General features: G+C 36.6%; 2 protein-coding genes across 2 annotated transcripts; one reads left to right on the forward strand and one right to left on the reverse strand.

Moving 5' to 3' along the window:
- Positions 1 to 3265: 3265 nt before the first annotated feature.
- Positions 3266 to 12722, reverse strand: LOC107670197 (protein saal1-like). Its single transcript, XM_016462717.1, has 13 exons — positions 12576 to 12722; positions 11848 to 12047; positions 8749 to 8850; positions 8586 to 8669; positions 8422 to 8501; positions 6966 to 7025; positions 6742 to 6857; positions 5253 to 5415; positions 4998 to 5080; positions 4475 to 4645; positions 4172 to 4365; positions 3598 to 3690; positions 3266 to 3504 (listed from the first exon to the last, which is right to left on the reverse strand). Exons 1-13 carry the CDS (start codon positions 12577 to 12579, stop codon positions 3409 to 3411), a joined length of 1446 nt encoding a protein of 481 aa, XP_016318203.1. The 5' UTR covers positions 12580 to 12722; the 3' UTR covers positions 3266 to 3408.
- Positions 12723 to 19661: 6939 nt separating this feature from the next.
- Positions 19662 to 60595, forward strand: LOC107670193 (mucin-2-like). Its single transcript, XM_016462715.1, has 49 exons — positions 19662 to 19813; positions 20352 to 20416; positions 21902 to 21937; positions 22070 to 22328; positions 22488 to 22602; positions 24290 to 24377; positions 24460 to 24539; positions 25317 to 25527; positions 25674 to 25799; positions 25998 to 26115; positions 26211 to 26349; positions 26485 to 26592; positions 26855 to 26924; positions 27137 to 27271; positions 28137 to 28301; positions 28481 to 28575; positions 28671 to 28800; positions 28937 to 29183; positions 29294 to 29334; positions 29462 to 29565; positions 29737 to 29888; positions 38313 to 38451; positions 39158 to 39262; positions 39507 to 39680; positions 39786 to 40025; positions 41856 to 42012; positions 43200 to 43328; positions 44304 to 44591; positions 45255 to 47187; positions 48226 to 48503; positions 48677 to 48771; positions 48975 to 49131; positions 49272 to 49507; positions 49889 to 50072; positions 50422 to 50605; positions 50760 to 50944; positions 51082 to 51151; positions 51363 to 51493; positions 51590 to 51621; positions 51936 to 52080; positions 53041 to 53130; positions 53668 to 53708; positions 54641 to 54760; positions 55637 to 55732; positions 55836 to 55955; positions 56652 to 56771; positions 57495 to 57606; positions 58594 to 58741; positions 60415 to 60595. The coding sequence occupies exons 1-49, from the start codon at positions 19662 to 19664 to the stop codon at positions 60593 to 60595; spliced, it is 8526 nt and encodes a 2841-aa protein (XP_016318201.1).
- Positions 60596 to 63375: the final 2780 nt, after the last annotated feature.

Below are 63375 nucleotides of genomic sequence, written 5' to 3' on the forward strand. Positions count from 1 at the left end.
TGATTTTGAAAAATAATTGAGATTAGCAGTGAATTACACATCAGCAGTGAATCACACATATAAAAGGCTTATAAAGGCTTGGAATATAGTATTTGGACTACAATTATGATACTTTTCAGTTTGATTTTCAGTCCTTTTTGTTGTTTGACAGCTGTGGGCACTATATAAACTGTCCTTGTAATGGAAAGAAAGAAAAACATTTCTCAAATGGTCAGCTAGTGTTTCAACATCAGGATGTGGAAATAATGACAGAATTCATCTTTAAACAGTTTGTACAGACCATCAAGTATGAGATGGCATCAGAGTTATTCTGGGAAATCCAGCGTGAACCGAGAGAAAGTTTCATTGTGTGCTTGTTGACAGGAGAGATAAACAGCAGCTGAAGGAGGCTGTGATGAGAGGCAGCTCCACGGCCCTTAATGAGCTCCATCGCACAAGCAGCTGGACGAACGAGTGAAAAAAAGGGACGTACGTGCCAGAGAACACAATGCAGACGTGTGGTTGCATGTGTCAGGTGACTGCTGACTACTCCAAAGACCTCATTCATGTTTAAGGACATGCATTGTTGAGTTCCTACCTGATCCAGTTGTCTATTCATCAAATGGAATTTCTGAGGTAATCAATCGTAAAGATGCCACTGAATTTATATGAACCATAATGAGGTGGCTACCACTAAATAATGACAATGTTTCAGACTCGGTTCTTTGGGATGTTTTTTGGGGTCAGTAGAGACATGCAGTGGCCCCAAAAGCATCTGAGCATGTAGGCAACACTTAAACCCAACATAAAACGCTGTTTGCATCTGATTTTACCCAGTGTAAATGTGAAAAAATGTTGAGCGGGAGATCATTTTAACAACCAAATTAATTGGACTGTGAAAAAAGGGACCAGAATGGAGTGACGTGATTGGAGAACAGGGGTTAAAAAATAAGATGGAATCCTGAAAAGGAATATTCAGATGTACGTTTTGATGAAAGATTAGAAAGAGAAAAATGTTTTCATTGGAATAATATGAACCAGTGAATCAATCACGACAACTAGATCAGTATAGTGTCTGTAATTTTGACTGTAAAAATTTCTAAAAAGTAAAAAAAAAAAAAACATTGCACCTCAATTAAGTCATTAAGATTTTTAAATATTTTTTAAAGTCTCTTATGCTCACCAAGGCTGCATTTATTTGATCAAAATTACACTAAAACCACTATTGTTATTATTATCATCATTGTTGAAAACAGTTGTGCTGCTTAATATTTTTATACATTTTTTTTTCAGGATTCTTTGATCAATATAATTAATAATATATATATATATATATATAATCAATATGAAATAGAAATCTTTTGTAATATTATAAATGTCTTTAATGTCACTTTTGATCAATTTAATGTGTCCTTGCTGAATAGAAGTATAAATTTCTTTAAAACAAATTTAAAAAAAATCTTGCTGACAACAAAATTTAGAACGTGTATAAATTAAATCAAAAAATGATGAAACCAAGTAGCATCTGCAAGTAAATTACGCTGACCTTTTCTCAGAATTAACCTTTTCCAAATTATTTTATTTAAAACGTTTTAAAATTATTATTATTTATTAATTTATTGCTTATGCATTTCTGCTGTGTGCCTTTATAAATAATAAAATAAATAAGATGGCTCAGTTACTGAATGTGAAACATTTGAGGTCTGGGGTTTGTGTGCATTTAAACCCAAATGTATGACTTTTACTGGCTGTTGCACACATCTAACATAGTAGACTAGATAGTGAGTGATGTGCCATTTTAGGTCATGTTGCATGTTCTGGGCATCAGTTGGATGATGACTGACAGCTGCCAATCATCTATGTTTACGCTTTCAGTTCTACATGAACAGCACTTCCTCCATCTCAACCAGTCTTCTGTCAACTCGTATTAGTTGAGCGTTCTCTCATACACGCAGTGGTCTGGATCGAACCAACTCAAGTGCTTCCTCAGCCTAGGGTACGACTGTCAGATCTTCCTCAGGTAGAGCTAAAAACAGACACGTCAATCAAAAGTCCTTGTAAACCTGAGCATCTGGCCTTTTCAGGCCAACCAAGATTCCCTCAAAAACAACAAAAGCCAGCGGCTCAAAATCACGCAAACATGGTTAAAATTAGCCCCCGTCTGCTTTCCATTCAGTCCAGGTTGAGATCCCAGCTGAGTGTCTGGCCGTGTCTCTCTCAGGTCCTCCTCCTACACACCACATTTCCATAAGAATGCAGCACGCTCTGCATATCAATCCGAACTCTTAATTAAAGAGCTACTATACTCCTGCTGGCGTCACATACGCGGGAAGTGCGCAGTAGACCCTTTCTCCCCGTTCTGTTGGCCATTTGGAAAGCAAATGAGGAAGGTGATCACAGCCCGCACGTGGCACGCACATTTGCAGGACACCTAATGTTTTTTTTTTTAGCAGTGAATATCAGTAAACTATGGAAGCCCGTTTCTGCCACTGAATAAAAAATAAAAAAGGTAATTGTGACTTTTTATCTCACAATTCTGACTTTTTTTCTCAGAATTGCGACTTTCTCGCAATTCTGAGAAAAAAAAAGTCAGAATTGTGAGATAAAAAGTCACAATTACCTTTTTTCTTTTTTATAGATATAAACTCGCAATTCTGAGAACATATCAGTCAGAATTGCGAGATATAAACTCGCAATTGCGAGAAAAAAAAGTCAGAATTGCGAGTTTTTATCTCGCAATTGTGACTTTCTATCTCGCAATTCTGACTTTATAACACGCAATTGTGACTTTATATCTCGCAATTCTGACTTTATAACATGCAATTGTGACTTTATATCTTGCCATTCTGACTTTATAACACGCAATTGCGAGTTTATATCTCACAATTCTATGAAAAAAGTCAGAATTGTGAGAAAAAGTCGCAATAAACTTTTTTTTTTTTTTATTCAGTGGCAAAAACGGGCTTCCATAGTAAACACTCCAAGTGTGCGTAAAAAACCGTCAGCACATGTTCGCTATCATATGCTGGAAGAGTGGTAAATTGTGTAATCTTTTAGTGCGAAGCATAACGGAAATTAAGAAAAGTAAAAAAACATTTACTTTGGGAACTTTTCCATTGACTATTTTGAGTACTTGTAAATATAAAAATATATAAATAATAAATATTAAAAACAAGTACTCCAGGACAAATATAAAACAAAACAATCTACAAAACCGGTTATGTTTACTATTTAGAAATGTCAAAGTATTCAAACAAAGTGATAATATACACAATTTCAACAAATATTTTAAGCTATAATGTTTACTATGAAAACAAATTAATTTTTTGTCATATCTAAACAAAAGATGAGTCCATTCACAAGAAGATAAACTCATCTCCAGTCTCTGAGAACTTTGCTGAAGAACGCTTTGGATGTGTCTGTCCAAGTTCAGCTTAACACTTCGGATGAAAAAGTAAAGTCCTTTTTTATAATGTCTGCCAGTTTCGGTTCCACTTCTGACAACAAGCCTACCAGGTGCTGGACCTGTAGATGAGAGAAGATGAGAAGATCTGTGATCAATCAGGGTCTGTAGGAGCAGCTAAAAGGAAAAAAAAAAAAAAGTGGAGAAGAGCGTACCGCTGTTACATGTTGAGGTACAAGGGTGCCAACAGCAGACACACAGCTTCTCTCTGTCAAATACCCTTCCTTGACTATGGATGATAACAGATCCTGAAGATTAAAGGGAATTTTCATTAAATTAATATGTAATATATTTAACATTTGTATGTTTTAATTTAGGAATTTTGAAATTTACTTTATATTTTCATAGTATAATATAATATAATACAATAACAATTTTTGGAATGTACTTAATATAGTATACAATATGATATATCTTGATTTAAAATTTTATATATTGTATAATAACATTTATTATTTTTTAAACAACACATTTTTATAATATAATGTAACATAATAACTTAGAATTTAATAATTTATTATTTAATATTGTAAACGTATAACTTTATATTTTTAATAACTTAATATAGAATATTTTTTAAAATTACACTTGTATAATAGAATTTTTTTAATTTAATGTATATTTTTTATATATTTTTTTATTTATGTTTTTATAATATTATAATATGGTGTCAAGTTAGAATTTAATAATTTATTACTATTTTGCAAACTGGATAGCTGGCAATTTCACCTTATTCAGTTCCATAAGGACGGCTGAGAGGAACTCGGCTGTGGTTTCAACTAAAGCTTCGAGCTGTTCATCTTCCACTTGCTTCTCTTCTTCTTTCTGACTCCCTTCTGATTCTGAGTTTCCAGCTGTTCGGCTCTGACGGCATTCAGCGTTGAACTGCAGGATGCGAATAAGACTTCCTAATAATGCTGAACCTGGTATGATTAAACACACATTATGAAAGCAAAACAGCAAACATTCAACAAACAGCACAATGCCTCTCATGAAGCAATGTATTTAATATGCTAAAAGTGTGTTTTGTACTTATATCTGTCTGCAGGCTGGAGTGTAACGCTGACAATAGGGCGAGCGCTGAGACCAGGAGAGCTTTCTGCTCCTGCAGGATGAGAGGAGGATCGTCCGCTTGACATAAATCCTCACATACGATCTTACACACAAACGTCCACACCGCACGACCACATGCTTTATCTGATACTGTAGACAAAGTAAAAACAAGAAATCATTACATATATTTCATACACCTTTTCTAAGGAGAGCCATAAAAAACATAGTTTATCAGAAAATAATCTTTTTTAATTATATTTTTTTTATATTGATCACATTTATTTAAAATGTTACTTCAAGGACATATTAAATGATCAAATAAATGCTTCCTCGGTGAGCATAAGAGACTGACTACCAGAGAAGGAACGCCAAAGTGTAGCTTAAAATGTGATTATGTTATTGCCCCTAAAAAAAAAAAAACTTTAAATATAAATGAATTTTCAGGGTCGGTGAGGGTCAGAGTGTGTGTGTGTGTGTGTGTGTGTGTGTGTGTGTGTCTCACCCAGTGCCTGCATGCCCTCTTCTGCTGTAGTCAGAAGCTGGAGTGAATGAAGATACACTTCAAGATCCTCTGGACTTTCTGACCTACAACACAAAAAATTGAGCCTAAATTCATATTTCAAAAACAACATTAATCTGATTCAAGTGGAACACCACCACTTCCTCTAGCAGCAGACAGAAGAATAGGTTGGTACAGTAAACGGCTCGGACAGACAGACGAGCAGAAGGTCACATCACCTTAATTAAAGTGTCTCACCTAAGCTGTGTGGCGGCCTCAAGCAGAGAGGACACGACGTCCTGCTGTGTGTCCTTATTTGGGTCAGTGTTGCTGGGTGGGGTGGACACCCAACTCTTCATCATCTCCTCATCCTCATCAAAGAGCTTATCCACCAGCTCCCCAACCTTAACCAGCAAATCCACTGCAGAGAGAGATGCACTTCAGTGTTCCAATACTTGAGAGGCTCAAATCCGTTTGATAAACTTTCATCTAAGATTAATTTCAACTAGCATTAAAACACATCAAGGCCCGGTTTCACAAACGGGGCTTAGCTTAAGCCAGGACTAGGCCTTAGTTAAATTAAGATATTTAAGCAACTTTTACAAAAATGCCTTGGATATGTCATATTTTAAGATATGTCAGAGCAAGGTATTTTCAGTTGAGACAGCTCAAACATGCATTTTAGTCTGGGACTAGCTTAAGCCTTGTCTGTGAAACCGGGGGCAAATGTATGTATTTTAAAACTGTGTTTTGTATTTTAATATAAAATGTCAATTAACTGAAGTAAAACATATGTTTTAAATGTTAACTTTGATGAATTTAAAATTTGAAAATATAACCTTTGTTATATATTATTTTATACATGAAATATTAACATTTTAAGAATTACCTAAACTTATTCATTATTCGTTAAGTAATCAAATGTATAAAAACACTTCATGTTCTTCACTGTGTAAATTAAATATACATTTCTTCTTATTAAAGTTACAAAAGTGATTTAGCGGTCACTTTAAGAGCTCCCCGGATCCAATGCACTATCAATATCTAATAACTAAACATAACTAAATATTAACTATTACGCCAACATTTGGTCCCAAACTAGCAAAAAAAGTTTATAAAAAACAAATGTAAATAATAATAATAATAATAATAATAATAATAATAATAATAATAATAATAATAATAATAATAATAATAATAATAATAATAATAATAATAATAATAATAATAATAATAATAATAATAATAATAATAATAATAATGATGATGATAATACAGTAATAATAATAATAATAAAAATTATTATTATTAGCTCTTTTGTTAGTTTATTGCTTCTATTGTCCTCATTTGTAAGTCGTTTTGGATAAAAGCGTCTGCTAAATGACTAAATGTAAATAAATAAATATGAACTGATATCCAATTAACTTAAGTACTTTTTTTTAATTTAAAATTTGAATGAATTTCAAATATGAAATTAACAAATATTAACTATTATATATTACTTATATATTAAATATTAACAATAATAAAAATTAATAATAAAAAGCTAATGTTATTCATTAGTAGTAGTAGTAGTAAATGTGTATTTAACGTTCATTGCTAAAAAGCAAAAATCACACATGAAAAAAATAAATATATATGCAAGTTTGGGGGGAAAAAATATTTGCTGCTTAATATCTTAAGTTTCAGGCACTTTTGTGCCTATTTGTTAAAAGTACCATTAGCAACATTTTTAAACATCACTGACCATTGGTGGAGCTGCTCATGATGAAACACAGACTGCTGCACACCATCGGCTGCTGCTGTATCCTCTCTAGCCACAGAGGGGCGACATCAGGCTGAGACATACACGTTAGCAGGAGCCTGAGGAAGCCACAGTATTGCAAGTCACACACCCCCGCATTCAGTAAAATGCAGCATATATTGCGAAGTTTTCTTCGAATTTTGTAACAGGGCTTTATTAGCACTGACCTGCAAGTTTCCAAGAGCGTAGGTGGATCATTGTCCCCAAGCAGCAGAAGCAACACAGCGCTGAGATCCAGAGAACATGTCAGACATGTTTTCATTTAACAGAATTAGCAGTATTGTATTTACAAAAATAGTTCAATTATTCTGCAGTGAACAGAAAGGGAGAAAGATGCTGTGTGTGTGTGTAAGGATGGATTTGACCAAAACTGAATTCAAGATTCCTATCCTGTAATAAAACAATAAAACTCACTAATCTGAAGAGAGGATCTACAAGAAAAAGCACAGAACAACAGCTGGCCCAATCTCATCTCTTCCGCCTGTAGTGTGGTGTGTGTCTCTGCACTCCAGACTATGTATTTTCCAAGGTTAGGTATGCACTTTTTACTCTTAGATTCATATTTGAGAATTTGATGTCTTGTATTGATTTGACATCTTTGAACTGACATAATACATATTTACCTGACTGATAATAAATTGTTACATTTGATTTTATTCTGACTTACTCTGAAATTATTTCTAGTAGATTAAAGTGGAGTCTAGCATTACCGCAAATCTGTGTTCAGGATAGATCATACAGAAGGCTCAATGAATGGAGCATGGGGCACATAATTTGAGACCTTTTCGATTTCTGACTATCACTGCCTTAGTAAGTTGCAATTTTCGTGAATATACAAAAACTATGCTTTTTGTTATGAGCAAGTAGAGCGCGGCCGACTTAAAGGTAGATATTCACACTGCATCCTCTGTCTAAGATCAGAAATGACGAGTTTGTTTCAGTGAGGCTGCGACCGGCCGGCATAAGTTCTCTGTGAGATACCGGGTCCCTAATGAACGAATAATTGAAAGTACGGGATGTTCGGAATAATCAAATATCTAAATTAATACATAACCGGCATTTGTGATCAGTTTTTAATTAGAAACATTGCCTAAATTTAATGATCACTTGAAATTGGAGTCAGATAGAACACGGAGCTAGACTAAGGCCATGTCCACACGTACACGTGTATTTTTCCTTCTTCCATTTTTTAAAAAATCTCCGTCCACATGAAAACGCAAACGCATGCTATGAGGCACTGTCAAGAGCATGCCAAGCCAACAGGTGGCGATATAATCTCAACCGTAAAGCCATGTTGGCCAATCAGAAGCCTGAAAAAGTTTCCAGTAGGCGGAGAAAACAGCACAGGTGCCGACGTCACAAGCCAAAAATCTTCACCCTGGCAGGCGTTTTCAAAAATAGTCGGTTTCAGTGAACTGGTGCTGCGTTTGCGTGTGGACGAATGGCCTAACCGCGTAGAAAAAGCTACGGTTTTAAAAATAACCGCGTTCGCGTGGACAGGGTCTAAAATTGAAACTAAATCCTGATAAATTCAGAGGCGCAAGTAAAAGACCGAACACGCATTAAACCTTCAACCAGGCCGCTGGACTGGTGGGTGGATACTTACATGTGTGTGTCTCTTACCATAGGTCAGAGCTCTGGCTGAGAGATACACATGTGTCATGGAAACAGGCCATATTACCCAGAATTCCAATGCAGATTTCCTGTAACAGAAGCTCTGAGTAATTATAAGATGTTATAAGCATATAAGCATTATGTAAAGCAGTTACAGTGGTAAAATGACTTACCGTGAGCCGTGGACTACATGACTTTGCGATCACACCCAGCAAGATGTCTGGAGCTTTGAACTCTTGAAGAAAAACAGCCACATCCTGGAGAGAAAACACATGTAATGTGTTAATAGCTGGTGGGCATGGAGCAGGGTGTTGAATACAGTGTGTTTCAGTTTACCTTATCCATAGCCATGTCCCATACTTTACACAAGTCCTCCTCAAGATCATCTGTCAGTTCCATTGAAGAATCACTCAGCCCACTTTCTTGATCTGTCACCATCTAGAAGGTAATTGAAGTATATATTAAGAAAGAAATTTAGGAATTGCACAGCTTCAGGAAAATGTAACAAACAGACAGACAGACAAGTAGTATTTATTTATCCCCGTAGGGAAATTGAGTTTGCAGAATACACTCGCACAGACATTTGACGATTCACATTAGGCATATATGTAAATAAATAGATGTAAACAATAATTTAATACTAATGAATCTAGTTAAAATATCCAGTCTAACTGACCATCAACTACCACTTGAGGAAGAAAAATTTAAGAACTTAATTGCTTGGGGAATAAATGATCATTTTAAACAATTTTTTGAACATCTGGGAACCCAATATCGTCGACCTGATGGTAACAATTCAAAGGTATACGATAAAGGATGATAATTCAAAGGTATACGATAAAGGATGCCTCTTATCATCCTTTATCGTATACCTTTGAATTGTTACCATCAGGTCGACGATATTGTGTCGATAGAATTTAATAATAAAAGGGGGTCAAATGATATATAAATGTAATTAAAACGCATACAACAACACGCATTGAAACACAAATGATTCCATTTTATGGGTGGACACGGTATAAGACATGGCACAAAGGTGGTGACAAATATAGGGCATAATAACACGTATAATATCAAATAGGGGCACAAATAACCATCTGGGTACCAGCCTCAGCATCACTGCAGCGTGTAGCCTACTGGGGATTTGTGGACGATGTAAGTAAAAACCATGCATTTACTTTGGATGGTGTTAAATAACGTTTACAATCAAAACTAGTAAGTCTGATTCATATGAAATATTGTTTGCGTGATCAAGAGTTTTAACCAATAAATATCGTCTAATATTTATATGCATTTATATTCAACAGACCTGCACCACATTTAAAAAAAAAAAAACGTATATTTTTTCCTCCCAAAACGATAGCAATAAATTTGAAATACTTTTAATTAATGTTTGAAAATATTATTTATAATGCTTTATACAACGTTAGATGCACATAGCTGCTCATATAATTTAAACGGCTTGACTGAAAAACGTCTACGGTTACTGGCGTAACCTCGGTTCCCTGAGAAGGGAGCGAGATGTTGCATACAGCGTAAGCTGATCACACTGGGAAAACACCTTTCTCCTCAAATACTGAAGCCTTATTCACTTAACGCCATTGCATCGCAATGGCCAATGGCGCTCGAGCGTGCGAAAAGGGGGGTGGGAAAGCACCCTATATAAGCGGCATTTCATCAGAATCTTTCAACTGACTAGAGCTTATGAAAGACCTGAGTGCATGTAACATGACATGAACGCAACATCTCGTTCCCTTCTCAGGGAACCGAGGTTATGTCAGTAACCGGAGACGTTCCATTTCGAGAGTCTCTCGACATTGTGTACAGCATAAGCTGATTGCATTGGGGAACATGTACCTTCACGCTGTGTTACTGCGAAGGGCGCTCAGCATAAGCGGAGACGTCAAATAAGCACAGCGACACTCAACAGTAATCGCAATGTATGGTACAGTCACTGTACACAAGTACACATAAGCAGCACATTCCAGACAACAGGTTCTAACCGGAGCTAGACATGCATTTGTGGAGCTTACCGGAATTAGACCGCACAAAGGCCTGGGGAACTGTGTGTAAGTTGGCTGGCAGCAGCAGCGCCGGTGCCGCCTACTACAGAAGTGGTGTTTTTTTTTTCTTTTATAAAGAAAGCGAGGTCCCGAGTGGGGATAGTTGACAGGCAAGGGGGATTCATCCGCCTTGCGCCCCATAGAAATCTAATCACATAATTTCTCCCCACTGACAACCTATGAATGTCAGTATGAATGCTGATATCACAGCTACACACACTTGAGCATGGAGGGCGTACAGCCGTCATCCGAACACTCTTGTGAAAAGACAAAACTACTGAAAACATGCAGTTGACAGGGTCTTGGCCCTTCGAAGTGCAACAATCTTCGAAGGTTCCCCACCTATGACCGTAGAGACGTCTTGCCCATGATCACAGACAGACTTGTCATATGAGGGAAAACTGAGCCACATTCAGCATGTTATGTTAAATAATTACGGACCCGGCTCCAGAATCAAATCACTGAGAATGCTTCTGAAATTAGTGAGGGTGATCTAACCTTAATATTATATAAAAATGCCTAACCATAATATTTTTGTGCCGTTCATCGCTATGGCGGAAAGAGCACTCCTTATAATCACTAAAAAGCTGTCAGTTCATCACGATCTCACAAAGTTATGTTATAATCAATGAGTGCAGAACTCAACACTGAACAAAATCTCAGGCGTTTTGAGCATGGATTCTAACTTGAACGCTTCTGATTGGTGTTCAAGAAATCAACAGATCGCAAACACAAATGGAGTGTCTGCCAAATCTGTTTCGCCAATATGATATTATTTTAGCTTCAACTGAGGGTGCTTAGCATCCTCTAGCACCCCTATCGGACTGGACCTAATTTTATCTATCCCATCCATCCTTCCCGCCAAAAATACAGGTCTCCCCCTCTTTCCAAATTCGGATTCAACCCACCATCCAATGTCTAATGCAATATTATAAAAAAAATTGTGTGTGATCATCAATCAGGCCTTAAAAACAAATGAAATAGCCTGTATTTCTATTAATTTATGCATATTTGTATGTTTATTTTGTTTATACTCTGTTTATTTCATTTAGTTTTTGTGCATAATTCATTTATATTTTATTTATGTTTCATGTATATCTATTTACTTCCATTTTTCAAGCTCACTTGCACTCCAATTTTTTTAATCTGTTTAGAGATTTATACATATACATGTTGGATGTGTTACACTTAATACACATTTATGCTTAATTATTGGAATTGTCATTTTATGTGCTTTTTCTTCACTCATCAAATTTCTATGACAGTTTTGACACTAGTGGGGCCCATTTTCATTATCTTGCCTAGGGCCCCACAACTCTACGGGCCGACACTGTGGAGACCAATGATGTGGAAGTCTAGCATGCATGGTTACCTGAATAAGGCGTGTCAGGGTGCTGAAGAGCCAGTGTTTGCTGTACACCGTTTCCCCGATGGCATCCACCTCCTCACCGGCCTCAGTCTCATCTTTCTCCGGTGGAGGCGACGGGTTGCGGTCCATCTCCAGTGAACCTGCAGCGGAGGATCCACAGCTGTCTCCATCCACCTCCTCAGGAGAGCATCTGTCATTGTGCTCTAATGAACAAATCAATACCTGACATAAATGCATGAAGGATGAGATAAAATGCATGCATGAATAAACCTCCAATGTACAGTATAAAACATATGCATACAAAAAATAAATTGTAAATGCATGCACAAACCTCAAATCCATACAAAACTTAGATGACTACTTGAATGTGGGTATGCCTTAACTTTTCATTCATGCATGAGGGCAAAACAAAAATTCGAATGCCTGACCTAAATGCATGGATAAATCGCGTTCATGACATAAATGCGTGCATATTTACTGTAAATAACAAGCATAATTGCTTCATGACCATAGACTGTATAAAAACTCATGACACGAGTCCAACACGCTTAGTGTGAAATGCGAGCTTACAAAAACTAGTAGTGGTGTATGTTTAAAGCTCGAAAGGTTTTTGCAGGTTTATTTATATAATACCAGTTATTAAACAACATGGCAAATATAGATTTATTTAAATAAACATTCACTGCAGACAGGAGCAACACTATCTTAATAACCCACATCTCCTGACTTACCCATTAATAATGCCTTTCCACAACCAACGACGAAATGCTCAGAAATATCAATTCGAAAAATGAATTTTAAGCTTCATGGTGTGTTCAACGTTTTAAATAAACCCATAAAATACTTCCGCTCTCAACTCTACGGAGCATGATGGGAAAAAATAAAGAAAATAACACTTGGTAGAATGGCAGTTGCACGAAAGTCTTAAATGGGCGGAGCTTGTGTTGCGGTTTGACAAATATAAGTAAATGGTATTTCTCATATTTTTACTCTGCAACATATATTTTAAATTCACTGGCTATTAAAGCGTTTTAGTGTTTCAGGTATTGTCCAATTACCAAAACGGGAAAGAACACATTGTCACATGGTTCTTCTCTGGTTAGGGAGGTTGTAGCCTGATTTCAACTCGTCTATATAATATTAATATTAATATTAATATTAATATTTAAACAATTACACTTTTTTTGTGTAAAAACATTTTTTGATTTGAACGTGGATCTATGCGGGTTACTGGGCTTCCATGTGCCCCCTGCAGGAAGAATCCTTGTTTTCGCTTTGAAAATGGTTATTAGGTTTTGTTCTTCCTTCTAACACTGTGGCTGCATCTGAAATCACATACTTCCTAACTATATAGTAGGCGAAAAACAGTATGTGACAAAAGAAGTATGTCTGAATTCACAGTACATCTGGTCAGATTCTGAAGTGTGCATACAATGTACACTTTACTATCCCATGAGGCCATGGGAAAGGATTTGTGAATGGCAGTGAAGTGATGCAACTGGTGCTGGAAGGTCATGTGAAATTGGCATAACATGGCCAGGAATGTAGTATGTCCAGATTACACTCATACTACACACATTCTATATAGAACATACAGTGCTGCTTGAAAGTTTGTGAACCCTTTAGAATTTTCTATATTTCTGCATAAATACAACCGAAAACATCATTGGATTTTCACACAAGTCCTGAAAGTAAACAAAGAGAACCCAATAAAACAAATGAGACAAAAATATATACTTTGTCATTTATTTATTGAGAAAAATTATCCATTGTTATATATCTGTGAATCTTTGCTTTCAGTATCTGATGTGACCCCATTTTGCAGCAATAACGGCAGCTAATCATTTCTTAACTGCACAATGACTTGTAGGATATTTAGCTCATTCCTGAGTACAGAACCACTCTGTGATGTTGGTGGGTTTCCTCCTGAACTGCTTTCTTCAGGTCCTTCCACAACATTTCTATTGGATTAAGGTCGAGACTTTGACTCGGCCATTCCAAAACATTAACTTTGTTCTTCTTTAACCATTCTTTGGTAGAACGACTTGTGTGCTTGAGTCGTTGTCTTGCTGCATGACTCACTTTCTCCTGAGTTTCAGTTCTCGGACTGATGTCCTGACATTTTCCTTTAGAATATGCTGGTATAATTCAGAATTCATAGATCCATCAATGATAGCAAGTCATCCTGGCCCAGATGCAGCAAAACCATGATACTACCACCACCATGTTTCACAGATGGGATATGTTTCTTATGCTGGAATGCAGTGTGTTCTTTTCTCCAAACATAACACTTCTCATTTAAACCAAAAAGTTCTATTTTAGTCTCATCTGTCCACAAAACATTTCTCCAATAGCCATCTGGCTTGTCCACATGATCTTTAGCAAACTGCAGATGGGCAGCAATGTTCAGTGACTTTCTTCTTGCAACTCTGCCATGCACACCATGGTTGTTCAGTGTTCTCCTGATGATGGACTCATGGACGTTAACATTAGCCAATGTGAGAAAGGCATTTAGTTGCTTAGAAGTAGCCTTGTGGATTATTACAGTTTATTACAGCTTTTAGAGTGATCTTTGTTGGTCGACCACTCTTGGGGAGGGTAACAGTGGTCTTGAATTTCCTGCATTTGTACACAGTCTGTCTGACTGTGGATTTGTGGAGTCCAAACACTTTAGAAATGGTTTTGTAACGATTTCTAACCTGATGAGCAACGGCAACACTTTTTCTAAGGTCATTAGAATAGCCCCCTAATAAATACATTCAGACCACCTAATTTAGCGATTGCTATCAGGATGTAAAGAGACTTTCAACCAGCATAACAAAAAATGTATTTTTAAACAAACCTCCTACCCTGCCTTTAAAACAAGGCTAGAGCAAGTAATTTATATTTTGTCTACATTTTTATATACAGAAATAAACTATCTGCAAAATCAGATACTAGTAACACTTATGCGGATATTTCACATCATAGCAGCCAAAGTGTCTGAAAACAAAGTTCAAAAAGTTAAAAAAACACAGAAGCTCAAAGCTAGGCGATTTAAGCAGAGTGCCTGCAGTTTACAGCTGGCTAAAAGCTTTGGTGGACACATAGCCTTATCGTCGATTAATCCTTTTGCCATGCCAATAAAGTGATTTAAATCTTAATTTGTCAATGGCTGATCGATTTGCGATGCAGATTTTTTCAAACAGGAGAGAAGAGAGACCACAGACCAGATATCTGTTCATGGTATGTAAACCATTAAAGGGGTCATATGATGCGATTTCAATTTTTCCTTTCTCTTTGGAGGATATATTTTGAAATATTGCCCCAGTCTACTGACACAACATTCTGATTACTTCATGTGACTGATCAAGCTATAATATGTAGCTAGTACGAGTATCAAAATGCTTTCTCTGTGCCCACATTTGACCATAATAATAATGCAAAAACTTGACACTTTGAATTAACAGAAAAAAAAGATCTCAACTTTGAAAATAAGCATATCCAAAACATATATCCAAATGCAAAGCCTAATACAAGTAAATTATTATGTCTGAAAACAAAGTGTAGGAACTAGGGAATACACTACCATGTTTATATATTTTTATATAGGCATATACAGCCATCTAGTGGTTACATCATGGTTTATAGATGATAAATAGTGCATAATTTCATAACTGGAAGAGATAAGTTTTCAGCTGGAGTTTACAGTCTGGATAAGAAGTTGTGCAGCATGCTCCGTTAGGAAGGGCCTGATCTTTCTAATGTTGTGCAGTGCAAAAATACATGATCGAACACTCTTTGCAGTGTGGTCCTTGAATGTCAGCTGGTCATCAAAGATTACTCTAAGATTTCTGACTGAACTTGATGGGGTAATTGTTGATGAACCCAGCTGGATGGTGAAATTGTACTATAGAGTCGTGTCGAAGGGAAGACGAGACGTTCAGTCTTTGCAAGGTTGAACTGGTGATATTCTTTCATCCATGCTGAGATGTCCGCTAGGCAGCCTGAGATCCTTTGGATCATCTGGTTGAAAAGAAAAATAGAGCTGTGTCTCATCAGCATAGCAATGGTAGGAAAAACCATGTGCTTTTATGTTGGATCCCAGTGTTGTAGTGTATATGGAGAAGAGGAAGGCTCCAAGAACTGATCCCTGAGGAACCCCAGTGACCAGTTGATGTGTTTTGGATACCTCCCCTCCCCAAGCAACTGTGAAAGACCTTCCTGTGAGATAGGATTCCAACAAGTGAAATGAAGTTCCTGTGATGCCCAGTGATGAGAGGGTGGACAGAAGAATCTGATGATTCACAGTGTCAAAAGTGGCAGATAGGTCCAGCAGAATGACAACTGATTATTTGTAATCAGTTTATGCAATCCGCAGGGCTTCAGTAACCTAGCTTAACTACATTTTTCAGTAGCTTTACATTAGCGACGCTACTTTTAAAACAGTGTAGCTTTTCCTGTAGCTAACTACTTTTTCCAGCAAACGGTGTAGCGCGACCAAACGCATTTGCGTTCTGACGAGTCACGAGTCTGTAATGCATTGAAGCAGCGCAGTGTCTTCTTCTGACTAGATCACAAACTAAAGTTGTTAATTACCGCCATCTGTTGTTTTGATCTCACGCATAGCGCAGCTTTACAGTCTTACCGACAAGAGATCGTCTGATGATATTGCAAAAGATGTACACAGGAGTGGATGTTTCACATGAATCAACTGTAATTTATGCAAAACAAAGATTAAAATGCGGTCTACGTCGAAGACTTAAAGCACACACAGGAGGTGAATAATAGCCTTTTTAAACTGATTAATTTTTCTTCTTTATTGCACTCTAGATCAAATGTCTATTTTACAATGATGTACGGTCATAATATAATCTGTTCCCCCACAGTTTTGTAATGAACATTTAATCGAACAGAAAATAAAATCGTGATATAGTAGTGCGCTTATCATTTGTCAAAGGATGGTTGTGGCGGGATTCACACAGCTGACGATTGACGTCTCCATTCCCAGCCAGTAAATACCGAATGTGCTGTGAGTTTAACCTGCTTATTTTATGACAATATATGGCAATATACTGTATTTTATTATTGTGTGTATCGAATAGTTTACAAAATCAAATGATTGGGAAACTTTTTGTCATTGAAATGGCTTGGAAAAGTGTCCCAATCAACCTGAATTCACCCTACTCTTTGAAATCATGATTGCATTACAGTATGTTGTTTTAAACCCCAAATATTTTACTTGTAACTTCATTATATTTTACTTATAACTTCATTATAATTCTTCATTAATAATTATTTCGTTATTTGTAATGTTAATTGTAAAAAAAAATAATAATAATAAAAAAATTGAAAGTAGTTTCAATGTAGCTAGCTACTTTTTGACAGTAACTTGTAGTGTAGCTAGCTACTTTTTCAGAAGGGTAGCTTGAATGTATAACTACTTTAATTTATGAGTAGCGTGTAGCTGGTCAAGCTACAGTTTCAGAGTAGCTTGCCCAACACTGCATATACTTAAGGTAAGGGTAAATGTTTGGTCAACTGAAATGGACAAAAATGGAACTTAAAGGAATAATTATTACAAATAATCAATAAAAAATACTAAATTATCTCATCTTCTTACCCTAATATGTGTTACATCCTGTATGAACACAACTTTCTCCATGTTACCTGCCTGTGTTTTGTTGGTGTGGATCAAATTAAAGGATGTCAAGTACAGACCGTTTGCGTTTACTTAAATCACAATGACTGTCTGTCAGTCATAGAAGAAAATGGACCTGACATTTTGTGGTGGAGACTGTACCAGCTTTAGCAGGTGAGTACACACAGACCTACACAGGCCACATCCTAACTGAAACAGACACTCATAAGTGACCGATTTGAAATGCTATACATGTGTTTTTCTCTCTTTCTCACATACATAGGTACACTGAACCTGGATTGACCTCTTGTAGCTGTTGGCAGGCCACTCGCTCAAGTAATCGCACAGTGAATCTTGGTTGCGTAAACGGAGACATAGTGACCTACACGTACATCCATGTTGAGGAGTGTGCCTGCAGCACAACTAACTGTCATTTTTGATTTATGGCTAATAATTGATTTAGGGTTAGCCATGTGACAGTTTGTCCAATATTATAGTACGATAAGTACAAATCACAAATACTTTTTCATTACAGTAATAACACAGTTTTTGCTTTTTTAGTAAATCACATTAGTCTTTATTTACTGATATGGAATATTATTTGTTGGCATCTTGACTTTGTTTCCTATTATTAAAACTTTTGCTATGTGAGAATGTCAATCCCAGAATCCTTAGCAGTAGATTAAGTACCACCATATTTCAAATAGAAATTGATTAATCATGCAAAATGTGTTTATTTGTAATATACCAGGTCTGACAGGATGTTTAATTCATGCATCCTACAAGTCTGAAATTACAATGAAGTATCAAGATCTCCGACAAACATGAACAGCTTGTCTTTTGGGAGGTAGACCACTCTGCACATGTATGGTTTAATTCGATCTCTGTGTAAATACAATGTAATATTTGTAATGGCCATGTGATTTAGGATTGTTGATAATACCAGACAATTATGAAGTACTGTTTCTTTGCATGCAATCCAAAAGAAACAAGGAACATATTAGGCACGAAACAGGATATGGATTCTAATTATGATAAGATATTTAAACAGAAAAGCATTGAATAAATAAGCAACAGCAAACCAGCTGGTTGTTCCAGACATCTTACATTGTATTCAATCATACATTTTTGAATATTGACTTTTGGTGGAAGTCTATCAAGTGGTCTAACAACCATGGAGTGATGTTGTGGCATACAGTAGTTGGATAAATAAGGCCTGGAATCTCACTAATAAATCACATATATGATCAGGTTTAGTAAATGGATTTGATCGTGTGTTGTAAGTGACAGACCAACCAGGATATATAAATGCAGGAAATTATTAATTCTTATGTCTGAACCAACCAAACGTATGTGTACATTTAGTTTTTTTTTTTTCATTTATTTACATTTTTTTAAGTCATGCACTATTGTTGATGTACTGATTTATAATAGCCTATGTACACCAGTGGCGTTCCGTCCATATAAGCTGCGAATGCTCCGCATACCCGGCCAGCATAGGCGTAGCTTGACGTTTGGGCCAAACCGAACCGGTGGATTTGGTCAGACGTACTTTTAAACACATTTTAGTTTTGCTATAGTAAATCTACATATTCACATAGAGCAGTGGCAAGTGCGTGAGGTTTATTTTCAGGAACTGCACAGCTTAGGTATTTCCAGACAGGTCTTGAGCATGTTATAGTTCCATATAAGCCCTAAAAAATACAGTCCTACATTTAAATTCTACATTTAAAATGACTAATAACAAATGTTCATCTGTTGTATTTATTTTTTATTTTTTTCATGTTTTCAATTTATGAAGGTGCTGTAGATTCTTTCCTGCTTTGATTTCCTTTTGGAACTATTTTCATTGAAAAACCGTAAAAATAACTGCCAATGTTGTGTCATGTAAATGTAAATGCAAATAGACTTTTTGCTAACCCAGAACTAGCAACAGCTAGTAGATGGGTAGATATTGATAAGTTTCTCTAGGAAAGAATTATGTGCCCACTGGATTCACACCCTTGTTTAGTTTGAGATGAAACGCAGATACACCCAGTTTTGTGAGTGGCAAAAATGTTTTTCACAACCAAGGTTTGCATAAATATTTAATCTCAAACACAGCTATATAGGACAATAAACATTTGTCTGATTAAAAGATAGAAACCCATGGTAATGCATTAGATGGGTTCCACCTTCTAATTACATTTTTCCAAAGATGAAAATTCACTATAAAAGAGCAAGTTTTGACAGACAGTTCACATTAGCTCTTGAGGATGGTTGTTGTCTGCATGGGGACTGTGAGGATGTCCCAGATGTGGATGCTGAGATGGGTCGTCCTACTGCTGGGGCTCCAGTTGACACAAGCAGGTTAGATGACTATAATCAGTTTTGGTTTTTTTTCATTTTAATATATTATTGCACAACATTACAAGTCCCTAACTTGTTTTTCTCTCTGACTACTCCATCTTCCGTCTCTGAGTTCATCTTGAAATCCAGCTCTTCATCCTGTCGACTTGACCCTGCTCCTACTTCTCTTCTGAAACTTTGCCATTCTTTTATTTCTGCACCTATCTCACTTCATTAATACATCACTTACCTCTGCTTCATTTCCTCTGCCACTCAAAACCGCTACAGTCACCCCTGTTCTCAAGAAACCCAACCTTGATCCTTCAGTTCTATCTAAGTACACCCTCTATCTATGTACACCCTTCATTGCTAAATTACTGGAAAGTACTGTTGCCTCTCAGCTTCAATCTTTTCTAATCGAAAATAATCTCTTTGATCCCTTTCAATCCGGTTTTCGCACACTCCATAATACTGAAACTGCACTGGTAAAGGTAGTGAATGATCTACTACTTTCTGGTGACTCTGGTTCTTTGTCTATACTTCTGTTACTTGATCTCAGCTCTGCCTTTGACACAGTCTCCCATGAATTGCTTATTTCTCGTCTCTCAGATTTGGGTATTTCTGGTGATGCCCTTTATTGGTGTCCTTCCTATCTCTCTGACAGACAATTTTACATATCAGTAAAGGATTTTCGATTACCTACTGTCCCCCTGAAGCAAGGTGTCCCCCAGGGATCCGTTCTCAGGCCATTATTATTCATAATTTACATAATGCCACTTGGTCAGATCTTACAACGTCATGGTCTAAATTATCACTTTTTCGCTGATGACATCCAATTATACACTATCTGTACACCTGCTCTCCCTGCCCAAATTGACAAAATCTCTGCTTGTGTGAACAAAATAAAACATTGGCTTAAATTAAATTTTCTGAAACTTAACATGGACAAAACTGAGATCATTTTTATTGGAACTCTGTCACTCACTAGCAATATTCCTACTAATTTCACCTGTGAGATTGCTGGTTCTTACATCAAACCATCAAGTACTGTTAAAAATGTAGGTGTAATCTTCGATTCCTCTCTCTCCTTTCAGGCTTATATAAACTCTATCACCAAATCAGCATTCTTTGATCTGCGTCGAGTTGTCCAGCTCCGTCCCATCATCTGTGTTAAAGACACTGAAACTGTTATCCATGCATTTGTTACATCACGCCTTGATTACTGTAATGGCCTCTTCATTAGTTTACCTGCCAGCTCCATTTCCAGATGACAATACATTCAAAACTCTGCAGCTAGAATACTTACCCACACCAAGCGTTCCGCTCATATCACCCCAATTTTGTATGATCTCCACTGGCTTTCAGTAGCATATCGTATTAAATTCAAAATTCTCCTGCTCACTTTCAAATCATTGCATGGCTTGGCTCCCTCGTACCGTTGTAACCTGCTTCTCCCCTACACTCCGACTCGTTCACTACGATCTTCGGACTCTTCCCTTCTCGTTGTCCCTCGGTATCGCCTCTCTTCAATGCGGGGCAGATCATTCAGTGTTATTGCACCGAAACTCTGGAATTCTCTCCCCCGCTCACTCTGTTGTGTTAATAATATTTCTGAATTTAAATCATTACTCAAAACTCACTTATTTTCTGAATGTTACCATCCTTAAGTTTTGTATTTGGTGTGCTAGATTCTTTTCTGCTATATGTTGTCCCGTCTATATAATGCTCTTTTACTGTTTCTACTAACTATTGTTTGTAATCATTGTCTCCCCTTTCAGTGTTATTCTTTTCTAGTGGAATGTACATTGTAAAGCGTCCTTGAGCCCTGGAAAGGTGCTCTATAAATAAAACTTATTATTATTATTATAAGTACAATAATATACGCACATCAAAACTTTTAATTTGAACAAACTGAGTTTGACCCGATAGAGACTATAATTTTAGTTTATTAATTGCACCTAGCATAATTAGTCAATTAATTATTTTAGCCCTAGTACTACATGCATTGATTTATGATTAATTAAATAATTAAAATAATTAAAAAGAGTTTTAATTATTTAAAACGATTCAAACTGTTTAATGATGTTCCTCTTTGTTTTCTATTTTTAGTGTTCCCTGACATGACAAATGTGATCGTAACTACAGGTATGCAGTCCTTCATTTTTTTAAATCACTGAAACTGCTTATTCAGTGCCTATTCAGTGCCAGTTTACTATTTACTATTTACTGTTTACTACTTATAGAGCACACATTTTTAAACTTTCTCTCTTGGTTCAGTTGTACCAAATCCCGATCATCAGTCCACGATCTGTAGCACATGGGGAAATTTCCACTTCAAGACCTTCGATGGTCATTTCTTTCAAGTGCCAGACACGTGCAACTACATTCTGGCTGAGTTGTGCAACAGCAAGTATTTTAGCATTGAAATGCAAAAAAAGATAATAAATAACTCAGTCATTTTCAGCAAAATCACAGTCAATCTGGAGGGCACAGTCATTGAACTCACCACCAACAACATCATCATGGATAACAAAGTGTGAGTTTTTTTTTTATATAAACTTGACACTGCATCCAAATGTCTTATATTTTCTAAAAACTATTAGTATAATTTATAAAAACAGATCTAAAAAAGATTTTTCTTTCTTTTATTAAATATGATTTTTTTTCTCTCTCTCTCTAAAACTTGCTTTAACAGGCTGTATAATACAACCATTAAGAATGGAATTACAGTCGATTTGAGGGCATCAAGTGTTAAGATCTCAAAGAATCATGAAGTGAATGTCTTTTGGGAGAAGGGCCGATCATTACTGGTATGCCATATCTCTGTTCATTTATATGACTACCCAGCAAACACAGAACGTTCCCCTAACGTTAGTTTTTGATTCCCGTTTGGTTATTTTTCTGAGAACCAAGAAATAACATTCTAGGAACGTTCTTTTTAGGTTTTATTTTTTTGCAACCATAAAATAAGGTTCCCAGAACATTGCAGGGTGGTTCTTTTTAAAATAACCTAAAAATAACTTAAACAGAGCGTTCCCTAATGGTTATTCTTTTTTATTTTTATAACCCTGTAAACTATCTTTCCAATTAAAACATTGCAGATGATTTTGTGTAATGGCCTATATACACAGCCCTGAAATTCGTTTAATACGGCACTTACTAAAATACAGATATTAGATCAATCAAAATTTAAAAAGTTTTAAATGATAATGTTAAGCTGGTGCAGATGGCGCTGTTGGAACAGCAGAAATGCAGCCGTTATCCCTGTAACCCCGTAAACAAGGCAGCTGTGCTTTCTGTTTCTGAACAGCAGTATTTAAATGATTTAAACAGCCATTCAGAATTTTTTATTCACAATGGTTCCCATCACAGAGCCAAATACTTAAATACTTAGATGTAATCGACTATTTATTTTCAATGTTTTTAATCTGGACTACAACATGCACTAGATATTGTTTGAAAATGTTTTGATTCGTTATCATTTGGTCACACATTAAGGCTCCATTAGTTAACAGTAGTTAATTTATTAGTTAACATAAACTGCCAAAAAATCTTCTAAAGCATTTGTTAATCTTAGTTCACTTCAGCATTTAATAACATGTTATTAAAATCAAAAGTTGTAACAGTATTAGGCTATTTAATGGACCCGAGCTAGCATGAACTAACAGTTGTATTTTTTTTAACAAAGAATAACGTCTGTAACAAATGTAGCTATTGCTCATTGTTAATGTTAGTGCATTTACTAAGGTTAATGAGATTATTGTAAAAGGTTACCTATTGTTCTTTTTAATTCTTTTGCACTTTAATGTGTTTGAAACATTGGTTTACTTTATAAATTTTTTGTGTATTGCTTTATTGTATTTAAATGTTCAGTTCTTTTTGTTAGTTATTAAACCTGTTATACTGTATTATGACAACTTTTTTTGCAACTTATTTCAGTATCGTGATACTGTAAATTAAAATACGGTAATAAAACTGTAAATAAAATACAGTAAAGACATTATTGTACTGTAAATGCAATTACAGTAATAATACTGTAACCATTTTTACAGTAAATTACTGGCATCCAGCTGCCAGTAAGTTACTGTAAAATTTACAGCAACCTATTTACAGTGTGTATACCGTGAAAAAAGCTTCAGCAATTATCACAACATGAAATTTTGATACCATCACATGCCAAGTGTCAAGTAACTCTCATTAGAGTATTAGTACAGTATTAGTCGACTGTTGGGTTATGATTAGTGTTAGTAGAATAAGCTGACATGGAAAGTTGCAAAGTTACTTATAAGCAGAAGAATGTCAGTTTGGGGACCATTAAAATAAAGTGTTAGCAGATATTCAGTGGATATTCTACTAATACTAGCTGTATTAGTTTGCAGAATGTCTAAAGTGAAACATCAAAATAAAGTGTTACCTATATTTGTGACACAGTTGGACAAATAGGGCCTGATCTCAGTCATCTGTTAATCATATATTTCATAATATGATATTCCCCAGATTGAACTTCCGAAAAAGTACCAAAGCCAGACCTGTGGACTTTGTGGAAACTTCAACGGCAACAAGACTGATGATTCATTTGACAACGGTAAACCTCATTTTGATAAAAACAAAAATTATCTAGTAATTCATATTTTAATATATGACATCCAAACATTTGGCTTGTATAGGTTTGGCGACATGGAAAGTGTTACCAACTGAATCCTGTGAGGTCTTAATAATTCATCCTAATGATCAGTGCAAAAACCAGGTATTATGAAACAAAATTAAAGTTGTTATTATTTTAACAGAATTTGGAGCTGTGCCTGAATGTCATAAAAATTGTCCCACCTGTTTCAACTTAAAAACTTAAATTCAGTTGCTGCCTTAAAATTTTAAGTCATTTCAACTCACAAGTTAAACCAACTTAAAGTACAAGTTATTTCAACTCACTAGAATAAAGTGAGTTGAAATTACTTGTACTTTTAAGTTGATTTAAATTAAAATTTTAATGCAGCAACTGAACTAATGTATTTAAGTTGAAACAGGTGAATTTTTTTCAGTGTAAATGTTGAATGTTATATTTTAAATTGTTTTATATCAATTACTAATTGGAACATTGGTACGGATATTTTTTGATATACTCAATGTATACGATGAACAAGAGATGTTATTTTATTGCTTCTTTTAGATTTTATATTCTATTATATATCAGTTTTTCAATATTTGTAAACATTTTTATGTTATCCTATAGTTGCAGGGTTATTATAGTTAACGAAAACGGAAATCATAAAACTAAAACCGTTTTTTTTTTACTTGGAATAAAATACATACTAACTAAAATAAAATAATAATATAAAAAACTGAAATCGATACAAATTATAGACATTTAAAATAAACAAAAATTAATCATGACAAAACACAACTATATATAGCTATCAGACTATTAATAAAAACTACAATAGTATCTCAATTATACTAAAATAAAACTGCCTAGTTGAAAGGCCTTTAAAATGCTAAAAAAATTAGTGTCCTCTGAACTTCCCAGACAAACATTTGCCAGCAGCATCTCAGCAGGCCGGGGTTTAGTGACTGTTACAGGGTGATGGACATGAGTTCATTTGAAAAAGCCTGCGAAGACGATCTGTGTCAGTGTTACGGCAATGATGACTGTCTCTGCAACACGCTCACAGAGATTTCACGACTGTGCACACATGCTGGAGGAGAACCAGGAACATGGAGGACAGAACAGCTCTGTCGTGTGTATCATTAATAAATCATTTTTTTAATATATAAAAACAATAGATAGATACATTCTATGTTTCATAACAGTTAATTGCAGTTTTGCAAAGCAGCAATGATGATATATTTTGTGATATACTATTTCATTTGTTCTGCGGAGCAGCAAAGACGTGTCCTCTGAACATGCAATACCTGGAGTGTGGGAATCCGTGCAAGAACACCTGCTCAGGTCCAGATGCAAGTGTACTGTGTAAAGAACACTGTGTGGACGGCTGTTTCTGCCCTCTTGGTGAGAAAAGATTTACAAAAGCTCTGCACCTAGATTCCCCTAGATGGGTCTATTTTTAAATGAAGCTTCTCCTTGCAAAAATATGCTTATCATGCTTCAAGAATTGCATTAGCTGCGAGCAGAGCTTAATATCAGAACTGTTTATTTTATTATGTTCATAATGAAAATGGTACACCATTTTGCCTACTTTTTGTAAAGGTACGGTTGAGGATGACATTGGTCACAGTGGTTGTATTCCTGTGAACAAATGCCTTTGTGTGCACAACGGCACAGTATATCAATCAGGAGAGTCTTACAAACAAACTTGCAAAAAATGGTAACTTTTTTTTTTACATTTAAATATTTTAAATTCACTTTTAATACCACATATATGCATGTCCCCATGCTAACACTGCTGCTGTACTGTGTCAGTGTGTGTGCCGCTGGACACTGGACTTGTACATACCTGGAATGTCCCGGAATCTGCTCTGTTGTTGGAGGGTCTCACATCACCACTTATGATGGAAAGACCTTCACCTTCAGCGGCAACTGTGACTACATCCTCACTAAGGTCTGTGTCAGTACAGCAGATGAGCCCCACAATTAGAAAAGTGTGGACTTTATAAAGGTTTCCGTGAACCTGAATATACAAACTATATAATTTGGAGGTTCTTACAATCTTTTTTTTTTTCTTTTTTTTTCTCAGCGCTCTAATGACAGTGATATTGCTGTCATGGGAAACCTGGCAAAGTGTGATCAGACCCGATCAGACACATGTCTAAATTCAGTTACCCTTGTCATCCCAGGGACCACTGTAAGCACTTTGTTTAATTTTCCTACTGCTCCATGTTTTCATCATTCAAATTCTAAAATAACCCAACTATTTTTTTCTAAGAGCACCAGCAAATGTGTCTATGCTCAGAATGGCACACTTACTTTCAGCAAAGTGCACAGTACCTACGGCATACTCCACTACCATTTTACTTTTATACTCAAAAAAATGTATCAAAATCCTTCAAGATGCCGTTACAACAATTGTTTTTGTTTTCTTTTTTGTTGTTTTACTTATAAAACAGATTCGTTTTTCCTCCAATGGTGTTGTGACACTGAATGAAGATGGTCCATATAAGCTTCCTGCCACCACAGGTGGGTTGTCAAAAATGGGGATTGCTCTATTATAAGCATGTTGAACATTAAATGAAATTAAACATAATTAAATGCATTTTTTGGAAGATGCAAGGCTTTTCCTTTCTTCTATAAATGTAGATATAGCATATAGAGCATATTAGCATTAATAAAAAGGCACTGATGACTAGATGTTCTGTTTTGTGTCCTAACCACCCATTTTGTTGTCCCAGGTCCTGTGAGCATTTTTAAGCCCTCTTCCTCCTTCATCATTGCTGATATGAAGAGTCTTCGTCTAGAAATCCAGTTGGCTCCAGTTATGCAGTTGTATATTGTTGCCAACCCTGACGAGAAAGGAAAGATGAGCGGTGAGTTTTCAAAAATATGTGATTAGAATGACTTTCTGTTATGGAGTGTCTATTTACACTATGTGCAAATAGCCCACCATGCTGGCAGAGGTTATTTACACTATAGCTCCACTCACCAATGTCTGGTTGGCGTAGACAACATTACAAAAGACGCATGTTGAACAAAAGGCTCAGTGGTGTAGGGCGTGGAATCTTTTGATGCGATCAACCTGAGTTCGACTTGCCGAACTCATTCTTCTCTTTTTTCCCATCACATATCAGATCGGAAAGACATTCATTTTCAATAAAAACAAATGAAATGTTTAAAAAATGGAAATAAAGTGCATTGCCGGTATAATAAAGTGTTTATCGGGTAGGTGTAGGGAGGGCTTTATTGTCCCAATATAAGGCGGCATCCATTTAGTAAGTTTAAGAAATATGATAATTTAAACTCAATATGTTGTTACTGCATGCTGTTTTATAATGTACTACAATAATGAGGTGCAAATATCTGCCATTTTTTCACTAAGTATGAACAGCATCTACTATTTAGACTTTTTGCAAAGAAAATGCTGCTATTTTTACATGTAGAATACGTGTAGAATCTATCGTTATTTGTACTTAATGTAAAGAGCATCTATTGCTTAGCCGCTGCCCTTTTTGTTGTGGAAGGTGGAACGAGTAAAAAAAAAAAAAAAGAGTAACTTTTAATACTAAAATATTATAAAATGACCAATTGTTAACATTGCTAAGATTTATACAATTATTAAAAGGATATAAAAATATATATGACCGCTTTAAGAAAGGACTTTTCAAAAAATGTATAAGTTCATAGTGAATAAATTACAGGTATTGTGCTTTTAATTATGTATCTTGTTTCTTTCAGGTCTATGTGGCAACTACAATGATGTCCAATTAGATGACTTCAAAATAGAGTCGGGCATCACCGAGGGCACACCAATAACCTTTGTCAACTTTTGGAAAAACCAAAACAGTTGTCTAAATCTTGAAAACACATTTGACAACCCCTGTAGCCTGCATTCGGAGATAGGTACTCAGTTTTATTAACATAAAGGCTCTGTTGTAGTGTACAGAAATTTCCCAGCCTGATAGTTTTGATTTGTTTAATTTGGGATACTAGAGGACAATGACCTATTCATTTTTTGTCAAGGTTAAAATGTGGCTATTTTGTCATAATTAAATTCTAGTGTTTTTATTTTTTTCATTCAGAGAAAGTAGCTAAAAACTGGTGTTCCTGTCTTACAAACCCAAAAGGAGTTTTTTCCGCATGTCATTCAGAAATATCTCCTGAGATTTACTACCAAGTGAGTGTTTTTGCACGAAATGATAGGGTAAATGAAATATGATATACAAATTTAAAGAGCCCTCTTTCTTATAATCTGGGTTTCATCCTCTGCAGTGGTGTGTCTATGACACCTGCAAATGTGCAGATATTAGGAAGTGTATGTGTGCGGCTGTGTCCAACTATGCCCACTCCTGTGCTGCCAGAGGAGTCATTCTCCAGGGCTGGATGGATTCAATCACCTGTGGTGAGAACTTCATAAGTATTTATTTGTTTATATGTATGGCTTGAAATGTAATATATGGTTTGAAATCTACATTACCTTGTGTTTGAATCACTTTCTAAAAAAGAAACGTCAAAAGTGTGTTTGTCTGTCTGCACAGTGACTAAGTGTCCAGGCAACATGAAGTACTCCTACAGCGTGACCAGCTGTGGCAGCACATGCCGCTCTCTTAGTGGACAAGATAGCACCTGCCAAGGGTCCTTCACACCTGTAGATGGTTGTGTATGCCCTGAGGACACCTACCTCAATAATGACGGCAGCTGTGTGACTGCTGACCAGTGTTCTTGTTACAGTGGCAACCAGGTCATAAAACCATCAGGAATAATCTACAATAATGGTGTTAAATGGTAAAAATAGTAGTTCAGCATACATTATTGACACATTATTTATTATTGATAAAACATTATTGTAACTGTTGATGGCTTTTATTATTATTATTATTTTTTACATATTACAGCACCTGTAACCTTGGCAAATTACACTGCTCCAGCCAAGAAGGTGAGCTGAAAATATCTCTTCAGCAGTTCCACCTGCCAAATTCAAATTGAGATGTCACTAAGATACGGCAACATTGGTATGATTTGTGCAATTTTTCTGCTCCTCATCCATGTATCTGTTGTTTTAGACTGTGTGAATCCAATGGTCTTCTTCAACTGCTCAAAACATGAACACGGACACAAAGGGACGGAGTGTCAGAGGACATGTGAGAAACAAGACCCCAACAATTGCGTGAGTTAGAATGGATGGTTGGATGAGAACACATGAAAAATGAAAGAAAATGAAAAGAATAATATAATTATTTTGCATTTTTATAGTGCACTGATAACTTGAAATAGCAAATCTTGCAGAGAATATGATGTTGCACTAATGCTGCTCCTTCTTGGTTTGTTTTGTCTGTAGGTGAGTACAGGGTGTGTATCAGGGTGTATGTGTCAAAATGACCTTCTAGTTGATGGGGAAGGTAGGTGTGTGGAGAGGAAAAATTGCACCTGTGTCCACAATGGGCTCATCTATTCACCTGGAAAACAAGTTCAGGAGGACTGTAACACCTGGTGAGCCAATTACCCAATCATCATATAGATAACCTATGTTTTGTAGTGTATTATTTAAGAGTCTTGAAACACTGAACTGCATTTTCTAAGTTGTTAACAGAGATGTTCTGCTGAATATCTAATAAAGCAATGATAGCACCCATTAATTTTAATTTTAGGATAAAAGTGGTTGGGATTTTTTGTGTTATTTTCGTCTTCCCTGTTTAAAATCTACATCATGCCAAAATAGCAGAAGATGTGATGTGGTGAAACATCATTGTTTGAGATGCACCTCACGTCGCCTTGAAAATAGACCAGAGTAGGTGGATGCAGTCAGGGGCTGAGTGAAATAAATGCAGTCAAGACTGACCGTTTTCACTTCTTGAAGTGGATCAGACACCTGTGAGATCAAAGGATATTCACACTTATTTACTTGGGTGCTAATAAGCTGGATGTAATTTAAATTTTGTTTTAAAACAAGACACCCAAATCACTTATTAATTTCCCCCCACAGAAAAGTGTTTTTTTTCCATCCATTTTTAATTTAATACACACATTTATTTTAGATAATTTAGAAATCACCTATTCTATACAGCGAATGCTCTGACAAGAGTGTTTGGGAATATATTTTGTATTTACAGAATGCTAATATCAAAGTAAAACAAAGAGAGCAACACATCACGCTTGTTTAAGCCAAAGAGCATTAGGCTGTGACATCAACGAGTTGTTTCCCATCGTGCCTTTAACAACAGAATTTGAACTTGTCCATCTGCTTCCTGCTCACTGATTGACTGTGTCAGAAATCGCCCCCATACCCTCAAATAGGACACTATTTGAGGGGACAGCCATTTGTAGTGGTGTCTGAAAACCATAGTTTACTTTATCAAGTGTACTCATTCAATCCCATAATGCACCGCAATAAGACATGTATAACCAATGTACACTCAAGTGCTAGAGAATACCCATAATGACCTGTGAGGGTCCTGCTGAATGAATTCCCACGGCCTGCCAGAAGATGGCACCTGCAGCTGAATCATCCATCCATCCATTTTCCAAACTGCTAGTCCAATGAGGGTACAGCGTAATCTCATACAAATATTAATTTCTTTTTAATTGATTATTAAATTGTTTAATTAAGGTTTATACATGCTAGTTTTCATGACAGAGTTCAAGATCAATGTTTTCATTACTACTGGCACTGTTTGCTAAGTTTCAAATGATTATTAAACAGCAAGCACCAGCTACTAAAAGCAGCAGCCCTTCTGGTGCACTCAATGTCCGAGTGTCGCTCACTCGATTTCATTCACTCCATAAACTTGAACTATATTAGTGGACTAATGTAGGGAATAGTAAAGCCATGGTCTCATGTGATTGACATCTGCATTATATTTTCTAGTCAAATCTCAGACACCGAAATATTATTTGACATAATAGCTTACTGCATTAATCACTCAGTATTTGAATAAACAATTATTCCCAAATAAATTAAGCCATCCACTGCCTTTTTTATTAGCGTGGACAGAAGACTTATCATAACATCAGTAAAATAAGTAACCATTGTGAAAAATTGTACTAGCCTACATTGTCATTTCAACACTTAATGAAATTATTTACCACATTGGTATGCATGTCAAATACTCAGTGGTGGAAAATGTACTAAAAAATTAGAAAGGGCACATATTATGCAAAATCCACTTTTATATGGTGTTTGGACATAAATGTGTGCTGGCAGTGTGTGAACACAACCACCCTAGAATGATAAAAATCCACCCACTATTTATTTTTTAATCCCCATTAAACCAAACCAGTCTCATTAGGCATTCGGTTTTGATTCTCTTAGCATTGTGATGTCACATTGTTTAGGCCCCACCCACGGCCGCTGACTGACAGTCCTGCATTACTGTAGTTTCTGCCCTCAGCGAGTTGTGTTTGGTTGTACACTGTCATCCATTTTCTCCGCGCTTGAGCAGCTGTAACGGCAACAATGTCTCCTAAGCAATGCCGGTGTTATGTGTTTGGATGAAAGACTGAACATAAAAGTCTTCGTTTGCTCCCAAAATCTGAGCCACTGAGGACGCAGTGGATTACTTTTATTTTTGAAGGTAATGCACCTCAAAATGTACCAAAATTCGTTTATGTCTGCGCAAATCATTTCACTACTGCTTTATGAACGAGGAGCAATACAAGGCAGGCTTTGCTAAAAAGTTGTTATTTAAGGAGAGGGCCGTATTAAGACCTCACTGGGCCCTGGGGCTATGAGTTTCTGCAGGGCTTTTTACGAGGACATTCCCAAAGACGGGCATTTTGACACAATTATATGTATTTGAACGTTCAAGCACAAGGCACGAGAAAGAAAGAACTCAAGTTTAGTCAGGCGCTGTACGAGCAGATGCGCCACAGCGCGTATCAGGCTTACCAAAATGAATTCTCCCCCACTGCTTAATCATTTGTTTTTAAACCACAATGCTTACAAAAGTGTTTAAATGATAAGTTTACATCATGACGGCGCAACACGTTTGACATATTTCAAGCGGGTTATCGTCCACCCCTTCAGCGAATATATAGTTTGTTCAAACACAAAAAGCAATATACATCAGTCAAGTTAAAAATCAAACTAACCTAAAATCGGTGGGGACGATGACGCTGTGTTTTTATCTGGTCCATGTGTCCAGTCCACTTGCTGTTCCACAACTTTCACTCCATCAACAGCTTTAGTAAAATAACCTGATACTGAATACTCATGTACTGAATAACTCATGTTTTTTTCTGCTGCTTGTCTTTTAAGTTTTTCCTTTTGTGAGCTCCTCTCACATTTTTTTAAATAGTTGACATTTTCAGGCTACCTATCGAAGAAGATTTCTTACCGTGACGATTTCCAGATTAGACTAGAACAAAGTGAACAGTGGAGGTGATTGATTGGTGAATGCGGACATCCCAATAAGGCACAGTGATCACCTCATAGATATGCGAAGGTCGTTCAAAAGTCAAATATAGAATAAATGCATTTGATTGGTAAACCAAATTCAAAAGTGACATTTCAATCCCTAATGGTAATGCATGGAATTTATGGCAAAGCTCCACTAATTAACAGTGCTAATTAGTGGGGGGCGTGGTGGGTCTTTGGTGATCGGTGCTCCACAGTCAAATCACGGGCCCCCTCCTTGCTCGGGCCCCAGGGCTTCACCCCCCGCCTAGCACTATTGTTAATGTGGCCCTGCGTAAGGATAGATCAATACCAACTGTTCGTGATCGAGCTTCACCTCCAGAAGTAAGTGTCACACAGTTAATTTTTTATGATTTTTTAGTAAATCGCCATTTCAGTCGATGTGCCTGTTAGCCAGTTCCACAACAATTGCGGCTAAAGCTATTGTTGTATTAGAGACCAAATGTCTGTCGTCTACTTTTAACCTTGTTTCTATTCATTGTGTGCGTGTGTTGTTTCGTTAAAGCGCATATCGAACGTTACCGAAATATTTGTGTGTTGCTCATCTGTTCTTGCAAATGGGATGTGAAATCTCTACAAGTACATAAATGTATCAAATAACCATTCCGAGACGTCCTGGTTCATTCATCTGTGTCTGACTCCAGTTCATACATGTACGGCTGAACACCGGTTCTCTCGCTCTCAGTCATGTTGCTTCTACTAGCTGTTTATTGCTGTAGGTATGCAAAGCAGAGATGTATACGCCACGCCCTCTTCTGAAGACGGGGTGGGAATATTCAGCTCATTTGTATTTAAAGTGATACACACCAAAACATCTCTTTTTTTTAGACATGCCCCAAAAATGACATGTTCAACATGTTATAATAAATGATCTGTGGGGTAAACTTCACAGACACATTTTTGGGACACCCAACACCAATATTACATCTTGAAAAAAAGTATTGCTACTTTATGGCCTGGTTTCACAGACAGGGCTTAAGCCGGGCGCACACTGTGCGATTTATAACAGTTCTTTACGATTGTTGCTTGTCAGACTGTACGAATATGATCCTCATGTCACAATGTAGGATCTCAGCTGTCATTAATGTCAGACTGTACGACAGTCAAGACGCTTTAAAAACGGACCCGTGCAAGAAAAATCAACCCATGACACGTTCGGTGAAGGTGAGCAGAGCGAGTGTTTTCAGTTCATTCCTATGAAAGTTGAGCTTCAGAGTGTCCACTGCTCCACTCCGGTGGACACGCACCATAACAACTAAAACTATTGTTATACTATTGTTAATTTTGATCATGGCTTGTCTTGAAAAACGAAGACAATTTGACGTTCGTTGTAGGAGAAGTCACACTGCAGGACTGTGCGCCAAATCTTCTGACACTGCCAGAACTCCGTCGGAGGTCAAATTTGATTGCAACGGTCATTAAACGGCTGTCGGTGAACATGTCAAACTAACGACCAAAGACTCCAGATTTTAGCCTAGGATTATAGGAATCTTTTAGGATTTTCAAAATTTGTCTCAGACGACCAAATCGTGGTCAAAATCGCACAGTGTGAGCCAGGCTTTAGTTTAAGCCAGGATTAGGCCATAGTTCAATTAGGACATTTAAGTATCTTTTATAAATGTGCCTTAGAAAATAACATTACTGGTGTGCATCTTGAGACAAAACAATGGCACTGACATATTTTAAGATATGTCAGTGCAAGTTTCTTTCAGTTAGAACAGCCCAGACATGCATTTTAGTCTGGGACTAAGCTTAAGCCTTGTCTGTGAAACCAGGGGAAGGAATAATTTACTTAAAAATTTACTTACTCCAGAATTGGAATCGATTTTTGATTCCCAAGCCTAACTATGGGTTAACATGTTACATAATATGCTCTTTTTTCGTTCTACCGAAAATGTGCCTGGAGTCCACCGTTGCTATAGTAACACTTTTACGTGCATCTGATTGACAAATAAATCATGGTTTATCTGTCAGTCAGATGCATGTAAAAATGCATGAGCTCTTATTTTAATGTTGTTGTTAATGTTGATTTCAACTTGGTACGAAGTTTGCTTTGTACATTTAGTTTGCTGAACTGGACGTTTTGATTGGTTTTGCACCTGAGTCAGACCTGTCTGTTATTAGCAGTGGTGGATAAATTACTTGAAAGCCACACTTAAGTAAAAGTATAGATATCTTACCAGAAAATGACCTTGGCATAAGTTAAAGTCATCGTTTAGAATATTACTTGAGTAAAAGTTTTCAAGTATGTGGTATTTATTGTACTTAAGTATGAAAAGTATTTTTTTAAATATTAAACTTACTTAAGTATTGAAAGTAAAAGAACAAGTAAATTAAAAATATAAAAGGAGCAAATAAATATAAAAAATTGTTCTATACACAGTTTAAGCAGAAAAATTATGTTCAGTTTTAACTCTTTCTTCCATTTTGTATCTTTGGGTTAGCATAAGAGACACTTCATCTGGAACGAAGACTCTTTCATTCCAACATAAGAAAACAGTTTTTGCAAATATGTAATCTGCATCTGAAGTGGAACAGACACTGTTTAATGCAGCTAAGAGGGGACATGGATGCATCTAACCAGCAGTTACAAATAATGTTTTGTTTTAAACATAAAAGTTGAATATTGATATTTGAAAAGATTTAAAACATGAAAAGATACTTGAAATGTGAAATTAAAACCACCAGTAGGTGGCAGCAAGTCACTGTTAATCGAGTGACTAGCGAGTCAATTTGGGCCCTATCATACACCCGGCGCAATGCGACGCCAGGCAGGTCGCAAGTGTTTTTTGCTAGTTTCAGCCCGACGCAGTTATCATTTTCATGTCCAGTGCCACGTTGTTTAAATAGCAAATGCACTTGCGGCCATCTGTTCACCCTTGGCCGTGCTGGTCTAAAAACGAGGTGTGTTCAGGCACTTTGTTGGCATGTTGCTATTTTGAGGCAACTGAAAAAGATTGCGGCATTGACCAACTAAAACCTGGTCTAAGGTTATTTAGGTTATTTATTTACAGGGCGCGTTAGTAATATGCGCCTATAGGCGAGTGCACACCACGCGTACACTCTGCTTATTACACACAGAGACGCGCAGCAGCATACAAACATGCCAAATATTAAAAATGAAAGAATTACAATGTAAAAGATTATTATTGTGCCTCGTAGATGGTCTGCTCGTGTGCTTTAACCTCGCACACAAACAGATCCGTCTCCTACGGTCCCCGGGAGCTGACATGGTTGCTTCACTTAGTTTTGTCGTGGCCACGACATAATAACTCGTGGGAACGTGTTAATATGTCGTGGCCACAAGATATTAATTTGTGGGAACGTCATATTAACTCGTGGGAACGTGATATTATGTCGTGGCCACAAGATAATTTTGTCGAGGTATCGACATCTTTATGTCGTGGCCACGACTTCTTATGTTGAGGGAGCGACATATTTTTCTCGTGGCCACGAGTTTAATGCGTAAACAAACCTGTGTCTCTCTGGAGAAGCGTTCTGTCTTTGCTCTTGCTAATTCCGCCATGTAAATAGCGAATCCGCGATGGTGCAAGTGCAACTGGCTTTTAAAGGGAATGGGAGATGAGACTCTTATTGGTTTATTGCACGCTACGCCCAAAACACACTCATGACTCATTAAAGGTGACCTATTATGCCCCTTTTTACAAGATGTGAAATAAGTCTCTGATGTCCCCAGTGTGTGTGTGTGTGTGTGTGTGAAGTTTTAGCTCAAAATACCTTACAGATCATTTTTTATAGCTTGTTAAAATTGCCACTTTTAGGGTATGAGCCAAAACGCACCATTTTCTTCTTTCCCTTTAAATGCAAATGAGCTGGTGCTTCCGGAGAAGAGGGCGGAGCTTCAAGAGCTCAAGCTCCGGCAATACCGGTGCTAGCCTTTGCAAATAAACACTCCACTATAAGTACAAGCCTGTTATCTTTACAGAAATCGCACTCGGTTTAAAAGTCAGTCATCTGATTGTACTGTGTATAAAAAAAATGCACTTTATGAATTACACAGACGGGAGCACGGCGCGATAAAAATAACTCATGGTGCCATATAAACTTTAAGCCCCACTTGTGATTAAGAGCTCGACTAATTCCAGCGGTCGACTTCACATTGCTTTCATATGCAATTTTAACCAAAATTAATCCACCTTGTCTTCAGTGGCTCAGATTTCGGGAGTAAGGAGAGAGCTATGTGGATTCATACATCCAGCTACAGAACACCTAAAACGTTTGGGAGACTTTCTCGTCAGTGCAGCAATGGCGGACTGTGTACAACTCTCTGTGAACTTGCTCAGGGCGGTTCTATGTTAAAACGGCAGTGTCTGTCAACATTCGTGGGCGGGGCCTGTTGCTAATGTGACGTGTGGGTGGTTGTGTACACACACTGCCAACACACATTTATGTCCAAACACCATGCAAAAGTGAATTTTGCATAATAGGTCCCCTTTAAGAGAATAGGTACAACCCTTTTGGACCATGCGCCTGGCGCATCGACCGTTTTTTTCCGTCGTTAAACTAGCAAAAGTGGAACACAGAAATCTAAAATGTAAGTAACTCAATACTAAGTTCATTAAACTTGTATAAAATCAATGCTAGTATCTGGAGAAAAACGGCACTGTAAAAATGGTGTGATATAGATTAACTATATTAAATGATATAAATATAAAAGACATGCAGAACATATTGAATCTTATGGGCATTCTAAATGCATCTTAATAGACTAAATCACACAGTGTATGCGTGCACTCTCTGGGTGTGTTTTTGTTTGTTTTTTTGTCATAGCCTATACTCGATAATGTCAGATCGCACATCATTAAAACAACACTTACGATATTAGACAGACGTTATATATTGCACACCCCAGCCTTGACTTGAGTGGAAAATTAAATCAACCACAGTTGTGCGAGAACTTGTTTGCACAAGTCTTAACTGTGTGAGGTGAGAATTACCAGTATTTTGCCTCTAAAAATTTTATTCTTTAAACATAGTTACTGTAAAATAGTGGTTATGAATAATGATAAAATTAATAATTATTTTATAATTATTTACATTGATTAGCCCTAGAAAACTACTTTGAGTAGTAATGGGCATCATTTGTTTTGTGTGGATATATTCATAATATTCATTCAAATTATTAATTTTTACTATGAGGGTAACAGCTGCTTCACGACCAGTTTGAAAGTAAATTAAATTATATCTATCACAAGATTGTGTACATTTGTGTAATATACTTTGAGCTTACCATGAATAATATATCTGTTCATTTTGTAGCTTGCATTATGAGAGCTGTTGATGTTTTTTTTTTTTTTACTCAACATCAAAATAAAACTGATAATAAAAGACTGATAAAAATAAATGACTGAATCAGAAGGTATTACCATGTTATCTCCCATCTTCGCTTTTCTAACTAACTGATGCTGAAATAAGGGTTTCCTGACCCTTTAACATTGATGAGAATAGTATGGTAATAATTTGTATGTTTTATATTTCAGCACATGCAAAAATGGGATGTGGACTTGTACTGAAAAGACATGCTATGGTACCTGTACCATCTATGGTGAAGGTCATTTTAGGACTTTTGATGGCAGGAGATACTCCCTCTACAGAGAATGTGAACACACCATAGCCCGTGTATGTTTGTCCATGTCTGTGTCACTCAGTGATGGACACACTCTAAAAAATGCTGGGTTAAATACAACCCAGTGCTGGGGTTGGGTTACCCAGCGGTTGGGTTACTACCCAGAAGGTTGGGTTAAACATTTAACCCAACCGCTGGGTCAAAACAGCCCAATTGCTGGCTTTGTCCCTATTTTACCCAGCACTGGGTTGTATTTAAACCAGCATTTGTAACTAAGTATTTTTTTCTTTGTTACTAAACTTAAATACATTTGTAATGTATCTGTATGTTTTATTTTGTATTTTAAACTCTTACTTTTACTGCATTCAAAAGAATAATATCATACTTTTTACTTAACTACATGTAATTAAAACATATTTTTCCTCATTATTTTGAACTGAAGAAATCAATACCCATTCTGACAAAAGCTGATTCTTTTCATTAAATCTATTGAATTGATTTACAAATTGCACTAAACGATTCATTTGCAAATTTACCTGATAATTGCAGCTGTTCTTGAGTCAACAACTCAATGATTCAATAATTTAGATGAAGCAAAAGTATAAGAAAATTAAGCAAAAGTAAAAAAAAACAAACAAAAAAAAGAATGTGGTGAACATGCATTTCAATTTGCAAAACTATCGCAACTGTTTAGTGAAGTTACCTATCTGTGGCAACTTCTATCACTGCCTGACATATTACTGTTTGTAACCCCTCTAGGATAATTGCAATATGGACCAGACTCTCTCCTTCAGCATTGTCACACAGAACAAATTCTGTGAGACCACCAGCACCATCTGCAAGTCTATCAGTCTCAAATTTGGGGTGAATTTATTTCATAGCTCAAACTAAGCATAAATGTAGTATTAGAAAATGTGTAAAAGTGTGCAACATGCATATCACTAAGGTATACATATATGTAATGAGGATAGACATTTTTAAATAAATTCTAATGCATAATTTGTGATGAAATCTGTGACCTTGCAATAATGTCATAAGAGAGAGATATCCAGTTACATAAATTGGAGTTACGGAGAATGTTTTGATACTTACCATTCAAATCCTGCAGAGATATGAGATTCATTTTTCCGAGGATGAAGTCAAAGTTATTGGCAATGACACTGATTACCAATATCAGATTCATACTGCAGGGATATATATTGTCACAGAGGTCAAAGGTCTTTTGAACTTAATCTGGGACAATAAAACAAGTTTGATGCTCCAACTTGATCCCAAATTTAAGGTATGCATTCTTTAAAGGTACACCCATTCAGACACAAACACACACAATCACTTTACCCTTTGTTCATCTACTCACCTAAACATCCATTCATGACCTCTATGGCAGGGCAAGGTGTGTGGACTGTGTGGAAACTTTGATGGTAATGCGAACAATGACTTTATGAAGCACAATGGAGAAGTGGTGACGGATCCAGCAGATTTTGGGAATAGCTGGAAGGCGAATCCTGACTGCCCAGATTTGACAAACATGATAGACTTTTGTAAAGAAAGTCCACATCGGCTTGTCTGGGCTGAAAAACGATGCAGCATCATAACAAGTGATGTCTTTAAAGTTTGTCACGCACTTGTAAGTAACAGTATAAACTATTTTGTACAGTAGTTACATGTGTAATTTTTTTTAAGTTCACATACTTTCAACTAACCAATGGCAGAAAGGGTATGTTTTTGGAGAACCGGTTTAAAAACAATGGACTCTTTTCACAAGACTGTGATGACGCGTTTAACGGTCATCAGCATCATAAAGTTTTTCATATTTGTATTTTTTTAAAAATGTATGTACATTTATAACATTATTCTTTGTATTATATTACCTTTGCATCAAATTACAAAAAGACTAGTTTACGCTAATGCGCGGGTGTTTCTAATGCAGCGTCTATGGGAGGGACGGTAAATTTGACATCGTTCTCTCTTCTGACTGCTGTTAACAGTCTCTCTCAGTTTTTTCCCTTTTATTGAAAGTCAGGAAAACACTATCGTGGAGTTTTTCTTTTGCTATTTAAACAAATGGGAATGCAAACAATATATTTGTGGTACTCTCCCATTCACCGCTCTTTAAGTTAACCCAACTATGACGACTTCCGCTGCTGAGAAACCCGGAAATGTGAAAACGGTCCATCATTAAGATGGCTTGAGAAAGCCAACTTACTGATCTACTATTTAATCTTCTTCTTCTTCTTCTATTTCTGAGCCAAAATTTGAACTGCATCTCCTCCTAGACTCCAAACTCGGGTCAGACCTTCAGACTGGTCTGAAGTTAGTTGCTAGCACTTTTCTAACTGATCCGACTTCCAGTTTTCGTAAACCAGACTATCAAAACCACCCGAAATCCCATAGACTTTCATTGAGGAGGTGAAAACTTTTGTACAATGAGACTTATGGTGTATTTAAGCTGTCTAATGCTATAGCAAAGCTGAACAACTCCCTACTGAAAAAACAGCTAAAACCAGTCTAAGCTGGTGGGATGCTTTGGCTAGTCTCCCATGCTGGTTTTAAAGTGGTTTTGGCACCTTTTGAGCTGGTCAGGCTGGTCTTGCTAATCATGCTAACAACATGCTAGTAACTTGCTAATCATGGTAACAACATTCAGACTTTAATCTTTCAACTATTTTAAACTGAAAACTATCTCAAACTGAAAACCATCAAACTTTTACAACTTTTTAAAAACTTTTAAACTTTTAAAACTTTCTGGCCTGGCTTTCTCAATCCAACTTCAAAGTTTGTCTACGAACTTTACTATCTAGTTATTGTTACAATACTTTTTGGTGACAACAGTGGCACAGGAATTAAACTTCACCTTTAAAAGTTTGGAACAAAAACAAGCCGAATTTTGACCCTCTGCTTTAAACTCTTTGTCTGTACATAAGAGATTCTTTGACATATTCAGCCATCCTTGGTTTAGTTAATAAATAAATACATAAATATATTTTAAAAAATAGTTTAATTATTACTGAAGGGATAGTTAACCCAAAGTTCTGTCATAATTTACTCATTCCAAATTCCAAATCTGCAAATCGTTCTTCTTTGGAATACAAAATATTAAGATAATTTGAAAAAAACAAAATTGTGTTTTTCCCCCATCCATACAGTGACAATTGGTGGGGTTCAGTGTTTCTATGGACCCCAAAGACTTTCTTTTTTGTGTACAAAAGCAGTTGAAACATTGTTCAATAAATCTTCTTGTGGTCTGTAGCAGAAAGATAGTCATACAGGCTTGGTATGAGGGTGAGTGATGACAGAATGGGTGTTTCGGGGGAACTATCCCTTTAATATCTTATATTAACTTAATTCAACATGATATATCTACTAACAGTAACCAAGAGGAAGAAAATCATGCAAAAATGTGACATGAATAAGAACATGATAGAAGCTATGAAATGTTCTGTTTCTTTGCTCCTAGGTGGATTCTGGACTATACTATGATGCCTGTGTAAAGGACACCTGTGCATGTGACACTGGGGGTGACTGTGATTGTTTCTGTACTGCAGTGGCAGCTTACGCTGCTGAATGCCGTAAAAAAAAAGCTTGTGTGGCATGGCGGAGCCCAAGCATATGCCGTAAGTCCTAATATTTCCTAAATGTCAGTTAATATTTTACTATTGCCTTTAACCCTCAAGCATCCTTCAGAACAAATGTGGGCAAAATCTTGTTTTGGGTTTTTTTCAAATAGTTTCCTTAAAGGCACAATATGTAATTTTTTGCTGCTAGAGGGCACGTATTCAAAACAAACAAAGAATCAAAGGCGTAGTTTGATGACGCCGTGTGGAATCATGGGAGTTGTCGTCTTCATCCCGACATTCCCATTTTCATCCCATTATATATATTTTTTAATGTGCCAATCAGCCACTGTGCGCGCGCGCACACACACACACACACACACACACACACACACACACTCAAAATCAGATCAATGTCCTACTGCAAGATTTGTTGATGATTCCAAACAAAACATATCTGAAACATGCTACTTGCTAGGTTTATCATTTATTCTTTCCTGTTTGGTACCATTTGGTACCATTCTACCTTTTTAGATTAATTGAAATTTGATTTTTTTTTTTGTTAGAAATAAATGATTACTCTGTCCTCTACTTTGTCTTTTCCTTATAGCATGGTCAGATTTATCGGTAACACTTTATTTTAAGGTGTCCTTGTTACACATTTTACATGTACTTATTATTATAATAATTAATTATGCATAATTACATACAAGTAACCCTAAATCAAACTCTAATCCTAACCATAACCATATAGTAAGTACATGTAGTTAATTAATATTACTCAGTGCTTAAATGTATAATTACACTGTAACAAGGACACCTTAAAATAAAGTGTAACCGATTTGTCAGTATTCTGTAAGCATATTTTGGCATATTTGTATAGTCTCACCCAACACATTTTTTTTTTAATTCTACAATTTTAACTTGTGATAAAATCTAAAACTTAAGAGTTTAAGTTCGTTAAAACAATGGTTTATATAGATTTCAGCCTATATGCAGCCATTGAGTACTACAGCCAAATATCTGGGAAACTGACCTGGTCATAACTGTCAGGCTAAGCTAAGTTCCTTTAACACTGACCAATAGGAACCCAATGATATTACCACTGACTCTCTCACATATTATTGGACCTTTTTTTTTTTTTTTACGGTTTCTATTGGGTGAACTAACACTTTAAATAAACTTCTTTGATTTGATGTCTACTATAAATATTTTCATTGTACTGACACAAGTGGTTGTTTTTGCAGCCTTATTCTGTGACTACTACAACCCTCCGGGAAAATGTGAGTGGCACTATAAATCCTGTGGACCACCCTGCCTGAAAACCTGCAAAAACCCCTCAGGAACTTGCTCTGATCAAATTCCTCTACTTGAAGGTTGGTGTAATTTTTTTTAATACTCTGTCTGTTTTATAGACTGTACCAAAGCTTGCAGACTTCATGAAGGCTAAAAAAAGATGAATTTGCTGACGTTGCTAACTTGTTAACATCAAATTATATTTTAAGGACCCTATTTGTCTGTTTACTTACATTTACTGTTTGCCTTAACTTTAAGTGCAAGATTCAGTGGTTGACATTTGTTTTATGAGAAAAAAGTTACACCAATCACATTTCTATAATTTGTACATTACATACAAAACAATACTAAATCAAAACGGGTATTTCTTTCCTACATTTTGCACTGGTGATGCACAGACAAGGCAAATATATATATATATATATATATATATATATATATATTAGGGATGTGCATCTCATGGCTCAGGCCGATACGATACGCATCTCGATGCATAGCCAACGATACGATACATTAAAGATACATATGAAGCAGCTACCGATGTTTGACTTTTTTTTACAGTTTCTAGCCATGCAGCCTTTCTCTCTGGTTTTATTACAGCTGTACCTTTTATAGTTTGCAGAACAGATAGCAGAACACTAGAACATTACAATCTAAAATTGTTCTTTAAAGCATTAAAATAACTAAATTAAAAGTTAAAATCACTGAATTAAAAATGAAAATAAATAATAAATAAAATGACTATATTTTAACTGCTATAAGAAACACACATTAACTCATTTGAGCTTAGTAATTAATTAGTACTGTACTAGCTTACATTTAATTTACCTATTATTACAATACAATATTATTACATATTAAATATGTTAGAAACGATGCATTGCGATATAAGTGCCAACTTGTAGCCGATGCACACTTTTTAAACCGATGCATCGCATCGTTAACTTTTTATGCCGATGCGCCAAGCGAATCTGGGAATCTTCCCATCCCTAATATATATATATATTTGCCTTGTCTGTGCATCACCAAAATAATTTTCTTAATTATTTGCACAGGATGTTTTCCTCAGTGCCCTCCAGACACTCCATATCTATTGGATGAAACCATGACTTGTGTTAAAGAATGTTACACTACTACGACTACAACAACAACTACCACTACTACTGTAACACCACCATCTACAACAACAGAAACATCTACTGCTAGCTCTACAACAACTACACTGTCAACCACAACTCCTACAACAACTACCACGACTACTGTAACACCACCGTCTACAACAACAGGAACATCTACTGCTAGCTCTACTATTACTACACTGTCAACCACAACTCCTACAACAAGTACCACTACTACTGTAACACCACCATCTACAACAACAGAAATATCTACTGCTAGCTCTACAGCTACCACAGTGTCACCACAGTGTCGCCATGATCAGCTAATGCGTGTAGAATGTTGCAAAACAATAACAAACACTACAACTCCCACAATACCTACTAGCACTACTACTGTAACATCACCATCTACAACAAAAGGAACATCTACTACTACCTCTACAACTACTAAAACAACTAAAAGACCTTTGTGTCAATGGTCAGAGTGGTTTGACAACAGCCGAGCCAGCAAAGATGACAAAGGAGTGGAAATTGAATCCATCGGAAAATTGAGGAATGAGAAAAAAATATCTTGTGATATACCAGAAGAAATTGAATGCATGACAAATTATAATAAAAGAAACTTTACAGGCAATAACTGGAAATATAATCAAGTAGTGTCGTGCAATACAACTTATGGACTGTTTTGTTCAAACAAAGAAAATTCATTTAAATTTTGCCATAATCATCTAATTCGTGTAAAATGTTGCATCACAATAACATACACTAAAACTCCCACAATTCCTAATTCCACTAGTACTGTAACACCACCATCTACAACAACAGGAACATCTACTACTACCTCTACAACTACTACACAAACTAAAATACCGTTGTGTCAATGGTCAGAGTGGTTTGACAACAGCCGAGCCAGAACAGATGGCCAAGGACAGGAAATTGAAAGAAAAATATCCTGTGAGAAACCAAACAGAACTGAATGCATGACACCACCATCTACAACAACAGGAACATCTACTGCTAGCTCTACAACAACTACACTCTCAACCACAACTCCTACAACAACTACCACGACTACTGTATCACCACCATCTACAACAACAGGAACATCTACGGCTAGCTCTACAAGAACTACAGTGTCAACCACAACTCCTACAATACCTACTACCACTACTACTGTAACACCACCATCTACAACAACAGGAACATCTACGGCTAGCTCTACAAGAACTACAGTGTCAACCACAACTCCTACAATACCTACTACCACTACTACTGTAACACCACCATCTACAACAACAGGGACATCTACAGCTAGCTCTACAATTACTACAGTGTCAACCACCACTCCTACCACTACTACTGTAACACCACCATCTACAACAACAGGAACATCTACGGCTAGCTCTAAAAGAACTACAGTGTCAACCACAACTCCTACAATACCTACTACCACTAGTACTGTAACACCACCATCTACAACAGGGACATCTACTGCTAGCTCTACAACTACTACAGTGTCAACCACAACTCCTACAACTACTACCACTACTACTGTAACATCACCATCTACAACAGGAACATCTACTGCTAGCTCTACAACTACTACAGTGTCAAACACAACTCCTACAACAACTTCCACGACAACTGTAACACCACCATCTACAACAACAGAAACATCTACTGCTAGCTCTACAACTGCTACAGTGTCAACCACGACTCCTACAACAACTACCACGACTACTGTAACACCACCATCTACAACAACAGAAACATCTACTGCTAGCTCTATAACAACTACAGTGTCAACCACAACTCCTACAACAACTACCACGACAACTGTAACACCACCATCTACAACAACAAGAACATCTACTGCTAGCTCTACAACTGCTACAGTGTCAACCACGACTCCTACAACAACTACCACGACTACTGTAACACCACCATCTACAACAACAGAAACATCTACTGCTAGCTTTACAACAACTAGAGTGTCAACCACAACTCCTACAACAACTACCACTACAACTGCAACACCGCCATCTACAACAACAGAAACATCTACTGTTAGCTTTACAACGACTACAGTGTCAACCACAACTCCTACAACAACTACTACGACTACTGTAACACCACCATCTACAACAACAGGAACATCTACTGCTAGCTCTACAACAACTACAGTGTCAACCACAACTCCTACAATACCTACTACCACTACTACTGTAACACCACCATCTACAACAACAGGAACATCTACTGCTAGCTCTACAACAACTACAGTGTCAACCACAACTCCTACAATACCTACTACCACTACTACTGTAACACCACCATCTACAACAACAGGAACATCTACTGCTAGCTCTACAACAACTACAGTGTCAACCACAACTCCTACAATACCTACTACCACTACTACTGTAACACCACCATCTACAACAACAGGAACATCTACTGCTAGCTCTACAACAACTACAGTGTCAACCACAACTCCTACAATACCTACTACCACTACTACTGTAACACCACCATCTACAACAACAGGAACATCTACTGCTAGCTCTACAACAACTACAGTGTCAACCACAACTCCTACAATACCTACTACCACTACTACTGTAACACCACCATCTACAACAACAGGAACATCTACTGCTAGCTCTACAACAACTACAGTGTCAACCACAACTCCTACAATACCTACTACCACTACTACTGTAACACCACCATCTACAACAACAGGAACATCTACTGCTAGCTCTACAACTACTACAGTGTCAACCACAATACCTACTACCACTACTACTGTAACACCACCATCTACCACAACAGGAAAATCTACTGCTAGCTCTACAGCAACTACACTGTCAACCACAACTCCAACAACAACTACCACGACTACTGTAACACCACCATCTACAACAACAGGAACATCTACTGTTAGCTCTACAACTACTACAGTGTCAACCACGACTCCTTCAACAACTACCACTACTACTGTAACACCACCATCTACAACAACAGGAACATCTACTGCTAGCTCTACAACAACTACACTGTCAACCACAACTCCTACAACAACTACCACGACTACTGTAACACCACCATCTACAACAACAGGAACATCTACTGCTAGCTCTACAACAACTACACTGTCAACCACAACTCCTACAACAACTACCACGACTACTGTAACACCACCATCTACAACAACAGGAACATCTACTGCTAGCTCTACAACAACTACACTGTCAACCACAACTCCTACAACAACTACCACGACTACTGTAACACCACCATCTACAACAACAGAAACATCTACTGCTAGCACTACAACAACTAAAGTGTCAACCACAACACCTACAACAACAACCACGACTACTGTAACACCAGCATCTACAACAATAGGAACATCTACTGCTAGCTCTACAACAACTACACTGTCAACCACAACTCCTACAACAACTACCACGACTACTGTATCACCACCATCTACAACAACAGGAACATCTACTGCTAGCTCTGCAACTACTACAGTGTCAACCACAACTCCTACAACTACTACCACTACTACTGTAACACCACCATCTACAACAACAGGAACATCTACTGCTAGTGCTACAACTACTACAGTGTCAACCACAACTCCTACAACAACTACCACGACTACTGTAACACCACCATCTACAACAACAGGAACATCTACTGCTAGCTTTACAACAACTACAGTATCAATCACAACTCCTACAACAACTACCACGACAACTGTAACACCACCATCTACAACAACAGGAACATCTACTGCTAGCTCTACAACAACTACACTGTCAACCACAACTCCTACAACAACTACCACGACTACTGTAACACCACCATCTACAACAACAGGAACATCTACTGCTAGCTCTACAACAACTACACTGTCAACCACAACTCCTACAACAACTACCACGACTACTGTAACACCACCATCTACAACAACAGGAACATCTACTGCTATCTCTACAACAACTACAGTGTCAACCACAACTCCTACAACAGTTAGCACAACTATAACACCACCATCTACAACAACAGAAACATCTATGTCTACCAAATGTTTCTGCATATATGAAAATGTAAACTACCCAGTGGGTGAGTACTGCCTTGATAATAATAAAAATTATTATTATTATTATTGTGTCTGTTTAGTGCATGTAAATTTGCTTTTTAGATTGATTTACAGTTAGTTTGAAATAGACATGATTTGGTGGACATGGTTTTGAACTTTAAACTGTTTTTCTTTAAATCTTTGATTGTAATTATAGGTTCAACAATCAGCCCTCTACAGGATGAGTGCTATACTGCTTATTGCAACTCCTCTTGTTATATTGTAAAAAAGATTCGATCTGACAATCACACGGTAATAAGAGAAGCTAAAAACAATCATCAAATACTATTTGTGTTTATTATTTCAGTGTATAAATAATAATTTAAAAATAATAGTTACTTTTTATTACTGTACTACTGTACTGTAAAAAGCCCTGAAATGAATTATGACTGTTTTATTAACCTTTATTACTCAGTTTTATTGAACTCCTTTGAACTTCTATTTTCCTATAACAGACAGACGCATGCACTGTGTTAACATGCAAAAATGGAAAACTCACCCCGGAACCTGTATATTGTGAACCAATAACTACAAACCATAAATGTGACAACGGGTTTGATCCTGTGAAGGTGTATTATAACAATGGCTGCTGCTATAAGTATGAGTGTGAATGTGAGTTTAAATCATATTGTTTTTTGTTTTGTTTTTTGACATTTTGTTCAAATTTATCTTTTAATATGCTATCAAAAATAATGTTGTTTTGGCAATGCATTATATTTAACTATTGTTTAACTTGTTTTCGGAGCCAACAGGTTTGTGCATGACCTGGGGTGACCCTCATTACAGAACCTTTGATGGACAATACTATGCTTTCCAAGGAAACTGCACTTATGTTTTGTTCCAAGAAATCATCCCAAGATACAATATCAGTGTCCATGTTAAAAACTACTATTGTGATGTTACAGACCTTCTTGCTTGCCCTGAGTATGTGACTGTGTATTACAAATCCTACAAAATCAAGCTGACCAGCAATAATGAAGTGATCCATGTAAGTTTATTCAGACAAATTTGTTTACCAAAACTCACACTCTTGAAAAACATTCTAGCATTTAAAAGTAGGTCTGCACAGGACTAGTACCTTACTCGCGCTGAATTTTACTTAGTGTACAAATGCTCTCTGCTTAAAATGTTTTCTTTCCAACCGTTCTACCCTAATTTAGATCCCCCATGCTGACAGTGTGACAGTGTGCATTTAATCAGTGTAAATTTAATCCTGTACTGCAAGAAATCCAATCAGGTCCCGCGGTTACTGAGGGAATGTAGACATCTATTTGAAAACCTCCCTAAAATCCCTAAAACAAAAACAAAAAATTCAGCATGTTCATGTAATACATAGTATTAAATTTTTTATCATAAATATTTCCCTTAGGTCTATGTTAATGATGAAGAGAAAAAGCCAACATATGTAATCGATAACATCATCATCTCTACTACTGGCATGACAGTGACTCTGAATATCTCTGATATCAAAACTGAGATTACAGTCGGAGATTTAGATGTCAAAATCAGACTCCCATTCTCCTACTTTCATGATAATACACAAGGACAGTGTGGTAAGTACAGATCTCTTTCTGCAGTAAATGCAATTGTGATTAATAGAGCTGTTTTACATAATGAAAGAAAAGTAATTTGTAGTTTATGTACAGTATGACAATGTCTCGTATGGAGCATACTGTTGATAGAACTCATTTTAATTAGAAGACCACCTTCAGTGAGAACAACAAAATATTTTTTGTTGCTTACTGTGTTTGTTACTTACTTTTGAAGTAGTAACTATATCTGGCATCTCCACCTGAATATATATTGGTTATTGCTTTTCCATCCTGGTTTATTGCAGCTGTAATATGCAGAAAATATACAGTTTGGGTTTTGCTTCTGTTTGATTCTGTCGATAATTTGTAGGGTATTGTGACAACAACACCAGAAATGACTGCAGACTTCCTAATGGAACAATCGACAATTCATGTGAGCACATGGCACAATTTTGGATGGTCCCCCCAGGATGTGAATTTTCTCCACCTCCTCATGTACCTCCTTCTCCATCTAGCCCTCCAAACATTACTGTCTGTGAAATCATCAAGAGCAAGTAAGGCAAAAGACAAACAGAGTTTGAGAGTGATACTTAAAAGAATTACATCATGATGTTAAATACAATTCACATGTTTTTGTTTAGTCATTCTCTACAAAAATCAGTGAAATTGAATTTTTGGGGGGCTCACAGTTTTGTATTTTGTTTACAGTTTGTTTACAAGTTGCCATAATGTCGTTCCCTATCAGGACCATTATAAGGCATGTGTATATGATGTATCAAGAATGGGAAATGAGTCTGTTGCCTGTGCTAGTGTGGAGGCCTATGCACAGCTATGTGGTCAAAAGTCTATCTGTGTGGACTGGAGAAGCTCACCTGTCCTCAAAGGGCTATGTGGTACACTCACAAAAGCACACACGATTGTAGTAACATTGACATGTGTAATGTGTGTATACATTTGTATATTTACTGTTAAATCATGATATTATATACTGTATCTGAAAGTGCCATCTTGTCATCGTTTTCTGTCTCAGAATTCAAGTGTCCCAGTCACAAAATCTACAAGGCATGTGGACCTAAAGTGGAAAAATCCTGCAGTACATCGTAATAAATCTCATCAGTTCATATTCATATTCATAAAATAATCATATTTAATAAGTGAAATTATAATACTGAATGCTCTAAAATCTCATTTGTACGTCGCCTTGGATAAAAGCGTCTGCTAAATGACTCAATGTAACTGTAAAATGTACTGCATTTCAGTAGTCATTCTAATTGACAAATCTCTACTTCTATTGTACTTTTTTTCAACTAGGTACAATGATATGTATGCAGAGAAAGAATGTCACAGGATTGATTGTAACCAAATGATAACGGAAGGTTGTTATTGTCCTGATGGCCAATATCGGGTTAATATGACATCAAATATGTGTACATCTTACTGCGGTAAGAAGTGTTTCTTCATTTACTTTCTCTGTTTGCTAATTTAATGCGTCTTGATGCCATATTATTGATTTGGTTGTTTTTCTTCCCTCTTTGTAGATTGCATTGGCCCTGATGATTTACCTAGAAAGGTATGTCACTATAATTTAAAGTGTGTCTTGCACAGAGAAACAATGATACAGCAGTAACATGGGCTTAGAAACATCTTAGCTGTCACTAGAGTTTCCAGGGCCCAGGTAGTGTTTATTGCTTCTGACCCCCTCAGCTGAAATTGTTGTCTAGGGCCCCAATTCCCTCTTTTCCACCCTATATTTGACCAAAGCTGCAGGCTCTTGTTAACAGCAGAGGGTCTTAACTCATTTTAGTCAGAGACATCACACATTTTCACAATTTAAACTAAAATTACCAAAAACTAACTGTCATCAACTAATTTCCTTTTCTGCAGCCTGGGGACACATGGACAGTTGATTGTAACATATATAATTGCACCACTTCTGGCATTCCTTTGAAAAAGCCTGTAAAGTGTCTAACTGAAATCCCCTGTGCTGACGGATACAAAAGAGCTGTTAAAAACTGCTGTCCAACTTGTGGTAAGTTATCAAGAATTTATCAAGAATCAAAGAAAGCTGATATAAATTGATTCTCTTGATTCAAGATTTAAAAATGTGTCTGATAGACTTATAAGTGTACATTGATATTGCTGATAAAAATATTCTCAGCTGTGACTATGAATACAGTACAAGTTGATAATAATTGCTAACATTGCATGGGTAAGAACAATAAGGACTTCAAAACACACAAGGACTTAAAGGACATTTAAACTTAAATGGCTGATCTAGTTTCAACCTGCTGGTGTGGTCATAGGCATCAAATGAGCGTAAAACCACTTGATATTTCAGTCCCAGTTTATATTAGGTGGCCTTAATCACTTACATAAAAAAATTAGTAGTGCACTTATTGTGTTCATATTGTATAGCAAAACACGGTAACACTTTATTTGAAGGTGTCCGTTACACGTTACATGTACTTACTATTATAATAACAATTAATTATGCATAATTACATGCCAAACCCAAATCCTAACCATAACCATATAATAAGTACATGCAGTTAATTAATATTACTCAGTACTTATATGCATAATTACACTAACAAGGACACCTTAAAATAAAGTGTAACCCAAAACAATTCTGCTGCTATTGAGGTGGGATACGGGTAAGGTATAGGGACAGGTTTGGTGGTATGGGTAGGTTTAAGGGTGGGTTAAGGTATAAGGGATGGGTCAACAGTGTAATTATAAATGTAATTAATTACAGATGTAATTACATGCAGGTATTTTTAAAATATAAGTACAATGTAAAAACATGTATGGACACAATAAGTGCATTGTATCAAAAGATTAATTTAAATGCAAGTACATAGTAGTTAAGGCCACCTAATATAAAGTGGGACTGATATTTCTTCCACTTTGACCTAATAACAGTCATAAACTCATAACAATGTTACAAAACATTCAGAGATATTAATTTAAATATTCTTCATCCATTCAGTTTGTGATCTTGAGCAATGTCTTATGAAGAAATGTGATGTGGGATTTGAATTAGCATTAAATATAACTGAAGACCGTTGCTGTTCCTGTGGTAAGTATCAAATTGTCTTACTGATTCCTACTCAAATATTATTGCTGTTTGTCAAAAACCTTTTGTATTTTCCAAGAAAGCAATTTTTACAAAGAAATTAAGTGAATCCTTTTTTCCTCTACAAAACTGCAACTTCTAAAAATAATAGCTCACATCAAAAACATATTTCTCTCATTTACTTTTCATCATATCATTCCATACCCATGTAACTGTGAAAAGGAGAAACTGGTCAGTTTTGTCAATGCAGTTGAAATGAATGTGGGCTGGGGTTTTGTTGTTGTACTAATTTGGACCAATTACAATGTCTTTAAAGGTATCATATGACTTCATCAGACTTGGAATATGGCACATAACTTGTTTAGTTCACTTTAAGGTTACAATCATGGTGCTTTTGCATTGTTTCCGAAACTTTAATGCCTCAGTACCCATTCATCACAGTTGTATTGAAAAGTGCATTCTTCACCATGTCTCCTTTTTATTTTTGGGTGAAGTTTCTCTATAAGCAATTTCCAAAATTGTTTATTTTTTTCTTTTTAGTGCCTAAAGATGTCTGTGTGTACAATAATACTGAGTACACGGTGAGCTGCTAGGTTAATTTTTTTGTATTAATTAACTATAGATGAAAGATTCTAAAATTAAGCAAAAGCATTAAAAGTGGGGTAAGCGATTTCTGGTAGCCAATGCAGACATTTGAAATCACCAAAACAAACACGCCCCTACCCCAAAAGGGTCTCGCCCCTATTTTGATAGCTCCGCCCCACACATACGTACGCAACCCAGGCAACGTTTAGTTCTGTGAAACAAAGCAAAACCAATGTTACACCGTGTCTACACCGGACGCGAATGGCGCGGCGCGACAAAATACTATGGAACTCATTATAATCAGTGATGCTGTCTACACCATAGATATATATACATATCTATGGTCTACACTGGATGTGGCGCGGCACGACATGACAAATCCCCGACAGAAAACTGCTGCTGCGTTCTATTCATGACGTATTGACACAAATTTCAAATGATTTTCAACGGTCGCTTTGTCGCGTCCCGTACTAGACAGACTTTAGCTGTTGCGGCGCAGACACGGTGTTACTCTCCTATCGAGAAGAAACAAAGCAACCTCGGCGTCCGATCGCAGGCCTTCCGCTCCTTGAGTTCTCTCCAGCGCTGGAAAGCTGATCCGATATTTACACGGGTCCTACTTCTTGCCTTAAGCCTTCTTTTGTTCCGCAGACGTTTTCCTCTTTTGTTTTTTATCCACCATCTCTATCTTTCTGTTGCTCGGCTCGGCTAATGTCCGTCTTGTGCACTGACCACTCTCTCCTCCACATCATGAGTAGACATGCCCCTTACTGCTGATTGGCTACAAGATTATGCTATTCGGCCCGAATCAGTTTTCTCATTTTTGTATCAAGTTGATCATGTTCTTGTATTTGTTATCATTTTATTCACTTCATCAAACGGTGAATCTGCTCTGTTCTTCAATGGAGTCTGTCTGTCTTTTTGTTAGGTTGGAGAAGTCCGCCGTTACACATGTGAAACTATTACTTGCCGTCAAATTAACGGCTCCTTTGTGACTGAGAAGAGCTCTGAGAAGTGCACATACTCGGGTCAATTTCACTGTAAACTTGTACGTATAATCACTAGCTTAAACTCCACACAATACACACTTGTTTTCTGTGTATTTTGTATTGCTGTCACTTTCTGAAGTATTATGATGATGATTTTACAGTGGTGATGTTGCACTCTTGTTTACTAGTGACATTGTGGCTCACTGAACAATGACGTTCATCCTGATTCTCCTTACTACTTTAATTGGGATTGATGTCACTGTACATCTCACATTTAGCTATACTCTCTGTGCGGCTCCATACTGTGACAAAAATGGTCGCAAATGTGAAAAAAATTCCAGATTTCTAACAACAAATTAAAATCTACTCGTCGTTGGCAACAGTCACAAACCATGTGTGCTTCCACAAGTGCTTTTATCATAGATCATCTCATGAGGTGCGGTTAGTTGATTACCAAATTACTTTAGAGTGCACACCAATGTTGCCTACACGCATAAACAAACATCCAGCGTGAGCTGTTATGTCTAATTCATGTACAAATGATTCTTAAGAATGAGTTATTTTTAATGAGTCAATCAAAAGGATTCACAGAAGAGTCTTGAACCTACTGGCAAGTCAGTGGTTTGAATCAGAATCACTCAACCAATGAATCATTCAGAGCGGTAACTGAGGTCACTACAGATTTCCTTACTAAACTGCGAGTTTTTGATTATATCCGATTTGAAATGAACTAGGTATATTTTACCTTTGTGAGACACATCAGTTTATTTACTGAGTGGTTGTTCATGTTTCTCTGCTCACCTCCTCATTAACATCACCTGTTGCTCTTTCCTCAGCATTTTCAAAAGTAGAGCTTAAAAAGACTGTGATTTGAGAATGCAGTATAAAGGTACCACTGAATTATTGAAACTGTAAACTTATTTCTGCACTCCAAGGGCTCTGAATATGTGAAACAAAAAGAAGACTGCTGTGGAAAGTGTGTACCAAGGAACTGTACTTACATGGCAGACAACACCACATATATGATGCGGGTACATTTGTAAACATTTGTTAACTTTTCTTTATTCTTTTAGTTCATCAGACAATGGATCTGCTGTTCTTCAATCCTTATGGAGTCTGTCTGTCTTTTGTCAGGTTGGAGAAGTCCACATTTACAAATGTGGAAATGTTACCTGTCGTGAAATTGATGGCTCACTCGTGACTGAGAAGAGCTCTGAGATGTGCACTTACTCAAGTTCACGTGACTGTAAACTTGTAAGCAAAATCACTAGCTTATACTCCACACATGACACACTTGTTTTCTATCTGTTTTGTATGCCTGTCATTTTCTGACGCAATACACTTACAGTGGTGATGTAGCTTTGTTCACTAGCACACAACAGCAAACACAGTGTGAGCCATTATGTCCTATTCATGGCCAAATTATTCCTAAGAACCAAGGCTGGATTCACAAAGTCGTCTTAAGAAAAAAAAAGATACAAAATTTCTACATTTAAGAAGTTATTTATGATGATTTTTAACAACATTCTATTCAAGAATTTGAATTCTTCTCAAGTTTTGTCTTGAGAACAATCTTAAGAAAAAAAGTATTTTTGGGAATACAAAATATTCCTAATTGTATTCTTAAATTAGAAAATAGAGAAAATAAGAGAATAAGAGTTAAGATTGTAAATCTGGCTCTGGTTCTTTTTAATGAGTCTGTCAAAAGGAATGAATTATTAAACTGCAAACGTGTTTTTACCCTTCAAGGGCTCTGAATATGTGAAACAAAAAGAAGACTGCTGTGGAAAGTGTGTACCAAGGAACTGTACTTACATGGCAGACAACACCACATATAGAATGCGGGTACATTTGTAAACATTTATGAACTTTTCTTCATTCTTTTAGTTCATCAGACAATGAATCTGCTCTGTTCTTCCATCACAATGGAGTCTGTCTGTCTTTTGTCAGGTTGGAGAAGTCCACATTTACAAATGTGGAAATGTTACCTGTCGTGAAATTGATGGCTCACTCGTGACTGAGAAGAGCTCTGAGAAGTGCACTTACTCAAGTTCACGTGACTGTAATCCTGTAAGTAAAATCATTAGCTTATACTCCACACATGACACACTTGTTTTCTATGTGTTTTGTATGCCTGTCATTTTCTGATGCAGTACAGGCTTCCTTAATTTATTCTACAGTGGTGATATAGCTTTGTTCACTAGCACACAACAGAAAACACAGTGTGAGCTATTATGTCCTATTCATGGCCAAATTATTCCTAAGAACTAGGGCTGGATTCACAAAGTCTTCTTAAGAAAAAAAAAGAGATTCAATTTCTAATATCTTTAAGAAGTTATTTGCAATGATTTTTAAAAAACATTCTCTTCAAGAATTTGAATTCTTTTCAAGTTTTGTCTTAAGAACAATCTTAAGTAAAAGTATTTTTGGTAATACAAAATATTCCTAATTTTATTCTTAAATTACAAAATAAGAAGAAAATGCGAGTTTAGGAGATTTGAATGTTTTGTGAATCTGGCTCTGGTTCTTTTTAATGAGTCTGTCAAAAGGAATTAATTGTTAAACTACAAACTTTTTACCCTTCAAGTGCTTTGAATATGTGAAACAAGAAGGAGAGTGCTGTGGAATGTGTAGACAAAGATGTTGTATTTATAATGCGCCGGACAACACCAGACATACTCTCCAGGTACATCGCCAAATTTTCTCAATGTTTTCTTCGTTCTTTCAGCTCATCGGATAAATTATCTGAGTTGTTCTTCAATTCTCATATAGCCTCTCTGCCTTTCTGTTTAGGCTCACGAGGCGTACAAGTTTAAATGTACAACTGGTACCTGCAATGAAGTTAATAACTCACTTGTGATTGTGGAGAGCATAAAAAAATGCCCCGACTTTAATCCAAAGGATTGTAAGCCTGTAAGTTTGTATTCTGTATTACTGTTGCTTTGTGCTACTGCTTAAGTTTGGATGTTTGGTTTTGATGTATTACAGTTTTTCTTAACTTTTTTTTCACATTTCTCCAGACTAAAGTCAATGCTCTCTAAACAATTAACACAGTCAAAGAAACACACTCCTTATTTAACAAAACAAGAGTTGCAGTTGGATTTGTTTAATATATCAAAGAGGGGGAACATTTCTGTCATCAATTACTCACCCTCATGTTGTTCCAAACAGTGAAAGGGGATGGGGGGTCAGGGGCTGTCAGATTTAATAAAAATACATAAATAAATAAATAAAAAGTAACCAATAAAAGTCGTGTGCTTTATTCCAAGTCTTCTTTACAGTATGGGAGGAACAGACCAAAATTTAAGTTGTTATTCCCAAAAACCTTGTTTGATAGCCATGGTCAACATTCACTTTCATTGTACAAAAAGACCAGCTTGGAAATTCTGCTATAAATAACAGCTTCTGTGTTTCATACTAGAAAGAAAGTAATACATGTTGAGTAACTGATGACACAATGGGGTGAATATTCTTTTAATACTATAAATGGCCATGTTAACTGTTTGAACTTTGGATTGGAAAATTTTGTGTACTGTTTCAAGAACATTAAATATGTACTTTTTTGTATGAAAATGTGCAATATGTTTTGGAAAACTGGAGATTTGACCATATCTAATTAATGTTTTCTGTTCTATTATTTCTGTCTTTACAGGAAACATTAACATTTGACACTGATGGATGTTGCCAGATCTGTAAGATATTCTTTACACTGAACATACTGACAAACTATTTGTTTTAATGTTAAAATGGTTTGTCTGCCTTGTGCAGATCATTTAACACGTTAAGCAAATTAAAAATAACATGTTTTGCACCATATAAAATGCAGTGCATGCAGTAAAATGCAGCATTGTTCATAAAAGTCACAGGCTTACATACCTCTATTATATCTCAGGTGAAACCATAAACTGTGTTGGTGTGATGAACATCACCAGCAACTGTGTTCTTGAGAAGAGCAACACCCGTCTGCATGTCAATGGTTGCACTTCCATCGAGGATGTAGAAGTTACATCCTGCACTGGCCACTGTGACAGTAAATCGATGTGAGTAACTACTAACATGATTCATATTATATTTCGTAAGACTTTCTTTCTGAAGACTTAGCAATAAACATTAAATAATTATCAATATTATAACATTTAAAATGTTAAAATGAGGGAAATGTGAAGAAAAACATCTATAGTATGCCCAAATGAATAACACTGTTGTAAAATTAAGAATAATTTTAGCTGGTGCTCAGTAGTGATTAGCTAGTTTGGGACCAAATGTTGATTTGTAGTTATTGATAAAATTATATTTCCCATAACTTAAAGATTTATGAGCAATATCACACTAGTAGATGTGAGATATGGCTGTCTCACGTCTCCTCGTGTGATATTGCATTTATACTACAGTTCGACGGCACGAATGTGTAAATACATAAGAAAAACAACAACGGAGTGTCTTTAAAAACCCTCTTTTGTGGGTTCCCCTACTTCCTTCCGCCAAAGATTCAAATCTCAGTTTGACAGTTCAACAGATGAGCTCAAGCCTCCGTTACTAATTCGAAACCGTCACTTTAGAACTAGTAACGAAGGAACGTTGAGTTGCTTCATTGAAAGCTTATTGTATTACTGTATTAAAAGCCGTGTATTATGTAGAGTATTATGAGAGAGAGATTAACTGAGCGAGTGTGATTACCTGCAGCTGATACAACATTCATTCTTCAGCTCAATCATCTTCACAATAAAACATTAGTTTGAAAGTCCGCTGAGGAAAGCGATATCTTTGTCGTACTCTCCTTTCATCTATTAAGGGTGATTTCAGATGACAGCGCTGCTCAGTGCATTTGTTAACTGCGTCTTACAAGCTGTTATTAAAAGTAAAAATAACTTCCGCTTCAGTCTCTTTCGATATAAAAGTCTTTACCGCTGACTTGTAAAACAGACAGTCTCTTGTCGCCATCTAATGGCGGAACAATGTCACTAAAATCACCATCAGGAACACACACAATTTACTAAATAATACTATGTATATAAAATATAATTTATTGAATAATAAACATCATAAAAGTTGCTAAACAATTCAGTCAAAAGTACAAAGGCAGCACTCTGATATACAGCATTGAAGTTGTATAAAATATAACGTGATGACTTTTTGCTCTCCAAAACTATTTGCTCTGGAACAAATAATAGATTAATGAGACCAAAGACTGCCCGTTAGATTTACCCAAAACGAATTGTATCTCATATTTAACCACTATAGAGACATCAGAGCCAGCGGCAAATTCCAGAAGATCTGGCCGAGGTGAGGCTGCTCTCGGCGGGCGAATTGTATCTCATATTTAACCACTATAGAGACATCAGAGCCAGCGGCAAATTCCAGAAGATCTGGCCGAGGTGAGGCTGCTCTCGGCGGGTTCATGAGCGCTGAATGGCCACTGACGCACTGGAGCTCATATCTCCGAAAACGTCGAAGCAAATTTTCAAATAGATGTTATCTTTATTAACAAACTGCATATTTGAAGTCTAAGCTAGGGATGAATCGATCCGATACTCAGGATCGGTATCGGCTCCGATACTGGCATTTTCTGCATCAGTTCAACAATTCAACAAACTGTTAAAAGCTATGGGAAAATCTCCATTTGTGGGGACACTGTATATTAGGATAAACTGATTTAAGCTCATCCAGCTATACTACACTCATCTGACTGCTGTTTTCTTGGAAACTTGCACAGGTATTCGATCTACGCGAACGATTTGATGCACAGCTGTTCCTGCTGCAAGGCGGCGAATGTCACCAATAAAACGGTGACACTGAAGTGTGCCAACAGCAGCGATATCCGTCATAACTACACATACATAAACAGCTGCACATGCACTCCAATGACGTGTAAAGATCAGAATACCATTGAATAAAAGATCCTGCTTGACTGCTAATTTGAACATGACTCAATAATCTGACACACTACATTTCAAAATATATATCCAAAAATGGTTATAGCGATCATTTAAGCTGATTGTTACAATGCATTAATGGCTAAAGTTATTTTGGCAAGTATTGCACCATTTATTTTCTGTATATGTATATTCTGTGTGGTTTGATCCAGGGGTATGGTTAACTCTAGTCTATTTTGCTATCTCTCAAAGGGGATCCTGGGCATTTTTTCTTTTATTTGTTACACTCTTTGGTAATGCATGAGATAATGGTGTACATTTCCTTCCAATGAACTGAATTAAAATCACAATAAAGCATCATAAAGAACATCAATAATATAGTCCCCTGGATTTTTTTTCAGAAAAGTGCTAGAGTGAATGCACTGGAAATAAAACTGAGCACCAACACTTCAAAACCAACTGTCTGACAATAATGAAACGTATGTCCTAAAACTTTGTCAATGTTTAATTTAGATTTTGAATCCCGCTGTATATCGAGAGAACGAATTCACAAAGACCTGAGGCAAGTTCAAGCTCAAACCGGTGTGCACCGTTTTGCTACGGTTTCCGGTTTGAACGACATGTTTCCTGGAAACGGTGTGCAACGGGGTTTGAGATGCATTTTCTCTTGTTTGGTGGCTGTGTCAAACATGTCAGCCCAATCCGCAGCAGCATGTATGTAAACCACGCGGTATTAAAGAGACAGCTCGCACAATGTAATTAGCATCAAAATAAATTCACAAGAGCAAATATATGGTTTGCACATGTTTATTTACATTAAAGGCAAAATAACTAAAATAATAAGAGCACAAGTATAGATCTGGAACTTCTTTAAGTCTGTCTAAATATCATTTAGTAATTGCAATGTCTTCTATTGTGTGCTATGCCATAGTTGCAACTCTTGCGTCATCAGAACAGAGTGTTCAATGCATAGACATAATATATAGCTAGACGACTCATTGGCCACTTTGAGCCGTTGCTGCGATATGTCAACGCGTCCGCCATGTTTGTGAAGGCAAGACTGCCTTAAAAATAAATGGAGGTAAACGGGGGAGCAAAAAGGTTTTTAATTTAATGAAAAATTAGCCGTATTAAACAAACTATTATTTAATAAGCTTTTTTCTTCCTTCTGGGGCCTGAAACGGAGGAATTTTGGTCAATACCGCTAATTAAACAATATTTCGCTGAATGTGTTTTTGTGCTGGCACCTTGGCTGGTTTAGGCATAGACATAATAAATACCTAGACATCTCATTGGCTGCTTTGAGCCGTTGTTGCGATACGTCAACACGTCCGCCATGTTTATCCGGGCAAGATTGCTTTAAAAACAATTGGAGGTAAACGGGGGAGCTGCGTTTTTTTCTGGATAAAAACACGATAACGTTTACATTTATCAACCGATTTCAGAGGTTTGTGATCTACAGGGAGTTAAAAATAACTCTGCCTTCAGTTATTTAGTTAGGTTTGGAAAATTATTAATTTTTGTAAGAAATTGTGAAAACACACTTGTTGATTTGATTGATTTTTTCGGTTTACAATTCTAATGTTAATGTAGTATAACTGTGACATATACATGTTTTGTTATTTGAATGTACATTAAATGAAATTAAGTTGTTTCATTGCTTTCTCTGTCTTCAACCCCAACATTTGAGCTTTTCTTGTGCTTCAGGTCAGAACACAGCTCATTCCCTTTGAAATACTGGAAGAAAATCTAAATAATACATCTTTAAGCATGCACTCCTCCGCCGAACCAGAGTAGGGCGCCGGTCGGGCCATGGGACTAGCGATGATGGTAGGCGAAGAAGTGCTGGTTGTGATGGAGGAGGTGATGGGTGGTGATGGCGGCGGTGCCGATGGATTGCGTAGCACTCGTCGTAGTGAGTCTACGAGCTCCTGGAATGGATCGGGGTGACTCATCTGTGCCGTCGGTGTTGGTCCGGTCTTCTGTAACGGAAGAGGTCTGATGCAACAGGTTAGTATTTATAAAACAGGTTTATTTGGCCACAGAGAGTACGGGTGTATGGATCCAGAGGATGGGATGGATGGGATGTCGTTTGTAGAATAGTTCAAAGGATATGATGCGTGGGGTAATCCGAGTCTTTGGCTTTACTGGCTTTACAGGTGCGGTCAGGAGGAGCACACACCTCAGCGATCCGGGAACTAGGAGGAGCAGGAGACACTTGGAGACGAGGAGACACTAGGAGGAACACTGGAGGTAAGTAAGGTAGGAAGTATTCACATGGAAGTAGTAGCAAAGTCATTGAGTCCTCTACGTGTATACGAGACCGGACAATGAGGGTGTCTGAGGTGTGTGCTTTTATGCAGGCTGGTTAATGAGGTGCATGATTAGTGACAGGTGCTGGTGCTCAGAACTCAGGTGAGAGGGATCGTTGTGATTGGGTGGTGGCGGAGCCTGGCCGATCTGTTACAAGAATCACTCTGAGTCTGAAAATTGAACTCGAGAAGCAGACTGGTGAATCAGAACAAATGATTCATTGAAAAAATTTAATTCAATAATTTGTTCACAAATGTGTTTTTTTTTTTTTTTTTTTTGCCTGTGATTTAAAAAGATTGGCCAGTACATTTCTTAGTCATAAAGGTTTGGAATGAGATGAGGGTGGGTAAATTAAATGAATATTAAAATGTATATTTATGAAATGTATGAAAAATTAAATGCTCTTTATTATTCCAAGTTAAAGGAATAGTTCATATATATATATATATATATATATATGTATTATTGTTGTTTTTGATCCCACTGTG

This window comes from Sinocyclocheilus anshuiensis, unplaced genomic scaffold (assembly GCF_001515605.1).
Source record: "Sinocyclocheilus anshuiensis isolate Anshui unplaced genomic scaffold, SAMN03320099.WGS_v1.1 scaffold624, whole genome shotgun sequence".
NCBI lineage: Eukaryota > Metazoa > Chordata > Actinopteri > Cypriniformes > Cyprinidae > Sinocyclocheilus > Sinocyclocheilus anshuiensis.

Excerpts from the sequence above, each read along its gene's own strand:
- LOC107670197 (XM_016462717.1), bottom strand. Across the intron at positions 5,081-5,252 it reads GAGGCCGCCACACAGCTTAG|GTCAGAAAGTCCAGAGGATC; the intron begins GTGAGACACTTT and ends TTTGTGTTGTAG. Across the intron at positions 3,691-4,171 it reads TCCTTATGGAACTGAATAAG|GATCTGTTATCATCCATAGT; the intron begins GTGAAATTGCCA and ends TTTAATCTTCAG.
- LOC107670193 (XM_016462715.1), top strand. The coding sequence starts at position 19,662 with ATGAAAATTCACTATAAAAGAGCAAGTTTTGACAGACAGTTCACATTA. Across the intron at positions 28,576-28,670 it reads CTCCTGAGATTTACTACCAA|TGGTGTGTCTATGACACCTG; the intron begins GTGAGTGTTTTT and ends CATCCTCTGCAG. Across the intron at positions 50,073-50,421 it reads TAATACACAAGGACAGTGTG|GGTATTGTGACAACAACACC; the intron begins GTAAGTACAGAT and ends GATAATTTGTAG.